General features: G+C 41.8%; 2 protein-coding genes across 2 annotated transcripts in view; one reads left to right on the forward strand and one right to left on the reverse strand.

Moving 5' to 3' along the window:
- Positions 1 to 21,250: 21,250 nt before the first annotated feature.
- SLC16A12 (solute carrier family 16 member 12) lies at positions 21,251 to 41,720 on the forward strand. Its single transcript, XM_065408485.1, has 6 exons — positions 21,251 to 21,360; positions 26,110 to 26,213; positions 28,694 to 28,837; positions 31,531 to 32,122; positions 34,485 to 34,744; positions 41,458 to 41,720. Exons 1-6 carry the CDS (start codon positions 21,251 to 21,253, stop codon positions 41,718 to 41,720), a joined length of 1,473 nt encoding a protein of 490 aa, XP_065264557.1.
- Positions 41,721 to 58,633: 16,913 nt separating this feature from the next.
- The window catches only part of LOC135881019 (interferon-induced protein with tetratricopeptide repeats 5-like), a 14,791-nt gene continuing 1,335 nt past the window's right edge, over positions 58,634 to 72,089 (reverse strand). The window contains exon 2 of the mRNA XM_065407500.1: positions 58,634 to 60,979. Within this exon, the coding sequence (XP_065263572.1) occupies positions 59,539 to 60,979 (1,441 nt within the window). The 3' untranslated portion in view covers positions 58,634 to 59,538. The remainder of the gene's footprint in view (positions 60,980 to 72,089) is intronic.

The following is a 72,089-nucleotide window of genomic DNA, read 5'->3' on the forward strand; positions in this document are numbered from 1 at the left end:
AACACACCTGTTAATACATCCCAGAATCACGTTTGCTTTTTTTGCAACAGCATCACACCGTTGACTCATATTTAGCTCGTGGTCCACTATAACCCCTAGATCCCTTTCTGCTGTACTCCTTCCTAGACAGTCTCTTCCCATTCTGTATGTGTGAAACTGATTTTTCCTTCCTAAGTGGAGCACTTTGCATTTGTCTTTGTTAAACTTCATCCTGTTTACCTCAGACCATTTCTCCAATTTGTCCAGATCATTTTGAATTATGACCCTGTCCTCCAAAGCAGTTGCAATCCCTCCCAGTTTGGTATCATCCGCAAACTTAATAAGCGTACTTTCTATGCCAATATCTAAGTCGTTAATGAAGATATTGAACAGAGCCGGTCCCAAAAACAGACCCCTGCGGAACCCCACTTGTTATGCCTTTCCAGCAGGATTGGGAACCATTAATAACAACTCTCTGAGTACGGTTATCCAGCCAGTTATGCACCCACCTTATAGTAGCCCCATCTAAATTGTATTTGCCTAGTTTATCGATAAGAATATCATGCGAGACCGTGTCAAATGCCTTACTAAAGTCTAGGTATACCACATCCACAGCTTCTCCCTTATCCACAAGACTCGTTATCCTATCAAAGAAAGCTATCAGATTGGTTTGACATGATTTGTTCTTTACAAATCCATGCTGGCTATTCCCTATCACCTTACCACCTTCCAAGTGTTTGCAGATGATTTCCTTAATTACTTGCTCCATTATCTTCCCTGGCACAGAAGTTAAACCAACTGGTCTGTAGTTTCCTGGGTTGTTTTTATTTCCCTTTTTATAGATGGGCACTATATTTGCCCTTTTCCAGTCTTCTGGAATCTCTCCCGTCTCCCATGATTTTCCAAAGATAATAGATAGAGGCTCAGATACCTCCTCTATTAGCTCCTTGAGTATTCTAGGATGCTATTTATTTATTTATTTATTGGATCTGTCCTTGTTTTCTGTTCATGAATTGTCCACAAGCAGATTGGAATTCGTACTAACTTGTTTGTTCATAATTTTTTGCCAAACAGTTATGAACATACAATATATGTGCCCATGGCTTATCTGAAAACTGTCCAGAGTGAGTCCTTTTTCAGATATTTAGAATTTAGTCATGTGATTGCTCACGTAAATCACATAGTAATAGTTTCTCTGATGGGATGAATTTACTTTTATAAATAGGAGAATTTTCTGAAGAGAACACTGAGGCATTGCATATTTCAGGGGAAGAATTGAATTAAATCAGACAAAATTGATTTTTAGGAATGTAATCATGTTTTTCCAGCTAAACTTTTTTCTGCTAGAATCTCTGTCCTCTGATACTGCATCAGTCTTGTTTCTCTTGATGTCTTGTGTAATAAGCTGGTTAAGGTTAAATAGATTCACTTAATAAGGGTTATTGGTAATGGAATCTAGTTAACTAGACTGAGTAGAATAATAGGATAAGGGGATGGTTGTTTAGTCCCTGAAGAGACTGATGCATCTTATTCTCTATTGTTTCCGTGCTCCTGAGTTCACAGGCTGACATATATTGACAAATGACTAGACCGGGGTTCTCAAACTTTATTGCACTGCGACCCCCTTCTGACAACAAAAATTGCTACATGACCCCAGGAGGGGGGACCGAAGTCTGAGCCAGCCTGAGCCCTGCCACCCTGGGTGGGGTGGAGTGGGAAGGGAGACAAAGCCAAAGCCTGCGCTCCACTTCCCGGGGTGGGAAGACCAAAGCCGAAGCCCAAGGGCTTCAGCCCCAGACATAACCTGAGCCTCGACACCTCGGGCTGAAGTCCTTAGGCTTTGGCCCAGGGCGGTGGGGCTCAGGCTTTGGCTTCAGCCCCGGACCCCAGCAAGTCTAACACCAGCCCTGGCAACCCCATTAAAAAGGGTTCGCGATCCACTTTGGGGTCCTGACCCACAGTTTGAGAACCACTGGACTAGACTAACCACCTGGGTTAAGGTTAGCTGTAGAATTCTCATAGACTCATAGACTTTAAGGCCAGAAGGAACATCATGATCATCTAGTCTGATCTCTTGCATATGGCAGGCCACAGAACCTTGCTCATCCACTCCTGTAATAGACCTCTGACCTCTGGCTGAGTTACTGAAGTCCTCAAATCATTATTTAAAGAATTCAAGTTACAGAGAATCCACCATTTACTCTAGTTCAAAACAGCAGGTGACCCATGCCTCACATTTGCAGAGGAAGGTGAAAACCCCCCAGGGTCTGTGCTGATCTGACCTGGAGGAAAATTCCTTCCTGACCCCAAATATGGTGATCAGTTAGACCCTGAGCATGTGGGTGAGACCCACCAGCCAGACACCTGGGAAAGAATTCTCTGTAGCAATTCAGAGCCCTTCCCATCTAATGTCCCATCTCCAGCTATTGGAGATATTTGCTACTAGCAGTCATGGATGAGCCATATAACACTCATCATACCATTCCCTCCATAAACTTATCAAGCTTAGTCTTGAAAGAAGATAGATTTGTTGCTTTCCTTGGAAGGCTGTTCCAGAACTTCACTCCTCTGATGGTGTGACATTCTATACCTTGGGGGAGTGTGCTGTAACCCCCATATTCCTCATTTTCATATAATTGTGATCTTATGTATAAAGCATGCCTTGTAAGGTATCAGGGGAAAGGTTATGATCTGCTGAAAGTTATTTCTCTATCCATATAACTATATCATTAACGCATATGAAGTTATGAGAATTGTGTTGTATGGTTGTCACTAAAACATGTTGTAAATTGGGAGAATCAGCCAGATATTAGCTCCCCAGAGGCAACAGCAAGGAAAGTAACCAACGCCTGGGCGGGGTGTCAAACAACCCATCAACAGCCATTCTCCAGCAAGGGAGCTACAATGCAATATATGGAGATATACCTATCTCACAGAACTGGAAGGGACCCCGAAAGGTCATCAAGTCCAGCCCCCTGCCTTCACTAGCAGGACCAAGTACTGATTTTGCCCCAGATCCCTAAGTGGCCCCTTCAAGGATTGAACTCACAATCCTGGGTTTAGCAGGCCAATGCTCAAACCACTGAGCTATCCCTCCCCCCATGACTCACCTGCATGAGGCCACACCAGGGGAATTGCTCAACCTTGTTTGGAGAGACTCAGTAATTCTCACCTGCCTCTGAAGTAGAGGGCAAGGGCAGGGGCGGGAAGGGAGCAAAGCCAAGAGGGAAGAAAGGACATGATAAAAGGGAGAGACATTTGCCATGCTCTTCCTCTCTCTTCCACCTACATCTACAGACACCACTACACCAAGCAACTGAAGCTCTGATCAAAGGGGACAGCCTGGCTGAAGAGCAACCAGCCAGCCTGTGGTGAGAAGCATCTAGGTTTGTAAGGGCATTGAAAGTGTTAAGATCAGCTTAGAATGCGTTTTGCTTTTGTTTTATTTGACCAAATCTTACTTATGTTTTGACTTATAATCACTTAAAATCTATCTTTATAATTAATAAATCTGTTTGTTTATTCTACCTGAAGCAGTGCGTTTGGTTTGAAGCATGTCAGGGGCTCCCCTTGGGATAACAAGCCTGGTACATATCAATTTCTTTGTTAAATTGACAAACTCATATAAGTTTGCAGCATCCAGCGAGCATAACTAGACACTGCAAGATGGAGGTTCTTAGGGTTGTGTCTGGGACCAAAGATATTGGCTAGTGTCATTCAGTTGCAAGTAGCTGGGAGCAGCTTACATGCTAGAGGCTGTGCGTGAACAGCCCAGGAATGGGTGTTCTCACAGCAGAGCAGGGTAAGGCTGGCTCCTAGAGTCAAGGATTGGACTGACCTAGCAGATCACCTGTCCAGATAACACCAGAGAGGAATGTCACAGATGGTTAGAAAACTTTGTCTAATTTCAAGCCTAAACTTATTGATGGCAGTTTATATCCATTTGTTCTTGTGCCAACATTGGCACTTAATTAAAATAACTCCTCTCCCTCCATGGTGTTTATTTCCCTGATGTATTTATAGAGAGCGCTCACATCTCCCCTCAGCCTTCGTTTGGTTAGGCTAAGCAAGCCAAGCTCCTTAGGTCTCCTCTTGTAAAGCAGGTTCTCCATTCCTCGGATCACCCTATTAGTTTGAATTCATCCTTTTTAAATATGGGAGACCAGAACTGCGCATAGTATTCCAGATCAAGTCCCACCAATATCTTGTACAATGGTAATAACATTTCCCTATCTCTACTGGAAATACCTCGCCTAATGCAATCCTAGGATTGCATTGGCTGCTTCATGTTGGTGGCTCATAGTCATCCTGTGATCGACTAATACACCAGGTCTTTCTCCTCCTCTGTTGCTTCCAACTGATAACTCCCCAGTTTATAGCAAAAATTCTTATTGTTAACCTCTAAATTCATGACCTTTCACTTCAAATTATTAAATTTCATCCCATTTCTATTATTCTTTTGTATGATATTCCAGTCCTCCTCTGTATTGGCAATACCTCCCAACTTTGTCATCTGTAAATTCTATTAATAAACTCCCACTTTTTGTTTGCTACAAGTGACATAGTGGTAGTTCCTTTAGCTGAGGTATGTGCTCAGTTATTTGCCAGCAGCTAGGCATGTGATTGTGCAGGCTGGCAAGCCAGTGACAACTTCTTCTTAGAATGGCTCACTGATCAAGTCTAGAGGGGTGTCAGGAAGATGATGTACTTGCTCCACTTCTGCACACCCTTGTTATTGTCCCACACCCTGTGGGAGAACAGTACCATTCATATGCTGTCATCTGATACTTAGTTCTATAATCTTTTCTAAAATGCCTGCCTGGTCAAGTATTTTGTCTTGTAAATTTTCTAATCCATAGGCAAAATGACTGTGCAAGTAGGGGATTGTTTAATGGGAGGGAGATATAGAGGTTTTTGTGCAGTTTTCCTGTAAGTGGTTCATGGATAAATTCATAGATTGGTTTATAGCTAGTCAGTCTTTGTCTGTCTCTCTCTCTCCCTTTGTCTTTTCAGGCTCTTTAAATGTCATCATTCACAGGCTCTGTTATTATTAATTCCTTCACTTCTTAAAAGATGATTCTCTAATCTGCAAGATTGCTGCCTCACAGTTCATTGACTCACTATCTTCTTCTCTTTGGCTAGCTCAACCTTTCTTTTATGGCTCTCTTTCCTGTTTCAGTGTAGCTACTAACGATCAAAGAAAAAACGTGATGCCATCTTTGTCTCTGTTTGCTGTCTCCCGAGCTCTGATGTGACTCAATCTCTTTTTATATAAAACCACAGGCTTCCATTTGTACTAGTTAATTTTAGCATCATGGACATCCTTTAGTTTTTTGTTGTAGTTCTTTAGTTCTGTGCATCTCACCTAGCTAGCACCTGGTCTAGTGTTTTTTGTGTGTTGGGCTAATCCTCTGTTTTCATGTGCAATTATTTCTTCGGTATTTCCCAGTAGTTACAGATCCATTGAAACATATGAAGAATGTAATTCTCCTACCAATCACAAAGTCAACGGTTAAGGGAGATGAATATTCAAACTGTACTCCTGGGTTGCAATAGGCCTGACCTCAAGCCGTGCCATGCCTGGAAGTCGCTGCAGATTCTCTGTAATCACACAGCTGTTCCAGGGTTTGCTCTGGAGTGGAAACTAGAGAGGCAGTTTTCTTATAGTTTCAAAGATGTCCTAAGAGTAAAAAGAAACAAGCTTAATGGGAAACTAGTTTAAACATGAATTATTCAGTAAGACAAACTGGGACATTGAGCATAGGGAATGTGCCCATTTATTTCAGACATGTCAGCTGTTCTTTGATTCATGGTAAATAATTTCTTCAAGAAAATAAACTTTTACTTGTGAACAGATCAAAGTTTTTACCTAGTTTCACAATGTGCTTACAGACTAATAGTTTCTTCTTGTTCAGAGGTTGTTTTCTAAGGAAAACAAAAGAGCATTTTCTTTTGATCTCAACCTGTTTCCTTCCATTTTAATGTGATGTTTCCTTCCCACGTTGTTTGGAAAACTCAGAAAAAAACCCCAATCTCTATTAAAAGAAATACAAGGTGCCAAAAAGTATGTATTGTAATTGTATTATTTGGACAGATATGATTCTGACTAAATCCAGAGACTCCAGACTGATAGAGAACTTGGAATTTCCAAGTACTCTATTAAAAGAATGAACAACTATTTAGAGGAATCACATGGTTTACGAATCATTTCACCCACCACTGAAATACAGCTACCTGTAGTGTGGAAGTCTGTAACTTTACAATGGCAGACAGTGACACTAGTGCACTATTGAAAGGGAAGAATACTTTAACCAACTGAAATAAGGGAGATTTTTATGTAAGCAGAATATAAATTACTCAGCTGCAACTGGCCAAGTCACCAGGGCGAATATCTCTACTCTTGTGAAAAATGCCATGGAATCTTTAACGACACAAGTGGTCAAAAATTTGATATCTCATCCAAAATATGACCTCTCCATGCAGTCACACTGTGCACTCATCATCTCACTGAGGCATTGATTCAGCACTGCCTTAGAAGGCAGAGTGCAGACTATTGCGTCTCCAACCCTGCTTCCTGTAGCATGTGTTTCCTGTGGTCTTCCCTACATTTCCTAGCTAGGTTCAACCCATCTTTGTTTGTGAGATCAGACAGGATCACAGCCTGATGTGCTGCAGGTATAGAAGGAGCTATCTGAATCATAACATTATCACAAAGATGGAAAATAACTATTAGGTGATTTGCGTGTTCCTCCTCCCAATGTAGGGTTGCAGATAGTCTCCATGGCTTTGTCCAATCTAGTTATAAAGTGTGCCAGTAATGAGGCTTCCAGCACTTTCCTAATAAAATGGGATGATTGAAATGAAACACATTTCAGAGTCCCTGCTGTACCTCTCTGAGAGCTACATTTATGGTCACAACTTTTAATATTTTAAATAATATTCAAATTAACTTATTGTTAATTAACCCCATTCTAGGAAATCTTCCTGCTATTGCTCATATTGCTGGAATGACTTTGTGCAATGTAAAATATTTACAAAGGGCCTAAATTTATACCAAAGATTTACAGATCTGTTGAATTAACACCAACTCTGGAGAACATCTGAAGAATCTACATTGTAAGAGTTATTTGAAAAAGCCGAGCGTACGCAAGGAAAGAAAATGGAAGTGTCCTGAAAGCAGAGGTGTGTGTCTTTTATGGAAAGTCTTCAGGGAATCAAAAGAGATACTGCATGCCCTCTGTTGTATCCACCAGGCAAGGTATTAACAAACTTCAACAGAACTTTATTTACAGTGGAAATCTCTTTACCAAGCTGTAGCTGCACACTCTGTAACTCTCCCAGCCTCCTCAACTCCTCCCCCCTCCTTCCTGTTTCCAGACCTTTCAGACTCCCAACAGCCAGTGCTTCCAGTTCTAATAATCACATGCAGCATCTAAACACCACACCCTCCAGCTAGGTCTGAGATTTTCTAAGAGTTTTGTGATAAAGTTATACATTTTGAACTATATATGAAAATATTTGGAGTATATAGAAAGACATATTATTAGCCAGGGGAATCAGACTTCAAACTTTTAAAATGCTTGAATGAAGTTTCTGTTGAACTCCTAAAGGACCAGTATTGGAACTTTGGCTGCTTATTATTAAATGATGCAGGTAATGGTACTTATGGTTGTACTGGAGTTGTAAAGAAGTAGACAGGTCAGGAATGGTTCAATCAAAGGGAAAAAAATTAGGACCAATTAGCCAAATTCTCTCTTAAAGTACATGGATGCAACTCTGATTGATTTTAATGGGAGTTGTAAACATATATCTGAAGGCAGAATTTGGCCAATTACAGTCATGGTCACATGTGAATGAAGTTTGGTGTTAATGAACATGGAGTAAGAACAAAGGAAGAGATCTTTCTGTTTAGTAAATATGTCTCTGCTATAATGCCTACCACAGCAAGAGTGAGATTGGAAATTATTACAGAAAAATCTCTAAATCCATTCACTCAATGCAGGAAAAGATAGAGTTATTCTAGTTTTCTTAGGCTCTGGTTATAACTTAGATTAGTGCTGGTATATGTGGGAAAGAAAAGTAAATGTTGTTGAAGGAGGTTCAACAAACAGAATTAAAATAACACTCAGGTTTCAAAGATTTCTCATGAAATGTGGCTTTATTCCTGTCGGAAAAGAGGAGCCTTTGATGTGACCTACTAGAAGTTTATGCTGGTTCCTAGTGGATGGTAAAGTTGCGTGCACACAGAAGTATATTGTCCTGTTGTTTTGGGAAAATATCACAAAGAAATCAGCCTGGTATTGATACAATAATCATAGATTTGTTTCTATTTGTGCCTTTTATTATAAGAGTGCCTGCCATGAGAATGAGGTTATGTGGAAAAACAAAAAGCTGTGGGGATGACAGAGGCAGTGACTTTCCTTTTGTTTGAATGGTTCTTCTAATCAGATGATGACTTGAGGTGCAACAGTTTAGTCCTACACTCATTTCTTAACATACAAGGGAAAATTTAGGCTTATACAGATTTCTGGAACAAGGAAAGTCAATCATATATTTTATATGTGAATTCACTGTTTGCCTGTCTGTTTCTTCCTTACAATGTTTCTTATTCATAGGGTATTTAATACTTTATATTTTTTTATATTGATTGAAAGTGACTAGCACATCAAAGTATTCTCTTGTACCTAATAGCATGTGTTTCCTAAAATCTTACTTGTTATGGATATGAATGGCATAATTTGTTATTGACTAGTCACCTGCACAGATGGTTAGTTTCTTTTAAAGTATTTTAGTTACAGGAGAGTGAGAAAATTTCTTAAAACAAACTTTAACTATGCATTACTTTTTTCATATAATTTGTAATAGGCAGATAGGTTAGGGATAGATGGGATAGCATCCACTGAGGGTTTTTATTTGTATAGACTGGTATTGTTGAAAAATAGAGAATTATTGAAATAATGGGAATTTTAAGGTTATGAATGAAAAAGGTTGGCCTGTGGCTTATTGTTTGACACTTCAGGGAAAGACAGCAGCACCCTCCACCTGTTAATATACAGACAAACTTTATTCTGAACAAAGTATATGCTCACCCTTTATTCTGACCACCTAACTAAAATAATGTCTGTAAAGGGACAAGAGATGTGAAACAACACATTTACCTAGAGAAAACAGAGTTTCATTCGGCATTTTGTAAAATCAGCTCCTCCTGCACTGATACCTTTTATTTCAAAGATTGTTTCAGAACAATATTTTATGGCCTTAATGACTCCTAGATGCAGAGGTGACACAGACATATGATCTCTAATAGCATGAATGGCACTGCTATAATAGAGATGCCTTCACTCATTGATGTCATTGGCCACATTTTTTACTCTCTCTTTGAGGTATCTGTGGTTTGTCTGGTGACTTTTTGGTGCCTCAGTAATGTCGAGCCCCATCATTATTAAACCAATATTCATCAAAAGAAGCAGTCATTTCAAGAACCAATGGGTTTCATCTTTTTTGGTTTTCCTTTGTGTCGAACTCTTATCTCTCCTATATTTGGAGATGCTGCTCCATTACTGCCTTAAATCCATCAAAGACCAAGGATGTTTTCTATTGAGAAAAATCAACAGAGTCTTTTAGCTGATGATGTGGCTATCATAATTTTACAGGGATCATGATTTCAGTGGTATACCTAACAATTGAGATGTACAGGAAGTGGAAATAATAGTCATAGTGGCAATTTAATATCATCGTACGTAATGGATGTTGCTCATTGGAAGGACACATACTGCATTAAACATACCAAATGATTTGTTTGGGTATGTAAGTATGAGCGAACAAGGGGAAACAATCTGTTCTGCCTTTTCATGTCTGATTTTTTTGTAAACAAATCTTGCACATTGTAACAAACAACAATGGGTCGAGCTAATTACAGTACTGGAGAATAAGAAGAAAGCATTGAGAATCTTCCTAAGAATTATTTCTGTATTGAAAGAGACACCCCTTGTCTTATTCTAAGAGGGTTATGACGGGGAGTGCACCCCACACAGGCCCTGATGGGGTTAATGTGAGCAGCCCTTGCAAGAGAGAAAAAGCCAGACCTAATTGATAATGAAGCCTACTGAGGAGGACCTGGGTGCTGACTATAAAGCCATGAAGTTTGTAGTAGAAAGAGGCTGCAGGGAGAGAGTCTGTAGTTACTTGCTGGGGGACAGAAGAAGTAAGAAGCTGTCCAGGGAGGCAGCAAGGAGTCTGACAGAGTAGACCTTGGCTGCCAGCTACAGGGTCCCTGAGCTGGAACTCAGAGTACAGGGATCACCTAGGCTCCCCTACAAGCCACCAAGGAAGCCCTAAAGTAAGAGGTATATGTACTATGGAGCCCAGAAACCGATGTAGTTTGGTTGGACTCTGTTGCCTCAGAAGGGGTGGACTAAAGCATGACTTGTCCGGAGGCCAGATTGCGAGACGAGAGATCACTGCAGTGAGCGAGCAACCTCGGCAGGGGGCTCCATATGGGGACAACCGCTGTGCTACGCCTGGCCACATGGAGGTGCTCCTGTGGTGAATTAACTCCTTTACAGGGGCATTTTTGCATTTTACTAGAACTCAAGTACATTACTGACCAACTCAGCCTTTTGTAACTTGAATGAAAACAACTCCACATACAGAAGGGATGAAAAAGCATCAGATGAAAAATGAGAGAAACTCAAAATACAAGTACATTTTCTAAAAGTACTAGGTCAGGTCATCTCAACTTCCTGTAGCCCTGACTACTGCTTACTTGGTATCCCCTATATTTAGGAGTATTTTAGGCATGAATAACAAAGCTCCCATAAACCTGCAGAACTATTGCCAGCACTTCCCTAAGGCTCTGATCCTACAATTGTGGAAGAAAGTGTCCACCTGTGTAGATCTCACTTCAGGACTGGGACTTGAGAAAGCTGGCAGTATCACTGCTTTTTAGTGGCCTGGGTACTTTTCTTATAAACCTATCTATATGAGCACATGATGTAGCATACTCCTTTTTAATCTACATAATGATATACTCCCCACACAGCTAGGGCTGCCAGGGCACCAAAAATCTTCCTTGAATTAATGATGAGATGAGCTTCTTCTAGGTCATGTTCCCTTTACAGTTCACATCATTACTAGACCATCCCCAGCTAACACAAAGGAAGAAGAACATTTGGATCATTGTCAGGGTATCTCAGTGATGAAATTGGTTTGCATCAGTGAATGGAAAAAAAGTAATAATTTAGTCACATTGATCATCAAATGCCTTGAGAAAAACATCATATTCCCATGTGTCCTATTGCAGTAGTACAGCAGAATTCTTTCTCATGGTAGTGTTCCTGCAAGATGGAAGAGCGTAAGGCTTTACAAAAAGCTTTTTCTGTATTTGCAAGTAATTAAATTGAAAAGTTCACATCTGTTTAAAGGCATAATGGGAAATTGATGAAAACCCAACCCAAAGGAGTGAATTTATGATTCCCAGAACAATTAGGGAAATCAAGAAAATGAAAAACTGAAGTACCACCACATATTTAGATGTTCAACTGTAAAAGAGAAGTGTTTTATTGAATGTTTAAAATATAACAGTATTAAAAAAGACAAACTTCAGAAGTAACCCCAAAATGAAGTATAATTGCGGAATCAATATATAACTTGGTAGTTCTAAGAAACATTCTTGTAACCTTCCATACTCACTAAAAAGTGACCAGTGAATCGACAATGTATATTAAGTACAAATATTGAGAAAAAATAATTAGCCGTGGGGGAGGCATATGACCCCTATGGTAATGACTGCTGAATTCCTGGGCCAACACCTCGTGAATAATAAATGTGTAGTTCACTGCTGATTTATGATTAAGAAAAAAGATCCAGAATTCTAAAAGCCTTCCCACTGAATTACATTTATCATACAATCTAGTGAGTAGGAGAAACCTTGAAGTCAGTGCAAGCTGTAAACATGAACCCCAGGGTAGGATTTGGCCTAAGATGACGTTTTTTCATTAGTTTTATTTTTGTATTAATAGAAGGCATACTCCAAAAACAGTATCAAGGAATAAAACAATCCACGGAGCAGGCTAAATCTACATGTCACTGCCATGCGATGACACAAGTTAAACCAGGTCACTGACAAAATATCTGCCCCAATTCTTGATGTAAAGTATACCAGAAAAACCAGTTATTTCTATGTTGTGGTCCACTGGTTTTCTGTCACTCCCTTTACTTGAGGCCGAGGTACTGTACCATGTGTGTTTTCTCTCTCACGTCTGATTGGGATAGCTGATATTTCTAAATGCTTCAGAGCCATCAAGCTATGCACGTTGTCAGCCTATGGAAATGCATGTTTGTATACTATTACACCCTCCTCCCTCTGACTGGTGCACACTCACTGGTTTTGGAAATAGACCGTGTCAACCTCCATGTTTGTATAGCACCTTGCACAATAGGCCTCTTGCATGGCACCTTTGAGTGCTACCACAGTACAAATAATAACAACACATTCATTAAAATAAAATAGGGCTGTGAGTGGCTCCAGTTGTGGTGGAAATTACATCCCCTGTAACTGGGCAGCTTCCCTTCCTAATTCACAGTGGCTTCCAGTCTCATTAATTTGTCATTAATTACCCCCAACATAAAAAATAGCCCCTGTGTCAAACTGAACATGTGAAGTATCTGTAGTTTGGTTATATAGTAATGGTTATCTTTGCTCACCAAAATCTAACAAGAAGTCTCAGCTGTCATTGCAAGCGTTTTTATGAGCAGCCACAGGAATAGGTAGCTCTGCCACAAACATTCCTATGGGAGTTTAAAATGTACAAGCTAGTACAAGTACAAGGTCACTCTTGCAAGAGTAGAGACCACAGACCTTGTCAGTTCGAATCTAGTTCGAACCTCAGTGTCATCCCCCCCAGCCAACTGACTCGCAATCCCCACCCCAGCTGAGGAGTCATTACAGCTAAAGTCCCTCTGAGCTCCCATAACCCTGGGCTGTAGCATGTTCAGTCACTCTGTGGGGATGGCACATGTGCAGTCTGGTCAGCACTAGGCTATGAGAGGATGGAGCATGCTCAGTGAGGATAGAATCTTTGTAGATTTTAGCTGTTAATATTGATGTTTTTATTGAGCATGTGCAAACTGCAATTTTTCAAAGGCTTATAACTTGACCAGATTTGCGAGGATTTTCCTGCGGTTGGCAATTGGCATCTCCTTGACACACAGGCAATCCCCTGTCAAATGTCAAGTCCCTCCTCCAAAGCGTGGAGGTACTAGAGCATTTCTGAAAAAGTCTCAAGAATTTTTTAACATGGGCTAAACAATGTATATTTCCCTAGCTTCTTTCTCACAAACAGGTGGACCATTTTGGCTGAAAGTTTCAAAGAAAATTCAGCCTCAGATTGACAACAGGCATGGAAAAATTCAGCACAAATAGTTAAAGTTTTGTAAAGTTATGAGCAACTGGAAACAGGGTCTTATAATGGGAAGTGTTGGAAAAGCCTCTATAATAGACAGTGTGCTTCCAGCCCTACCTATAACAAAATAGAATCACTTTCAGAAGAAAATGCCAAATTCCTTTCACTGACTTAGGTTTTCCCCAGCAAATTCTTCACATGGTATATCCAGTAAACTAATAAGTAACTTAAATTATGTCTATGCTAGGTGTTTCTGCCTCTGTCCACTGCACGTTTATTTTGGCATTATGGCAATTTGATTCTCCAGTTAGAAAACGTCTGTCATTAAACAAATCCAGTGTTAATTTTGCTAATGATGCTATACAACTGAATTTCTTTGGGTTGTGGACTCTGCAAACAAAGGCTTGAAAAATACTAATGAGGCATGCAGCTGTGTGACCCCCTGTCCTCCCCTCCACCATTCCTACCTCTGTCTGTGCTCTGATCTATTGCATCTTATCTTAATCTAGACACTAAGCTTTTTGGTGCAGGAAGTGTCTTCCCGGTGTTTTTACGGAATCTAGCATATGACATGACCCTGATCCCAACTGGTCCCACTGGGAGCTGTGGTAATACAAATAATGCATACATCATGAGTCTTGTTCTCAGATTTGGAGGAGGGGAGGAAGGGTTAAGGGAAGAGATCACTAGAGAGTTTGCACTTTGGAACCTTTCTTGGCTAATTTCCACTCAGGCATTAAAATGAATTTGCCTTATAATGAGTTCACATGAGGCTCCAGGAGGAAAAGGTAGCAGAAATTCTGCTGATGTATGAGAAAACTCTCAGCTCTCCTGTGTGTCCAGAAGAGGAGTCACTGCTTAGTGATCTGGTTCTCAAGTTAATATGTTAGGCTCTAATCTGGCAAAATAAATAGCCTTTCAATTACTTTTACAGTTGTCTTCAAGATCCCTGTATAGGAAAAAACAGTTAGTAACAGCATCTTCCTCACTGTATCTGCTCAGCCAACAGAAAGAAGAGGGCAAGTTTGCTCAAAGGACACTGTCTCAGTGTCTCACCTCATCAGGAGATCCCTCTCCTAATGGTAGGAAGGCAACCAAATCCACTGCAACCTAGCAACTGGCCTCTGCACATCACATGGGCCACCAACCTTTTAAAAAATGGCACATAGCCAATGAGGCATTCACTACATCTCTCCGTCCATCTGTCCTTCCACAGTAAAGATTTCATTTATTAAACAGTACAATTCAGTGATACAGTGATATTGCAACAGCTTTTGTGTTTTAGAGGATATTAGTCTAAGTTATGGACATTAGAGAGAGTCCCTTGTTTTTTCTTTTCCAGTTCATCTCTTCAATCTCCAGTGCAGAGTTTCTGGTTAATAATACTTCAGAAAATAGCTACTTCACCCATTGCAGATTTTGGATGATTCTCAAACTTTTGGGCTTCTCATTAGATATTTGATCCATGATGGAGAAACAGACATAGGGCTGGATTCTGCTCTCCCCCAGGGTAAAGCTGCAGTAACTCTGTTAAAGTCAATTACCCTTATTCTCATTTATACTAAGCCCGCTTAGAAGTGTAAAGGGGGCCTTAAAGTGGGAGTAAATTAAGGCCCCTTTGCACTGCAAAAACAGCATAAAAGGGCCTGTGCGTAACTGAGAATCAGGCCCAAGAAGTTAGTCCAGATTTACAGCACTATAATGGCAGTCAGAATCTGGCCCATAGTTTCTACATATATCAAATAATACAGAAGGAAAGGTAATTTTCATGAGACACAGAATGCGTAACAAAGGGATTTAGATAGTGTTTTGTCAGGAGAAAAATTCTGAGAAAAAGTTGTGTGTGCATATTCAAGTGTTTGATATTCACTTCACTATTTTAGCTGTAGTGTTTTGCTCTGATTGGGTCAGATAAGGTACATATGATGACTGCCACTGTGCCCTGAATGGCTGAGGGTACAAGTTCTCCTAGAAGGAATGAATTTGCATGTGTGAATGTAAAATCTGTTTCCTGTGAATAGTAATGTACATAGATTTGAAATTCACTTTCTGGGAATGAATGTTCATGGAAAGTGAATACAAGCTGTATAAGCAAGGCTAATGCAAAATTAATTTATAAATTAGAGTGATTAATCACAGCTTTTTGTGTGTGTGCAATATTCACCCAGTTCTAATAGGTTTACTATCTTCCTAAGCAACTTCTTTTTCCATTTTTCCGTAAGATTTTCAATGCAGGGCTCAGATTATGAGATTTAGTATAAATTGTTGGTGTGCATATGTTATATTAATGCATTAACCTCTTGCTTGGATCCTTTCTGGTCTTTGTTCTCTCTCCTCTGAATATTGCATATTTTGTCAGTAATGGAAGAAGGGGAAAGGGCAGAGAGAGGAAGAAGAGCAAAAGTTGGAAGAAAAAGAGGGAAATGGGAGAAAGAAGAAAGAAAATGGATGGTAGAAAAGAAAAAAATAAAATATTTGATAAGTGCTATCAGAGCTGACTCATGTGACCTATATACAGGTTAAGTCTGCATATGATTCCTGAATGTGCCTTGAAAGAGTTGTTTGCCCTAGAAAGGTTTTCACTGCTGCATACAGATGCATATAAACACATAGAGAAAGTAGCCTAAACCAAGCAGCAGATTTGAAGGAAGATGAGATAGTACTCGTGATATGAAATAGCATGTTACTTTACTATGATCTGATTCTCTAAATTGGTAAATATTAAATATGGTATCAAGAATCTCCCTTCCCCACTCTCTGGTGTCCTTAGATGTTTACTATCCATTTTATTTATTTTCTAAGTATAATTAAAGATGTTAGTGCACATAATAATCTGCAAACCTTCTTTTTAGGAGCCATTTTTAAGTAATAAGAGGGGAGAAGATGTTGAAGGGCACAGGAATGTAGTCAAATGAATTATTATGAAATAGCACCAGTTCTGGCCTCCCTTTCCATTTTTCCATGACAATTACATATCTCTAATGGCATTAAAATGAGAAGTTTGGTAGTCAGATTTTAACTTGTTCTTTAATGCATGGGAAACAAATACCCTTTAATTCTGGGATTCGAAGGCATTTTTAATTCTAATATATTTTCTCCAATTAAGAAATGAGCTGTCCCATTTTGCAACCTTGATTAGCTATTTAACCGAAAAAGAACAGCTTGTTTGGATAAGTAGCCCCAAGTTCTATGATTATGACCTTGCCTCGTTTTTAATAAAACTCACCTGAAAATCTTAGTGCTGCTGCCCAAATGTCTCAGATTTCTTCTCTACTTAGAGATGCGTCTGTCTAATCTTTAGACAAAACCAGTTGTTTATGCTCTTCTGAGAGAACATGTGGGGTTTACACATCCCTACACAGGTTGCCCAATTAACATTTGTCCCCTTGGATTACACTGACTAAGGCATAGGGTTGTTCATGCAACTTTTAAGCGGGTCTTCCTAACTTCACTGCTTCCCTTATAGCGTTACAAAAGGTCATTAACAATTATCATTCCTTTAGTGAATGTTGCCTGTCAAAAAGATTTCAGCCAGATTATTAATCGCCACAACAGTGCTGAGATGGTACATACCTACTCTTGACTAGCTTACATTCCTTATCTCACTGTACCTTTGAGAAACATTTATCCCTACATCACTCTTATCTTTAACAGATATTCATCCACAATACGATGCATTGCCTTGTTTCTAACTGGGTGGCATCCATCTGATCGGTAGAGAAGATTTAAATTGAAATGAGTGCACTAGGCAAGCTTATACTGCTATTAAGAAGTGTTAAGAGTGAATCCAGGCACATGTCTATTTTTCTAAATTACAAATATGTTATATTTTGGATCATGTACAGGCCACACTGATATAGCCTGAGTTTGAGATATACCTTATTTATCTCAGTGCTCTCAGATTATGGGCCAAATTCAGCTTTCAGTGCAGCCACTCAACCCTATGGATGATGACGATATGGCTCAACAATAGCCATAGCAGGTATTTGAGTAAAAAATCCATTTTAAAAGATGACAATGCCTGGTTTACCTGCATACTATTGTGTGCTCTTACTATGCATACTGAAGTCTTACCATAGACAGACCTGGTGCAGACATACCTACATGCATTTCAAAGCATGTTATTTACCGCCGCCGCCCACCCCCGCCTCCCATAGGGTGCAATAAATCCTTGATACTTGTTTCACTTTATCAACAAAAATATATTTAGATAATTTTTAATCTGCTAGTCTGTAAATCTTTAATCTGCTTGCTGACCTGTAATGATGGACTTCCGTACATAAGAGAATGATGATAAACATGAATTTGTATTCTAGTAGGTCCAGGCCCCAAATCAGGATGGGGGCCTCACTGTTTCAGGCATTATACCTACATACAATAAAAGACAGCCCCTGCTCTGAAGAGCTTCAGCCTAAATAGAAAAGACAGATAAGGCAGGGAGGGGGAAGGATGTAGCATATCAACAGAGCAATCAGGATGATGGGTGGCAAACATGTGCTTCATTTGGTTAGCTGTCCATTTATATGTAGTGGGAGACGGTGTGGGAAGGGGGAAGGCATGAGGTACTAGGAGCATGGAAACAGGAGAAGGAATGGCAATATGGATAGGGGAGGGAAGGAGAAAAGGCAAGAGGGGAAGGTGGAGGGCAGCGAGAGTAAAGTTACAGCAGATAGACTGTGGTGGTGGGTGGAGGGAGTTGGAAGAATAACCACTCAGAAGCAAAACACAAGAAAATAAAAATTGAATACTATTATGGCCCACCGCTGCACTGAGATTAGTGTGGGGGGACCCTTATAGTTATAGTCCTTGATTCGAATGGGACCGTGCAGGAACATGAGGGTCCACTCACACTAGTCCCTTTGCAGGACTTAGTTTGTGAGATCTGGTGAGATCACAGACTCAGGACATGGCTACAGGCCCTAACAGAGGGCATCAGTAGTCTGCTGAGTCCATAGGATGCAAATTAACACTTTACAGTGAAATTAGTCAACTTTAGAAATCATCTAAGGGATTCGCAAAAGCCAGCAGTCTGACACAGGTGGTTTATAGCAAAAGGTGCAACAAAATTATAATCGTATGGTCATTTAAAGTGGTTTCTTCAGATAAAGGACTGGCTATGATCGTTAGTCCTTATTTAGTGCAGGTTTCACTACACATATTTACATGATAGAGTGTAACAAGCGTGAAGGAGTATTCAGAAGAAAAGTAATTTTGTCTGAGATGCCTTAGTCCAAGTTTCAGCCTGGAGGCAGTAATTATGGCCAAATTCTACTAAACTCACCTGGAAATATGGATTTCTGATTGTAGCCCTGACAGACCTTTAACTAATCTATGTCAAGTGTCACTGTAATGACAGTATATAGGGCCAAATTCTAAATACATTGGTCTAAAAGAGAGGAGAATTTGGCCCTTTAGAGTGCATTCTCTCAATAAGGTTACTCTATGATCACATACAATAAAATATGCTTACTGACTGAAAAGAGAATTCTTCTAACTGAGACTAACTGGAAGCCAGCACATAATGGACTTTTTATAAGTGTCAGCATTTTAACAATAAATTTTTGTAGATTTTTCCTGTGGATCTGGAACAAAGCAGTCCCAATTACTAATAGACATCTGAAAATGTTAACAGTAAAGACTCAGTAATACTCCAGAAAGTTATTTGGATCCAGTCTCTGTTTGAAAGAAAACGGTTTAGGAACTCTGAGCCAAATTCTCATGTACACTGGTGTCAATCCAGAGTGATTGTAATGGAGTTATTGCAAATTTACTCTACTAAGACTCAGGATAGAATTTGGCCCTATGCTCATTTCATTCTAATGGTCCATTACATTTCTACAGTAAATAAAAATCTAATCAAAACACTTTTGCATTAAAATAACAGCCTGAAACTGCAGACAAGCGCACGTTTCCATATTGTAATTCCAAATATTTCTCTTCACTATGTAACTCAGGTCACCAGTTCTGGTGCATTGTAATACTGCCCTGTAGATTGAAACTTCTGCCTTTGGAAAGAGTTTTCTGTTTCAAAATGCACAAACTGAGATGCTACGGCATATAAGGGTGGATTGTGCAAGTTTCAGTGGGAGGACTCAGGTTCTTAATGTTAAGCATGTGCTGTAGTTCTTTGCTGGATTGTGGCCATAGTGCTCAGGGCCTTCAGGGTCAAGCCCCTGTGCAGTGTCTGACTGAGGAACTGTGTGATTTGAGCAGGCATCTCGTCAGAGATTTAATCGCTACCCTGAGTTGCTTATCACTGTGTACCTTTAAAGAGCCCCAAAGCCCTTCTCCAAATGTTATCAGATAACATTTCATGGGACTGCCTGTGATTCTTGTCAGCGTGAATGTTGTATGTTCAGCATCTACAATATTACACTATAGCTGTGCTATTTTAGGTTTCTCTCCAAGCAAAATTGAAACACATACCAGACCGCTTTGCTTGTTTGTTTGAAGTCTTTACTTCATTCAGGAGAAAAAAACCAACAACCCTGCAACAAAGCAACTAGCCCTTAACAGTAATCACCCAAACCATGCAGTCATCCTGCCCAGACCTGGGAATGGGGAACAGCCCAGACAGCCAGGCTGCATGTGCAGGAAACTGAGTGTAAGTGGGGTTTAGCCTCAGAACGCTCAGCCCTGCCTTGTATTGTAGTGGCACTGGTCACTATGGGTCCAATCACAGCCATGGCAACTGGTCACTATGGGTCCAATCCTGCAAACGTGTGTAACATGAGTAACTTTAGTTGTTAAGAAGGCCACTCACATGACTTTAGTTGGTTACAGGATTGAGCCCTTTGGGTGGAATTCAGTCTAGTGCAGAGGTCCAACCCCAATCAAATTGCATTTTCACCCTGTTTTGGGGTTTTAATTGGGATGTAAGTGGTGCACAGACACTGTGTTTTCATGAGAAAGGGTAAAAATTCCTCCCTTTAGGCTTCTCCCTTCTCAGAAAAATCATAACTGAAGTCAACAAATTTTGCTGGGAGGGGCGGGGGGGGAGGGTTCACTCACCTGGAGTTCAAAAAAGCTCAGACTTCCAGGGATATTCACCTTAATGGGTAGGTGAAAATTTCAGCCCCAAAGGTGAATTTTTCAGTAAAGTATGTGTGAGTGAAAACAGTTGATTATAAGGAAAACTGTTTTACAACTTTAATTAAAATCAGGCCAGAGCATCAGTTAGAGTTAGTCAGTGTAGCTCTGTTGAAGTTAAAGGAGCTACAGGGATTTATACCAGTTGAGGATTTTTGCCTGTACATGTGGATCACTGCATTTTGTGGTATTATGTGCTAGGGTGTAATTGCGGGAACAAATATTAAAGGTAGAAAATCTCTCAGAAATAGGACCAAATTCTGCTCTTGATTATACAATGTAAATTGAAATCAGTGGAGTTCCTCCTGATTTACAGCTGAGTAAATGAGAACAGAATGTGACCCAAAGTCATTTGCTTCTCACAATGCACAGAATGCATGTTACACAATCATTGTAAAAAGAACAGGAGTACTTGTGGCACCTTAGAGACTAACAAATTTATTTATTTATTTATTTGTTAGTCTCTAAAGTGCCACAAGTACTCCTGTTCTTTTTGCGGATACAGACTAACATGGCTGCTACTCTGAAAACAATCATTGTAGTTAGAAATAAATCATCACATACAATAAAACAACAGCTATATTTTACCCTTTGATAATGCGGTTTCACAGGGGTTGGGTGAAGGGTGATTTAGTTTGATTCTCTCCCTGCTGTTTTTCTGTTTCAGATGGCAAATAATCCTTGTACCAGGTAACATTCCATGCATGCTCTGCACGTCAGCTGGAGTCAGTCCCTTACAGTGACTCTGGAAAGAAGAAAAAAGAATCACTATCACAGCTATGGCAGCACCAAAGAAAGTTCTGCTCTCCTCCCCTCCCGATGGAGGCTGGGGATGGATGATTGTTGTTGGCTGCTTCCTCGTTACTATCTGCACTAGGGCTGTAACAAGGTAAAATAGCTTCTTATCAGGCTGACTCTTTTCTTTTCTTTTCTTTTCTTTTCTTTTCTTTTCTTTTCTTTTCTTTTCTTTTCTTTTCTTTTCTTTTCTTATAAAGAGAAAAATAAGAAAGATACTCTGTAATGGCTAATAGTTGAAGTTAAAGGAATCAATTCTGTCTGGACTTTTTACTGTCCTTCTAACCTGTTTTGTTTTTGAAGGCCTCCTGAAATCTGTATGGGGCTGGGACAGCTAAGAGATTAAGATTCCTCCAATATTAGTCCTGCTTAGTCCCCGATGACAGCTGTTATGCCCTGTCCAAGAACTCCTATCATCACCCTTACTATTCTGCACTATCAGAGTTACTTCATGCTGTAGTTGTTCAGTGGGGACTAGAGGAGGCAGTCAGGGTCTTTCCAGGCCCTGTGTCCCTCTCTGACCTTCCTGTGATTTGTTTTGGCCAGTTCCTGTGGATTTGTTTGACTCTTGGGTATATCCGATCGAGCTGTTGTGTAATCTCTTTGCTCTCTACAAGCATTTCAGGTGCCATCCTGCATGAGAGCTGTGACCTAAAGAGGCCCTTCACCATATATACCTCAAGTATCCTAACTATACAGGGAATATTTGTTGCTGTATTCCTCAAAAATAGAAGGAGAGAAAATAGGCTAACATACTCTGAAAAGCTCATCTATACATTTGGGGACAAGAAGGTTCCTTCTGCTGGTGTTGCTGTGTTTTATTTTTACTATACATGGGAGGATGGTCTATGTTAATATGAACATGTAAACTGTATGAGGGATATCAGAGACAGGCAGCACAGTATGTGAGGGGCATTGGAGCCAAGGGTCTCATTTGAACTGGCAACACGATACAATTACAACTCTTCTTACCTACATAATGTATTTCTTTTTAAATAAAGCTGCCAGATTTGATGAAGGAATTGTGTGGTAAGTCTCATAAACACTTGTCTATAACCATGTAAATGTTGATCTAGTGCTACCATATTACTACAGTTACATGAACTACATACTAACACTACAAGTTTTTCTAAAGGCAGTTTTGTCCCCATAACGTTTGCTTTTTTGCATGTGAAATACATTGATTTGCATTATAGAACTGATATAATTGATGCTATAGTTCCTAGAACAGATGCATCTGGAATCTAGCTTTGAACTGAGAGACAGTTGATTGATTGGGGACAGAACAGGAAGACCACCCAACAATCCCTTGCTTATTTAGCAAACTTGAAATATTCCTATTTCTCAATCAGATATTGGATGTGTGGATATTTTATTTTAAAGTATCAAAAAACACCACTAAATAGTGGTATGGTGCCACATGAGCAGTGAAGGAGACCGTGGAATTCCATGGTGAATTTGAGATCAGACATAGATACAGCCAGAAGACCTGATGAAAGGGTCTACTTTACCAGACTATATTTGAGAATTACACTGTGCCTCTCATCCTTACCGATGCTTTCATTCCAACAAAACTCTTATTGTTTTTCTTTAGTAACATGTTCCTAGTAGTACATAAATGCATTTTATCCTAAAGGTCAATTTTGTTCATTCATGTGATATGGAAAGATGGCAGATACACCCTGCACTTTGATGTTGTGGATTCAGGAAAGAAGAAGAATGTCTGTATATATTCTCAAGTATCAGGGGGTGGCCGTGTTAGTCTGTATCCACAAAAATAACAAGGAGTCCAGTGTCACCTTAAAGACTAAGATTTATTTGGGCATAAGCTTTCGTGGGCAAAAATCCCACTTCTGCACCTGAAGAAGTGGGGTTTTTTACCCACAAAAGCTTATGCCCAAATAAATCTGTTAGTCTTTAAGGTGCCACCGGACTCTTGTTGTTTTTGTATCTATTCTATTGCAACTCGGGCTAATGAAATCAGTGGGGTGTTGGCTCTGTCCACACTGAACTCGTTGTGGGGTCAGAGCCTATGCCCCATCCTCCAGACAGTCATGCACACAACTTAACTTTATGCACATGAGTCTCATTGATGCCATACTTCATAAGCTTGTCAGAGCAGGGGTTGTGTTATTTGATCTGCAATAGGAGGTACCTAAATAAATAGTATTAATAAGTCTAACATTAATTGGCATCAATATAGACAGGGTGTGTGTGTGTGTGCGCGGGGGGGGAGATTTGCTTACTATTTGTACTTCAACATTCTACCTTATTGGCCAGATTTGAAACAGATGGCCTCCTGTCTTTGTGTTCACAATGCATCCACGAGTATTTACAGCCACAAAAAGGGAGGGCTGGTCTCAGAATCAGTCTCTGTATGTGAAGAGCCATTCAGAGTCTGTACTGTTAAATCAGCCAGCATTTTGGATCTTTTGTTCAGTTACAGTGTATGCTGCTGTCTGCAGGCATATGGGCACAGGATTCCTTGATTACTGTGAGTTTGTTCCAACCTTTACATAACGGAATAGCATTTTGTGTGTAGGTCTGTATATCTATATGTCTCTGTAAACATGAATTGGAATCCTTCTTCTGCTATCAGAAGTCACTTAGGGCACAGGGAAGATTCTGCCATCCCTGTCTATCATGTTGTTTGCCGGAGTGGCTATCTTGTTGTGTTTCTATAACTTCACTTTTTTACAAGGATAGGTTGTTGGCTTACTGCTCAACCCCTTCTTCCCACAGCCCCCAACCCCCCGCAGCCTGGAGGACCGTAGACTACTTTTCATCTGGTCCCTCCCTACCCGTTGACCTGTCCTGCTTGGGTGGCCTTGCCAGGAGTTAAAGCTCCCTCTGGCATAGCTCTCAGGGTCATATGCAAACATTCCCACCACATTCAGGTGCAGTCCCCAGGGAAGGAGAAGAGTATCCTTGATGTGGTGGGAAGCGATGGGAAGGCCTCTGCATTCCAATGACCCTGAGAGCTATGCCGGCAGCATTTTAAACTTCTGGCGGGGCCACCCAAACTGGACAGGTCAAAGGATAGGGGCCAGAGAAAAAAGCAGTCCCTAGGTCCTCCAGGTTGTGGGGGAGAATGACAGGCCAACATCCTATCCTTGAGAAATGTCTTGGTGCCAACTGACTGAGAGCACAAGGGGTGCAAAGAGTTTTACGGGGATTGCCAGGTCAAATATATGCCTAATAATTCAGTAAAGGTTGGCATATAAAGTCCTTACTGAGAACCAGTAGCCCACTGGTCCATCATAATCACTGCAAATTGTATGCACAGATAATATTTAAGAAGTTATGTCTATACTGAAAATGAGATTCTTAAGGCAGATAACCAGGAGGTGACATGTCTTGGATGGCTTCCTTTCAGGAAGGGGGTAACAGACGCTTATCTCCCTGCCTGGTCGTTGTGTATTGTGTGTGTCTCAACGGAGGCCAATTTGCATACTGAGCCAGATGCTGATTAAGAAACGGCAAAGTCTACAGTAAAGTAGTATACAGGAAGAAACAACCAGCAGGTGGTATCCTGTGTATAAATATGGGCAATGAATTGTTCTGATCTATCTGGGAATGCAAACAGACACCCTGGATCTTTCACTGAGGAGGCAGCTTGACTTGTCTGATGAATGGAAGATCACAGCCAAGCCTGGTTGTAATACACTGGAAGGATTTTGGATAAGTATTGCTCTAAGATTTGAAAATAAGTCTAAGTTCTAGAATGCATGCTATGGTTTTAATTAATATGTAACCATTTGTTTCCATCACTTCTACTTGTTATCACTTGAACCTCTACAGTTTATTAAATAAACGTTTACTGTTTTCACTATAAACATAACCAAGTGCTGTGTGTTAAATAGAGCATTGATCTGAGATGTAATTGGTAAGCTGGGGTGTCCTCCTTCTTTGGAAGCAGCAATTCTGTGAATACTGCAAGTGTCTGGTGGACCAGGGGCTGAACATTCCAGGGAGATGCTTGCGGGGGCTTGGGGGTTGGAATGTGCCTATCGCTAATTTGTAGAGAGAGCAGGGCCTGCATAGGGGAGTTTTTGTGTTGCCCGTGGCTGATGCAGCCAGGGAGCTGACATATGGCAGACACAGACAAGGCTTCCTCATGCTAAGGGCTGGTGGTAGCGAAGTGCCTTGTGGCCCTGGGTATCCCTGGGAAGTATCACAGGTTGAATGATAGGCCAACAACCTAGCCTAGTGAAAAAGTGAAGTTATAGAAACACAACAAGATAGCCACTCTGGAAAACAACATGATACACAGGGATGGCAGGGCCTTCTTCATGCCCTAAGTGACTTCTGATGGCCCAGAAGTCATCTGACTAATATATATTAGTCCTTAAAGAGAGAAACAACAATGTAGGACTAGGATAATAGTTTATGGGAGGTTAAAATAAAAGAGGTCAGTATAATTGTCTGCTCTTTTAAAGATTGGCTCTCCTTGTGGAAAGAATTGTCTTCCTTGTCCTTGCCGGATTAAACTGATCTGTCTAATCCCACTACGAGGGTCATACTTGATGACCATTCTGTGACTCATTTGTCATTGTCTCATTTGTTCTTCTCTGATTCAATTAGACAGATATAAACCAGCCATATGAACTACTGTAGGAACTATCCATCCTATGTGCCACATTTTCATTTGTCATTATTTCCTGTACATCGAGAGAGTCTCTCATTTCAGTCTCCATTTTGCAGATGTTTAATGACCCAATGTATTTCCCTTAGAAGTCAATAGGAATCTTTGCATTGACTTTCATAGGATTTGGAACAGACCCAAACCAGGTAACCTTTATCCTGGAATTTAACAGATCAGTATTCATGTTTTCTTTCCTAGATGCATCTCAATTTTCTTTGTGGAGTTCCAGACATACTTTGCTCAGGATTATGCCCGAACAGCTTGGATCCATTCCATTGCAGACTGTGCCACAATGCTGTGTGGTGGGTATTGCACTCTCTGAATAATAAATTGGTTTGTTCTTTAGTTCTGTGGGACACCTGATATTAGTGTATTCACAAGTCATCAGAGCCAGTGTAGAAAATTTCTGGTTTCAGGCTGGCTAATGACTTTTGTCCAGCACATCCTGGCTTTGTAGCCAAATGGGTGTAGTATGTCCAAGCTGTATCCCACAGCACAGTTTGGCAAGGAGGGGGCTTTTTTGTACCATTTTGTCTGATACTGAAAAGAAACAGAGCATTTTATTGTCAAGTGATGTGTGTTTTAAGAAATGTTTTTGTGAAAAAAACCTAATGGGAAAGGTCACGGTTTAAGAGGCATTCCACTAGGATTTGTTTTACCTAGTATATTGCAGTTACATTTCAGACTTGACTGTGTTTCCTAGTTCCTTTGGTTCAAGTCACAACCATCGCATCCCTTCACTGAACTTTTTTGTGAGCAAATGTCCTATGTGTTTTCTTTATGAAATATCCCCTAGGACAGTGGTTTTCAAACTGTGGGTTGCGACCCAGTACTGGGTCGCGGAATGTAAGGCACTGGGTTGCGGCAGATCTGGTCAGCACCACCGACCAGGCCATTAAAAGTCCCATTGGTGGTGCTGCCTGGCTAAGGCAGGCTAGTTCCTATCTGTTCTGACATCGCGCTGTGCCCCAGAAGCAGCCAGCAGCAGGTCTGGCTCTTAGGCGAGGGGGCCACAGGGCTCCATGTGCTGCCTCCGCCCCGAGCACCGGCTCTACACTCCCATTGTCGGGGAACCGGCCAATGGGAGCTGGGGGGGAAGGGGATGGTGCCTGCAGGCAAGAGCTGCACAGAGCCATTTGCGTGCCTCCGTCTAGGAGCCAGGCCTGTGGCTGGCCGCTTCCGGGGCACAGCGTGGTTCACGGTGCCAGGACAGGCGGGAAGCCTGCCTGTACACCCCAGCTGCATCACTGACTGGGAGCTGCCGGAGGTAAGCCCACACCCCAACCCCATGCTCCAATCCCCTACCCCAGCCCCCAGCCCTGCCCTCAAACCTGGAGCCCCCTCCTACACCCCAAACTGCTCATCCCCGGCTGCAGCCCCAGCCCAGAGCCCTGATCCCCTCCCGTACCCCAACCCCCTGCCCCAGTCCTGAGCCCTCCCAAACACAGAGCCCCCTCCTGCACCCCAAGCCCCTCATCCCTGGCCCCACCCCAGAGCTGCACCCCCAGGCCAGAGCCCCTCCTGGACCCCACACCCCTTCCCCAGCCCTGAGCCTCCCCAAACCCAGAGCCCCCTCCTGCACCCTAAACTCCTCATCCCCAGCCCCACTCCAGAGCCTGCACCCCAAACCCAGAGCTCCCTCCTGCACCCTAAACTCCTCATCCCCAGCCCCACTCCAGAGCCTGCACCCCCAGCCCAGAGTCCTGACCCCCTCCCGCACCCCAACCCCCTACTCCAGCCCAGAGCCCCCTCCCACACCCTGAACCCCTCATTCCCAGCCCCACCCCACAGCCCTCACCCCCGCACCCCAACCCTCTGCCCCAGCCCTGAGCACCTCCCACACCCCAAACACCTCACCCCCAGCTCCGGGCATCACCAATTTTCTTCAACTGGGTCACCAGAAAACAAGTTTGAAAACCACTGCCCTAGGACACCCTTTCTGTACTGGAGTTACACTTAACTTCTCATGGATATCATTTAAAGATCTGCAAAGTACTGTGCAAACTTAGGTTCTGATCCTGCACACATCATATTGCAGGTAAAGTGGTCTGCCCATATTCATTGCATTCCAGGATTGAGGCCTAAAATGTAGCCAGACACCTCTGCACCAACTACACCACATCTCATAGGCGAAGATGTGGGGACAAAGTTTTCCACCTGAAACTTTAAGGGAATTTTAAATAGGCAGAGAGAAGAGCACAAAGGTTTCTAGGATTTGTACTTCCCGTGGGTGAAACTGGACTTTGACGCTCCACACTGCTCTTTGTGTGTGCAGGGATTTTAACTTTGAATATTGCTGGGTCAGCCTATTCCTACCAGAGAGGGAGATCATTTTTACAACTTATAGGTTCTAAGCTTTGCAGTGATGAGGCAGAAGGGCCATCTTTTCATAGAGTAGCAGTACAAATTCCAGAGGTAGCAGGTTTATTGCTGCTGTAATGATAGGGTAATGAACAAAATGCTCCTAACCTAGTCATTGGCTTTGCCTTCATTAATGGAAAAACAGCTTTGTCTTATAGTGGTATTGCCTGATTTAAAATAGCCATTGACCTGATTTTATGGAAAATAGAAAACAGCCATTCTGAAAGGGTTTTTGAGGAGGTCACAAACACCGTGACGTAATGTATGTGAATCTGAAATGTCACTCCAATTAGCTGCAGCAGCAGATTGGTGTTTGTCTGGCTTTGGTGCTGATTTTTGTTCCCAAGCCTTGACTGTGGCGGTGAAGTGCAGGTGAGTGCACACTGCATTCATTCACTAACTGCATTCATTATTTTTGAAGCCCCACTTGGAAGTTTTATCAGTAACCATCTATCGTGTCAAGTGGGCATCATGCTTGGAGGACTGCTCGCATCTGCTGGACTGATCCTGAGTTCATTTGCCACAAGCCTGGAACACCTCTACTTTTCACTAGGCGTGCTTACAGGTAGGAGGGATTCATAATGTTTGCCCCAGCCATTACCTTAACATTAGAGGGTCCACCACTGTCCCACTGACACTGCCCCAGCTGCAGTCAGCAGAGGCTCGCAAGCTGGAACCCCCTTGTTATGAAAGAATGACCAGCCTGCAGAGCATTATGTGGGAGGGCTCCAGGCCTCTGGTATTTGCTCCTGATCTGAAATACCCCAGTTTTGGTGACCGGCCTAGCACACAGCAAAAGTCATCTGTTCAACAGTTGTGTGGCTGAGGGTAAACTTCTCAGATGATAAGAGGGTGGGAAAGAGGATTGTTTGCTTGTTTGTTTGTTGGTAGGTTACTGGCTGGCAGGGTTCCTTTTGGTGTAATGCTTTCGGAGTTTTGTTGTAATATAAATTATAGGTCAAGGCAGACAAAGCTTTGCATTGGTGATTTTTTAAATGATTTAAATCAAGGTAAATGATTAATAAATAAATGAGAGAGAGTCATTGCATCAGTTTCTTAAGTCACCATTGCATGGCTTATTTCTGCCTGCTCTACATTCAGTTAAGAAGCACAAATCCTCTGTTGAATGCATTATCCTAATGCATCCTCCCTTTGAGTTCAGCCACTGTGTTAAAAGAATACCCTTAGTCTGTCCTGTTTTTGTATAGTTGCTTGTACACTAAAGAAAGGGAGAGGTTGCAATAGTTATACTGAAATTCCTGCCTCATTAAAACTGCCACGGTAGCCACGGTGATATAAGCCTTGTACTTGGTCCCCTGCCGTTGAGTAGCAAGTTGGTAGAATTACTATACTTTGTGTGCTGCCAACAGCTTATTTGCTAAGAAAAAAAAATTCCTTGTTACAGTGTGTGTTGCTCCTGCATTACAATGTTAATCCTTGTCCAATGTGTTTGTAACAAATAAAAAGGTCCCTTGTAACCCACAGCGCCATGTCACATATCCTCCTACGACACTGAGGCTTCCTTTATGAGAGCGGTTATGAATATTGAAGAAGAGAAGCAATGAAGCAGTGTACATTAAGTTGTAGACAGTCCATTTCACAAGCAGTGAATTTAGTCTGCAGGGAGTGAGTAGGGAAGAAATGAACTAATAGTAAAAGGCTGGTAGTACTGATGCAGTGAGCTGACCTGTAATCTAGAGGGCAGTTGAGAACAACACTAGCTTTGTAGTGTCAAAATTCACTGCCCTTTCTGGGGTTTGGCTTTCTTCACAAAGAAATAAACAATGAGAGAACATAAAGTTCCGTTCAAACCTTCCCCCCAAAAGTCACAGGTCCTGCCTCAAGACACCCAGGACATCTCTTTTATGTCTGGGTGAGATAACAAGCTGCTAGTCTCAGTGTGTCAATTTAATCCAGGGGTCGGCAACGTTTGGCACGCGGCTCGCCAGGGTAAGCACCCTGGCGGGCCAGGCCAGTTTATTTACCTGCTGACGCGGCAGGTTCAGCCGATCGCGGCCCCCACTGGCTGCGGTTCGCCGTCCCGGGCCAATGGGGGTGGTGGGAAGCCGTGGACAGCACATCCCTCACCCGCGCCGCTTCTCGCCGCCCCCATTGGCCCGGGACGGCGAACTGCGGCGAGTGGGGGCTGCGATCGGCCGAACCTGCCGCTTCAGCAGGTAAATAAACTGGCCCAGCCCGCCAGGGTGCTTACCCTGGCGAGCCATGTGCCAAACGTTGCCGACCCCTGATTTAATCCATTCAGCCCTCTCCCAGCAGAGTCAGCACCTGTTAGCAGGATGGAGTGTTTCAGGCCAACACTGATAGCCTGCTACATCCTGAGAGTCTCCCAAGCTTGTGCTTTCTGCCAAAGGCAATGGGAGAGGTACCTGTGTAACTGAGGGTGCCATTTATTTCAAAATGCCAGCCTGGAATAAGTTTCTGTGTCTGATTCAGAAATCCCTGCAGAAATGCCAGCACTGATGCGAATGTCTGATTCTTGTGCATCTGTCCTTGAAGCGCTGTAGCAAAATCCATGAAATTGTTCCCTGCCCAGATGAATCTAATTAATCTACTAAATAGGAATAGCATCTTGTTCTGAGCCTTTTTAACCTCGGTTCTGAAAGTGGTCACAGCACCTTGAATAAGGACTTTCCCAGGGGATTTAAAACTGCACAGAAACTCCAGCCAGTAGAAATGCAGAATTTCTTCATCTTGTCAAAGAAAGTTTCTTGTAGGACATTTTACAGTAGAGAGAAATTCCCTATGCCACCCTTCAGAGATCTGCAAACAGACAAATCTGCCCTGAAAATAGATATTTGGGTTTGTAGCTGAGTGTAACACCGAGCAATGATCGTAGGACCAATGTGCCTGATGCAATGATCCGACAATCTAAATGGGAGGTCCCTCCATCCCCTGGCACTCAGTGATGCCTGGGTACAGGGCCAGGCTACTAATAACTGGCCAATGATGCTGTGCTCCTATCTAGCCTGAGTACATGTTCATACGCAAAGCTCATCAATCCTCACTGAGCCTCTGCATTGGTACAGTTTAGTGAGAGTCAACTATATTTGTTTGACTCGGTATCCCTGTTTTTTTCTTCATGTTTTTATCTCATACTCACTAAATTGTGAAATGTGATAATCCACAAAGGGCCTCTTCATTATTAGTGCTGATGGGAGTGGGTTACTTGGTTTAATTTAATGTATCCTGTTACTTATATTCAGTATTAAACAACCTTCATTCTGCTTTTTTCCCTAGGACTTGGATTTGCACTTTGTTATTCTCCAGCCATAGCAATGGTGGGCAAATATTTCAACAAAAAGAAAGCACTGGCTTATGGGATAGCCATGTCAGGGAGCGGAATCGGTACCTTCATTCTGGCCCCTGTGGTCCAATTCTTGATTGAACAATTTTCCTGGCGTGGAGCCTTACTCATCCTGGGCGGTTTTGTTTTAAATCTCTGTGTCTGTGGTGCCCTGATGAGGCCTATTACTCTTAAGGAGGACCATAAACACCCTCCTGAGTTTCTTGAACAGGAGTATGTCTCAGAAGCACAGAAGCAAGACTTAAAGCGGTTGTCTATCTGTTCACCTTTAATCAAAGCATGGTCCCATGAATGTCTATGCTGCTGCTCCTGGCAAGAATACAACTTCTTACTGATGCCAGACTTCATGGTGCTAGCAGTGTCTATTTTATTTATGGCATATGGCTGTAGCCCTCTTTTTGTCTACCTAGTGCCTTATGCTTTGAATGTTGGTGTGAGTCATCAGCAGGCTGCCTTCCTTATGTCCATACTTGGTGTCATCGATATCGTTGGTAATATCACCTTTGGATGGTTGACAGACAGAAGGTAATGACAGACCGCAAACTAGTTATAAGCCTTTTCATGTGGGATAGCTAGGTGTAATGCTCGCTAACGTACATTTTGAGGACATTACAATGGCTTGCATTATTTTTCCAATAGATCAGCTCAATTTATGGTATTTATACAACTTTCAGAAATGCTCATTTTTTACCTTAGTTTTCATCTTTGAATTAACTTATACTTCTAATTTTCATTTTTAGAAATGAATAACATTTGTCCAAAGTTGCTCTTGTCTATAGTGTAAATGTAGCTCAGCGTTCAGTGTATAGTAAGCATTACCTTCTGTGCCAGCTCTGTAGAGGATGTGATCTACTACTTCTGCCTTTCTATCTCATTTGTGCTGCTGTCGTGGCACAAAAGGGATGAAAGATCTGGCACTGTATTGTAATGCATAAACACAAACGGGCAGAGTTAAGGTTGTATGTGAATCCTAACTTCTGCATTTCCTGAGGTTTTAGTGCTTAGCCGTGTTTTGCTACCTTTACTCCATCGTGACATTTTGTTGTATGCAATGTCTATAATACTGGTGGCGAAGATCAGGTGAGTGTGGCAGTAGGCTATTCTAAAGGTCTTCATGCTTATTCTTTCAGTCATCATACTTATTCAGGACACTGGATATTTGAGTCAATGCGAATTGTGGATTTGATTCTTCTCTCACTTACACCACTTTTAATTTCATTGCATCAGTACTGATTTACACCAGTAAAAGTGAGAAGAGGGAATAAGGTCATTTATCTTATTTTTGCAAAATATTAGGAACAGTCTTAGTGAGCTTAGATATAAATACAGAAGAGTACAGTAACTCCTTGCTTAACATTGTAGTTATGTTCCTGAAAAATGCAACTTTAAGCGAAACGATATTAAGCGAATCCAATTTCCCCATAAGAATTAATGTAAATGGGGGCGGGGGGTTAGGTTCCAGGGAAAAAATTTTCACCAGACAAAAGACTATATATATATATATATATACTGTGTGTGTGTGTATACACTTATACTGTGTGCGTGTATATATATATATATATATATGTGTGTGTGTGTATATATATATATATATATATATGTGTGTGTGTATATATATATATATATATACACGCACACAGTATACGTTTTAAACAAACAATTTAATACTGTACACAGCAATGATGATTGTGAAGCTTGGTTGAGGTGGTGGAATATTTCCCAGGGAATGTCTTAGTGCTGAATGATGAACTAGCACTCGGCTGAGCCCTCAAGGGTTAACACATTGTTGTTAATGTAGCCTCACACTCGACAAGGCAGCACAAATGGAGGGATGGGAGACAGAATGGCAGACAGAGACACACACCCTGTGTGTGAGAGAGATGCGCATTGCCCCTTTAAGTACGCTGACCCCCAAGTACATTGCCTTTTTAAGTAGATCAGCAAGTTGAGACAGCAGTTGATGTTAGCAAGCTCCCTCTGTCCTGAGCCCTGTTGTGTTGCGCCCCCCCCCCCGCTCTATGGAGATGTGGTAAGCGGGGGAAAGAACCAGGGGGGAGGGGGACACCCTGACATTAGCACCCCTCTTCCCCCCTCCCCCCGCACAGCAAGCAGGAGATTCCCGGGAGCAGCTCCAAGGCAGAGGGCAGGAGCCGTACATGGCAGTGGGGGGAGGGACAGCTGAACTTCCGGCAATTGATAGCCTGCTGGGTGGCTGCTGCACAGGGAACTTAGTGGAGTGGGGAACTGATAGGGGGGCTGCCGGTCCACCCTGGTTCCAAGCCCCCACCAGCCAGCTGCAACGGGCTGCTCTTCCTGCAAGCAGTGGACAAAGCAAGCGGCTGCCAAACAACGTAATAAGGGAGCATTGGGCAACTTTAAACGAGCATGTTCTCTAATTGATCAGCAACGTAACAACGAAACAACGTTAACCGGGACGACTTTAAGTGAGGAGTTACTGTATATGTTATTCAGACAAAGTTTTAAAACAGAGACCAAGGGTTGAATGGGCCTGGAGGTTGAACTACCCTCACCTCACCCAGGGTGGTCCCCAAGAAAACTGAGGCACATGCATAGTGTAGGGAAGCTTGCACTGCTGTCCTTACTGTGTGTTCTATGGATAGATAGAGAACTTCACTATCCAGGTTTGTCAATCAAGCACAGTGTTAGAGCCCTCACTGGCTGGGTTTTGCACTTGGAAAGCTGTGTATTAAGCCAGACATTAAAACTGTGCAGCATAGAAAAGACAGGGAACAGGTTAACACAGAAAATATCCCAGGACACAACCATATGTTAATTGCATGTGGTAAATTAATAGGTCTGGAAGTGGACAGAAACAAAGAGGAAGTACACATGATTGACTTATCCTTCCTCTTTTTAAAATCTGCAGGTGTCTGAAGAAGTACCGCTATGTTTGCTACCTCTTTGCTGTGGGAATGGATGGCCTCTGTTGTCTCTTCCTTCCCGTTCTCCAAAGTTTCCCTTTGCTTGTGCCATTCTCATTTACCTTTGGGTATTTTGATGGAGCCTACGTTACACTGATCCCTGTCGTGACAGCAGATGTAGTGGGAACTGCTTCCTTATCATCAGCCCTAGGCGTAATGTATTTTCTTCATGCACTCCCTTATCTAGTGAGTCCACCCATTGCAGGTCAGTTCACAGATGACTCTACTGTACTGTTTATACTGTTACTCCGGATTTACCTTCTGAAAGCAGAATGATTTATTTATCTAGAGCTGGTCAGACATGGGAAGTAATTTTGTGCAGAAATTTTGTTCCATATGTTTCATAGAAATTTCAAACACTGATGAAAAATGTCATTGAAAAATCAAGTTCTGGTAAATGTTGCCCATCTCTAACTTACAGCCATCAAAATTACCCACTTTTGTGGAAAAACACATTAAAGGGTGAAAATACAGAGCCTAAAATCAGAACTGTAGGGTTGGAAGGGACCTCCCGAGGTCATCTAGTCCAGCCCCCTTTGCTGAGGCAGGACCATGTAAACCTAGATCATCCCTGACAGGTGTTTGACCAACCTGTTCTTAAAACTTACTATCATGGGGATTATTCTACAACCTCCCTTGGAAGCCTTTTCCAGTGCTTAACTATCCATATAGTTAGAAAATTTTTCCTAATCTTTAATCTAAATCTCCCTTGCTGTAGATTTAGCCCATTACTTTTGGTTCTACCCTCAGTGGACATGGAGAACAATTGATCACTGTCCTCTTTATAAAGCCCTTAACATATTTGAGGACTGGTATCAGGACCACCCCCCGTCTTTCCCCCCCCCCCCTCAAAACTAAACATGCCCAGCTTTTTAAACCTTTCCTTGCAGGTCTGGTTCTTTAAAACTTTTATCATTTTTGTTGCTCACCTCTGGACTTACTCCAATTTCTCCACATTTTCTTAAAATGTGGCACATGGCTGGACACAGTACTCCAGCTGAGGGCTTACCAGTGCTGAATAGAGCAGGACATTTATCTCCTGTGTCTTACATACAACACTCCTGTTAATACACCCCAGGATCATATTAGCCTTTTTCACAAATGCAAAACATTGTTGACTCTCATTCAATTTGTCATCCACTGTAACCCTCAGATCCTTTCCAGCAGTATTAGTGCCTAGCCAGTTATTCCCTACTTTGTAGCTGTGCCTTTGATTTTTCCTTCTTAAGTGTAGTATTTTGCGCTTGTCTTTATTGGCTTTAATCTTGTTGAAACCAGACCAGTTCTCCAATTTGTCAACGTAGTTTCAATTCCAGTCTATGAAAATATTTAATAGTATTGGACACAGGACAAGTACCCCACTAGTTTGACAAGAACCATTTATAACTACTCTTTGATTATGGTCTTTCAGCCAGTTTTGCACCCACTTTATAGTAATTTAATCTAGACCACATATCCCTAGTTTTCTTATGAGAATGTCATGCGGGACTATGTCAAAAGCCGTGCTAAAATCAACATATATCACACCTACAGCTTCCCCCCCCCCCGTCCATTAGCCCTGCCAACAAAGGAAATTAGGTTGATTTGGCATGATTTAGTCTTGACAAATTCCTGTTGGCTATTCCTTATAATCCTGTTATCCTTTAGGTGCTTGCAAATTGATTGTTTCATAATTTGTTCTAGTGTCTTTCTGGGTACTTATAATTCCCCAGGTCCTCTTTGTTCTCTTTTTAAAAAGATAGGTACTATGTCTGCCCTTCCCCAGTCTTCTGTGACCTCACCCATCCTCCATGAGTTCTCAATGATAATTGCTAATGGTTCTGAGATTGTTTCAGATGGTTCCTTAAGTACCCTAGGATGAATTTCATCAGGCCCTGCTGACTTGAAAATATCTAATTTATCTAGATTTGTAGATTCTAAGGCCAGAAGGGACCATTATAATTATCTAGTCTGATCTCCTGTATAACAGAAACCATAGAATTTCCCCAAAATAATTCCTAGAATTTTCATATCTTTTAGAAAAAACATCCAATCTTGATTTTAAAATTGCCAGGGGTGGAGCATCTGCCACAACACTTAATAAATTGTTCCAGTGATTAATTACTCTTAGCATTAAAAAATTACTTCCTGTCTGACTATGTCTATTGTCAACTTCCAGCCATTGGATCCTGTTATATTTTTTTCTCTTGGACTGAAGAACCCATTATCAAATATTTGTCTCCATGTGTAAGTACTTGTAAACTATAATCAAGTCAACCCTTAACCTTCTTTTTGTTAAGCTAAATAGATAGAGCTTCTTGAATCTGTCTCTATAAAGCAAGTTTTCTAATCTGTTAATCATTCTCATGGCTCTTCTCTGATCCCTCTCCAGTTTATCAATATCTTTCTTGAATTGTGGACACCAGAATTGGACACAATATTCCAGTTGTGGTTGCACCAGTGCCAAATACAGAGGTAAAATAACCTCTCCACTACTACTCGAGATTCCTCTGTTTCTGCACCCAAGGATTGCATTAGTCCTTTTGGTTACAACATCACTCAGGGAGTTCATGTTCAGCTGATTATCTACCATGAGCTCCAATTTTTTTTCAAAAGCAACAAAGAGTCCTGTGGCATCTTAAAGACTAACAGATGTATTGGAGCATAAGCTTTCGTGGGTGAATGCCCACTTCGTCAGACGCATGCCAGACAAAGTGGGCATTCACCCACGAAAGCTTATGCTCCAATACATCTGTTAGTCTTTAAGGTGCCACAGGACTCTTTGTTGCTTTTTACAGATCCAGACTAACACGGCTGCACCTCTGATAATTTTTTTCAGAGTCACGGTTTCCCAGGATAGACTCCCCCTTCATGTAAGTACGGCCTAAATTCTTTGTTCCTAGATGTATTCATTTACATTTAGCCAAATCTAAATCTAAATGTTCTTTAACCTTTAATTTAATCTAGACCACATATCCCTAGTTTTCTTATGAGAATGTCATGTGGGACTATGTCAAAAGCCGTGCTAAAATCAACATATATCACACCTACAGCTTCCCCCCCTATCCATTAAGCCATTAGCCCCATCAAAGAAGGAAATTAGGTTGATTTGGCATGATTTAGTCTGTTTTACTTTGTGTTCCTTCCACCTGTTTGTTAATATTTATTGTGTTAAGTATCTGGTCACAGTTTGCCTTTTTAGTGAAGACTGAAGCAAAATAGGCATTAAACATATCAGCCTTCTTGAAGTCACCTATTATTAGCTCACCTTCCCCATTAAGTAGAGAACCTATACTTTCGTTCATCTTTTTCTTGTTCCTAATATATGTAACCCTTCTGCCCATCTAAGTTGGCAGCAACAAGGGCCGGGTTCTGTATCTAGGGGTTCCGTTTCAATAACGTGATGCAAAACCGGCTCGAGCCCCCACCCAGTGACCTGGGACAATTACATACCACTACCTGGGTGCCTTAGGTGATCCGAGGCCGACCGGCCGTCTCTCCGTGGGGTTCTGCCGCAGCCTTCACCACGAGCCAGTCCACTTCCTGCCGTCCCACAAACTGCTCTCCTCTACGAGCTGCTCCGCTCCGCTCCCCGACCTGTGAGCCGCTCCAGCCGTCCCCGCAAACAGCTCCGCTTGCCGTTCCTTGGGCCATTCCAACCATCCCCACAAGGCTCCGCGCCGCTCGCTGCTCCTCCTCCAGCCGCTTAGCAATATAGCTTCAGGCTCCCCCACTAGTTAACACAGCACTCAGTGATCTCAGCTCTTAGTAACTTTAGCTTTTTTGTGATTTCAGCTCTTAGTGGGGGAGCCCCAGTGCTGGTGCACCATTGGCCCAAAGTGAATTCAGCTCAGCAGCCTGTAACTAGCCTTCTAATGGAATCAAAGTTAGCTCTGACATTCAACAGTGGAGAGAGGAGATGGTGCAATTGGTGTTTCAGGCCCTCAAAAGGGGCCCATACCATCAGGTATAAATGCCTGTCCCCATCCTCTCTCTCTCTCAATTCATTGGGTTGTGGAACCCATGTCCCTTGTCTAGCAAGTGCTACTTAGGTGATGGTGAGATCCTCTGTCATAAAACAGTTTCATTGTCCTTGATTCACATAATCAGGGTAAAAACACTTTATTCCTCCTGCCCCAATAACAGAGAAACTGGGGATCCCACCCCATCCAAAGTAACCACTATCAGTTGCTGTTGTCTCATGCCAGGCGGGTGGGTGTGCCTATGCAAACAAGATCAGCCCCTGGAGTTCTTTTCCACACTCGCCATAATTCACCACCAGATGTCAGGGTAGAGCTCATCCTGACTCTGCTTACATCCATTTATAGAACCTCTTTCCATTGCCTTTTATGTCCCTCGCTAGATGTAACTCATTTTGTACCTTAGCTTTCCTGATTTAGTCCCTACATGCTTGTGCTATTCTTTCATATTCCTCCTTAGCAAGTTGTCTGTTTCCACTTTTAGTAGGATACCTATTTGGTATTCAGGTCACTGAAGAGCTCCTGATAGAACCACATTGGCCTTTTGCTGTCTTTCCTTCACATTGGGATAGTTAGCTGTTGTGCCTTTGAGAAACTGCCAGCTTTCCTGAACTCCTTTTCCACTTAGATTTTCTTCCCATGGGACCTTACCTATCAGTTCTCTGAGTTTGTTAAAGTCTGCTTTTGTGGAGTCCATTGTCCTTATTCTGCTGCTCTCCCTCCTTCCTTTCCTTAGAATCATGTAATCACATTCACCCAAATGGTATGAAGAGCCACAGACAATCCTGATATGAATCCTGTGGAGGTCAGGACATCCATGCAGGGTGCATTCCCTCCTCAGCCCTGGCAACATAGCCCTCTACACTGCAATTAAAAACCCGTGGCTGGCCCATGCCAGCTGATTTGGGCATGTGGGGCTCAGACTAAGAGACTGTTTAATTGCTGTGTAGATGTTTAGACTCAGGCTGCAACCCAAGCTCTGGGACCCTCCCGCCACACAGACGCCCATGACAAATTTTGGTGAGAAAAGAAAACACTTGGAGCAGAGGAGAGCATCTGGCCCATATTAAAAACAAAAGTCCTCCTCCAATATTGTAAAGAGGTAACAAAGCCAGAAGAGAACAGAGGAGATTAGCAGTTAACATGGGCGGTGGGTGAGCCATGGGCTCAAGGAGGCTAGCCCCTGGCCCAGCCCGCCCCTTCCATCTGAAGCCCCACCCCCCCTGCCCCGGTAGCCTGAGCACCCCCAACCCCAGAGTGCCAGGCGGGCGGTGTGCTCCCCCCCTGCCCAAAGCACCGACAAGCAGTCCCAGCGCTGGGCGGTGTGGCCCCAACCCTGGAGTGCCAGGCAGTGTGGCCCCCACCCCGGAGCACCGGGTGGTACAGCCCCAGAGCTGTGGGTCCCCCTGTGCTGGGTGGCTCCAGCCACCCCAAGTCCCGGCCACAGGCCGGCTGCCCTAGCCACAGCCACAGCAGGCTTTCCGGAAGAGGAGCAGCCTGCCTGAGCTAGGGTCAACTCGCTAGCAGAAGGGAGCCTCAGGGCGGAGCGTGGGCAGGGCCACACGGGGCTATTTGGGGAGGCATAGCCTTCCCCAGCCTATGATATGCACCGCCCATGGTAGTTAAGAGAAAACACCTTAGTGTGGCTTTGCTTTTCAGTTTGTGTATTTTTATAACATTTTCAAATATTAACAGTCCCGATGTGTTCTTCCCTTGTGACTGATCAAAGTAACCTCTCTTTGATGTTTTCATTGTGTTGGTGAGGAAAAGATCCCTGTGGATTAGTTGTTTTCTAAATGCTATGTAAAATTCATGTGGGCCTTAGCACTAAGTGATGGAAAAGAGAAAGGAAAATAAACAAACAGTATTTGAGTCCATTTGAGCCCTGAGCAGAGGGCCAGTGCATGACCTACACACCACTTGGGTCCCACTTAAGCCCTATTTTGATGGAGTGAATTCGGCACACTAAAAACAAATGGAAATTCAGGGGCATACAATGAAATAATGCAGCACATTGTTATTTAATTGTTTCATGTAGTTCAGCAATATAAAAAGTGCAAAAATGTATCTTTTGCTGTGAAATTAAATAACCCTTGAGTTTTAATCAAAGGATGTTCTTTTATAGACTTTAGGATCCAGAGAGCTTTATCCATTCATTTCAGAAATGTGGCATGGATTAGGCAGTGGGGTTTACTGTTGAATTTCTTTAGTGTGGGCTGGCAATAGTCTATTCAATTCTATTCAGGTTCTTAAGTAGCCATCATCATCACCAGGATATCTGAACACCATATCTCTTGCCAGTTTAGTTTAAATTTCTGGCTTGAAAAATGAAGTAGGGATTAGGACAATGATGTCCTGATCATTCCACAGAAAGGATTTGTATCCATTTTGAGTGATGTGGGAAGATCAGCGATTCATAATGCCTTTCTTGAATAGCCATAGTATATATATATATGTCTTTCATTTTGTATTTGCAGTTCACTCCAAGTTCAAATTCACCTCTGCTTTTGATGCTTTTTAATTTGATTTGTCACAGCAAAAATATGAATTGAACATTTCAAGTGACACACAAGCCCAGACAAAGTTTCTGGGTGGGGAACTCATGCACAGAATAGCATTTACTCCCATGATGGCTCTGAGCACATTTTCAGACTGTCAGCTAAATCAATGCTTTTAGAGGATGTTTATATAGGACTGTAGGGAAAACTACAGTGTCCTTTTGTGATGGGGTTATGTTCTGAACAAAAGCTTCTAAAAACTTGAGCTAAGTGTGATGAGATCATTATGTAAGATATTTGTTTTCTTTCCCTGGAGGCAAACTGTATTTTAACTGATGTGTCAGCTATATATGCCTGTCACTTAATCACTGTTGTATGTGATAAACTGCAGTACGAATGCTGTACCGTACAAGGAGTTTGTAAACTATTAAAGACCTTAAAAATTATTTGTTTTCCAATAGGTTGGCTGGTGGATACAACCGGCAGCTACACTGCATCATTCATTCTGTGTGGATTTTCTATGATATTCAGTTCAACATTACTGTGCTTTGCTAGACTAGCAAAGAAAATCAAAAGGACACAGCTGAGGTCACTTACCAGAGATACTGACACAAAACAGCAGATCTGGACAAATGGAGCAACAACTTATTCTGTGTCTGGAGATTTAGATCAAAAGGATGTAGAAATATTGGCCACTGAGGCAAATAGCTACAGCAACAGATGACAAGTGCCATCAGGCTTTGGTATGCAGCACAGCCATGGCTAAGAGAGATGTGACTGCACATGCTACACTCTTGAAGATATATTTTCCCAATACAATGAAAGAAACAAGGCATCTTTCAACTAGATTTTTCTCTCATATTTTAGTAAGATTAAAACTGTGATTTATACAGCTCTAAAGGAAAGTTAGATACAAATGAGGAAAGTTCTTCAGTTAACGTGTGCAGGATATTTTCTGAGTCAGTAATGCTGGCTCCAGAGATAATAGGATGAATCTACTGAGGTAATTGATCATAATCAGGGGTAATTTACATGACCATCACAAAGCAAAACTGAACAATAGAACTTAGATTGAAACTGTTTTAAAAACAGGGCTGATGAAATAAGCTTTTCAATGCTGCACTCTGTTTTGTTTATCAGTGGACTGACCAGCAAAAAAATGTTCCAAGCTTATTGGTCTTTGCCAAATGTTTGAAAATCACTGTTACAAATGCCAATGCCATTGTTAAGGAATTCTGCAGGAGAAGTTGTGTTTTAGACCATATAGAACATTATTTCAAAGTATCTCTGAAGCAGCTTTAATTTTACAGTGTGCCTAAATTTTGTACATAACTAGAATGCAGCTTTATGAGAAATATGATTCTTACAGCTCTGTTCCCAAACTTGCTACAAGATATTTGCCCTCTCCTACTTCAAAGATCCCTGGAGGCTGGATTTCCAGGGGGTAGAGTTCCAGTTCAGGTATTATCCCCTGTTGCTGATCCCTTTTGTGAATAGATGGGAAGGGAGTCTGTGACTGCCATCCCAGCTGGGCTCTAGAGCCCAGTGTGTTTGGTTTGTCCTTCCAGGGTTTTTATGCATGGGACCAGGCATACTGAAATGTAAAGGAGCCAAAGCAAATTCTCATTGCCTGAAATCCAAACCAGACCCAAACCCAGAGAGATCTTTCTCTCTAGAACTCCAGGGGCCAGATCCTCAGTGGATGTGAATCCATGATTTAGAACAGATGAGGATCTGGCCCTAGTTATTTTTGGCTTGTTTGGGCCAGCAAACAACTGCTGACATTTGCTGCTGATTCAGACTCATTGTGTTGGGGGGAAAAAACAATACAATTGGGTGCTTCAGAAAAGCTATGGAGTAAATGTAGCTTGTGGGGTACATTACAGATACATTCATCTATTAAATAATAAAAAGAACGAGGAGTACTTGTGGCACCTTAGAGACTAACAAATTTATTTGAGCATAAGCTTTCGTGGGCTAAAACCCACTTCATCGAATGCATGGAGTGGAAAATACAGTAGGAAGATATATATATACACACAGAGGACATGAAAAAATGGGTGTTGCCATACTAACTATAACGAAAATAATCAGTTAAAGTGGGCGATTATCAGCAGGAGAAAAACTTTTGTAGTGATAATCAGGATGGCCCATTTCCAACAGTTGACAAGAAAGTGTGAGTAGGGGAAAAATTAGCATGGGGAAATAGTTTTTACTTTGTGTAATGTCCCATCCACTCCCAGTGCAGAGGGGCGTTGCTGGCACATGATGGCATATATCACATTGGTAGATGTGACATCAGCCACACTATCAGAGGCTCGTTCACCTGCACATCTACCAATGTGATATATGCCATCATGTGCCAGCAATGCCCCTCTGCCATGTACATTGGCCAAACTGGACTGTCTCTGCACAAAAGAATAAATGGACACAAATCAGACGTCAGGAATTATAACACTCACACCAGATGGAGAACAGTTCAACCTCCCTGGTCACTCAATTACAGATCTCAAAGTCGCAATTCTCCAACAAAAAAACTTCAAAAACAGACTCCAAGGAGAAACTGCAGAATTGGAATTAATTTGCAAACTTGACACCATTAAATTAGGCTTGAATAAAGACTGGGAGTGGATGGGTCATTACACAAAGTAAAACCTATTTCCCCATGCTAATTTTTCCCCTTACTGTTACTCACACCTTCTTGTCAACTGTTGGAAATGGGCCATCCTGATTATCACTACAAAAGTTTTTTTCTCCTGCTGATAATAGCTCACTTTAACTGATTCTTTTTGTTATAGTTAGTATGGCAACACCCATTTTTTCATGTCTTCTGTGTATATATATATCTTCCTACTGTATTTTCCACTGCATGCATCCAATGAAGTGGGTTTTAGCCCACGAAAGCTTATGCTCAAATAAATTTGTTAGTCTCTAAGGTGCCGCAAGTACTCCTCATTCTTTTTGCTGATACAGACTAACACGGCTGCTACTCTGAAACCTATTAAATAATGGCACTCTTCTACATTTCCAAAATGCTGTTCCAAAATGTAACAGACGGGTGACATCTAAACTCTGAAATGAAGGTTGTTTCTATGTTTTGATACTGTATAAGGTTGTGTTCTGTTTGAACTCTAATCAATTTGAGAACAAAGAATTTTCATTAACACTGAACTAGTATTTTTCTTTGTCATCTACAATGTATTCAGTAGTTGCTCATGATTTCCTAGTCTTCTGTAAATGTGAGAAGGGAAAGTGACAGTGATCACAGTATATAAAGCTGATTTAGATCATCAGGAGCTGATGGTACATACTTTAGGGGCTTAACACTATTTTTTTTTTACTGTTTTTATAAATAGAACATGAGTTGACTAGATTTATTTGTCATGCATATTTCAGTATAAAATATTGAGACATAAGTTGACCTCACTGTTAGTGTTCTGAGAAGGTATTTACTATGGGTACCATGTTACATAAAGCTAAAGAGCCTGATTCTGCAGTCCAATTTAGCTGCACAGAGCATAGGTAAGGGGGTTGCATGCAAAGATAGCTTAAAAGTAACCTTTGCATTTCACTGATACTACAGCAGCTCTGTGAAAGGGCTGGTACCCCTATTCACGGACTGCAAAAGGCCCAGGAGCTGAAAGACACAGCCAGACATCCACATATAGCATGAGGGTGTCCCAGTCATATACCCTTTCTCCTTGCTGCTCTGATAATACAGAGGGAGAATGTAGTTTGCTGACTCGATGCCACTGGAGGATCACCCTTTCAAAGATGACCCTCTATGGGCCAGTTATGCCAGTAGTGCAATGCAAAGTGGTCATACCACGCTGATGAATCTGGCCCCTGGCTTTAACATAATCCTTTTCTCTTTGGAAGCCTGTAGTTTTGTACTCTTTTAGCTGTTTGCAGTTTATTCAGTAGTGTATTATAATTGCTGCAGAGGAACTAGAAAGGCTACTAAAAAGTGTAAAAAAAACCAAAACAAACAAAAATGGGTATTAAATGGAGGAAATCACACCTGGAATTCTGGTTTAAAATCAATGGAATATTGCCAAACAATAAATGTCAGGAAGGATTTAGGTTGTAAGTATGGTACAGCAGACATACCTTAAGCAAAAAGAGCCATTTTTTAATAAGAATGGCCATACTGGGTCAACCAAAGGTCCATCTTGCTCAGTATCCTGTCTTCTGACAGTGGCCAGTGCCAGATGCTTCAGCGGGGAATGAACAAAACAGGGCATTATTACTGAATGATCCATCCCCTGTTGTCCACACCCAGTTTCTGGCAGTTTAGAGACATCTGCAGCATAGGGTTGCATCCCAACCATCTTGGCTAATAGCCATTTCCTGACCTTTCCTCCATGAATTTATCTAATTCTTTTTTAATCCAGTTATAGTTTTTGCCTTCACAACATCCTCTAGCAACAAGTTTCACAGGGTACGGTGTGTTGTGTGAAGTACTTCCTTTGTTTTGTTTTTAACTTGATGCCTATTAATTTCATCAGGTGATCCCTAGTTCTTATGTTATGTTAAAGGGTAAACAACACTTCCTGATTCTCTGTCTCCCTACCATTCGTAATTGTATAGACCTCTATCATATCCCCCCTTCATCATCTGTTTTCTAAGATGAACAGTCCCAGTCTTTATAATCTCTCTTCATATGGAAGCTGTTCCATACCCCTAATAATTTTTGTTGCCCTTCTCTGTACCTTTTCCATATCTAATATTGTTTTTGAGACAGGGCAACAGAACTGCACACAGTATTCAAGGTGTGGGCGTACCATGGTTTTATATAGTGGCATTATAATATTTTGTTTTATAATCTGTCCCTTTCCTAATGGTTCCTTACATTCTGTCATCTTTTTTGACTGCTGCTGCACATTGACGGGATGTTTTCAGAGTACTATGCTGTCATTCAAAACACCTATAAATCAAAGAGTTTGGAAAATCTCAGGTAAGATTCTAACTCCTGTCTTCACTTTGTCCCCTTCTGTTTGCCCATCTTCTGCTTACTGGAGAAACTCCCACAAGCTGCCATAAAAAAGAAACAATGTTAATGTATTGTTGTTGTGTATGTAAATTGTGCTAGGAAAATAAGTTTGTTGCTGGGTGATCTAACCCAGGGTCCTTCTTTCAGACTCTGCCAGGCTGCCCTTTCGGGCAATCCAAATAGGACTATTCACATGAGTAAGAACTACTTGCCTGAGTAAGGCTTTGCAAGGTCAGGCTCCCTTCTTGTATTTTAAGGAAAAAATAAAAGGCATTTGCAGTCACATTTGTTGATTAGTTTTGTTTTGTTTGTACATTTGGGGCATGTAAATATGGAGGTAGAAAATACGGTGGTAGTCTGTTAAAATGGCAGTGTGTTCAGGGACTCTAAAATTGGCTGTAGAATACATTGCTATCAACACATTTACCCCGAAATGTGAATAAAAGTTTGACTATATAACTATTTGTGACCAATATAGGTCATATATTCAGCATCTTGGGAAAATGTATTGATAGGAATGAATAAGAGTATTTATTGTATTATAGATCTTCAATATTTTATAACAGTAAGTGGAACTTTTCAAAGACATTTACGTTGAAAAAAGTGCAGTAATGATTATACGTCTGCACAAAATTAAAATACAGCAAAGTCAAAATACCAGTGCTTTGTTTATGTATTGTTAAATTGAAATATATATGTTTATAAGTTGTATGCATCTTGTTTACCAGCATCTTGGCAGACAGTGAATGTAGCATGTGTTGGTACTGTTACAGCAGAGACTAAATAAAAACACATTGCTCACAAGAAGTCAGCTTTTATTCAACAAATCTTCTAGTGTCTGATTCTGCGCCTGCTTAAGCCAGTGGGGAAAATCCCAGTTATGAAAATGATATTTAAATAGCACTGTGCAAACACATAGCAAGAAACAGTCCCCCTCCTGAAGAGTTTGTGGAGGCACAGAGAGGTGAAGTGATTGCCAGTAGCAGAGCCAGGAGTAGAACCCTGATCTTTTAGGTCCCACTCCAAGATCCTATCCAAAAATTGGGGTATAATGTTGTCCCTGAACAACTCACGTTTCTTCTGCGCTGGAGAAGCTTGAAATCTCTTGATTACTATATATACAAGACTTTGTAAATGGCAGATAATATATACTTATTAAGTTAAGTAATAATAAATGGAATTGCTCACCAAGTAAGGTACTACTCAATGTGAGTAAGAGTGGCAGAATCTGGTCCTTAATCAGTTGAAAGATGTTGCTATATTTGCAGGCCCTTTCATGTGTTAATTTTGTATTTTCTTTTGTCTTGTGCTTTTGCAACTGTGTAGACAAAAATGCTTGTTTGTGTATGGCAGCTTTTTATAGCATAATGATTGGCACCTTATACATGCCCAGAGAGTGCAATGTAAATCTTGATGGAGTAATAACTAGATGGGTTGATCTCTAAGAACACAACTTTTTAGGAGACTGGTACATGAGCTTAGTTTGCAAAACTAAATGTGTGTTTAGGAACAATTCCTATGTTTGGTAAAGCAGTATTTAATAAAATTAAAGGCCCAGTCCAGTACCCTCTTGTTCACAGGAGGAGTCCTTACTCATGCGAGTAATTCCATTGTCTTCAAGGAAGCCTCTTGTATGAGTAAAAAGTGTTCAGGAATAGTCACTAACTTTGAAAATTTGAATTAAAATTAAGCTTGCTTTTACAATCACCATTGTGTGTGTGTTGTTAATTCACCGTATGTAGAAGACTTTGTGGTTCTTTCTCACACACAGAGATAAACAGTAATTGTCAAGTAGTGTAGGCATGAAATGGAGGAGATATAAGATATGCATCCTATTCCTGTTGCCCTACGCCAGATTGGAATGGCTACATTGCTATCATCCCCAACTGCAGCTTCCTCCCACCCTTGGCCTCCCAGCCACATCCTTACCCTTGTAACTTGCTCCCGCTACACATAGTCCAAGCAAGCTCCCTATCATTCTTTAAATCACTCCTGAAAATATGCCTCTTTCATTAATCTTTTCAATGTAATTCTCCCTGAAGACATCCCATCAAACTGACTTCTGGCACTTTAGACATGTCTGAAGAGTTTGTCTGCATCTGAAACAGATTGCAAGCTCCTTCAGAAGAGACCCATGAGAAGACCCTCAGCTGGTACAAATCAGCATAGCTCCATTGACTTCAGTGCCACAGCCCAGGATCTGGATGCTTGATTGTTCAGAGCTGACCACACTGGTAGAGCTTTATAAATAACTATAATTTCAGCTGGTTGAATTAGGGAAGGGAAGAGAAGAGAAGGGAGGGGAGGGGAGGGGAGGAGAGGAGAGGGGGGAACAATAGCCAAAAATGTTAATGTTGTTTCCATTCAGTGGGGGTTGAACCTGACCCATTTTTTACTTTTTCAATATTTATCACAATTATTTTAATCAATTTGTTTATCCAAATTGAAAAAAAATCTGGATGAAAATGTCATGAAAAGTTGAGTGAAAAACAAACATTTGAAAAAGTCATTCATTTTGTCATGAAAAAAATCATTTTAAATAAAAGGTCATTTTTCAATGAAAAAACTTTGTGTTTGAAAAATTTCTACCAACTCTAATAATAATTAATGAATAGTCACTCTGCCTGCCCACAGCCTAGCACAGATATGAAATTATATGGTGAATATACTCTATAGTGGCACTTCTGCCGTGTAGACCCAGGGGTTTAGTTTGCCAAACTTTTACAAATCTTCTAAGAAAACCATTCTATTAATTAGGCATCCTGACTAGCCAAGCTGGTGCCTTATGTGTTCACTCTAGGCTACATAAAAAGTAAAACACTCTAAAGACCACTCCCCTACACAACCTGCTCTTAAGGGACCACTGAAAAGTATTCCCATGTGATTTCCAGTTCAATTTTGTTTGACTTTCAGATAAGGATCACTTCTACTATGCAAGTGATTTTTGTTGATCCTTTGAGTGTGTCCTTAAGATAGGTTTATGATGCAAGTCCTCACCTGATGTAAATCAGCATACCTCCATCAAAGCCAGTAGAGCTTCACTAACTGACGCCGGCTGAGAATCTGGCTCTCTGTGTCGATGTTCATGCTTACAAACACTGTGTGGTGTTATATAGTGGCTGCCATTAGTAAGTAAACAAATACTTCACTGTGGCATTACCTTCAATATTTCTTGTACTTCGAATGTAGGCTATACTGAGGCATTTATATTGGAGTGTGGTAAACGTTTACTTTTTTACAGTGCCCACTATGACTGGGTTCTGCTTCTATCAAGTATATGCTATAAAAGATAAACAATGTAGCCACAACTGAAGCTAAAGCAATTAAGAAAAATATTATGCTACTGATGGTGCTAAATTTATAGTGTGCAAATGAAGCCTAGAGCGAGGTGATGCAGCTTCACAAATTGTACTGGAGCTGACTACTTTTCTTGTATTTTTAGTTCCATAAAAAGGAAACTTCTACAACTTTGTGTTCTTTGTTCATATTCTTCACCCACTGAATTAACGTGGTTATCACTTCTATGTTCTGCATATGCTTATTGCTCTAAACAACTGAATGTACAGAGCTGGGTTTTCAGAAACCATTCTAAATGCCTGGCCCATTCCTCATAAATCAGTACCCACTGGCAAAAGCATGTTACCTGCAATGATGTCAAAAACCCAATCTTAAACTTTTTCGGATCAGTGGATTTTAGCAGAGGGGGCAGAGGCAATAAAAGCACAACTTCAGGTTAGGATTCTAGGATTCTTATTCTGAATTTATTTCACTTGGAAAATGAATACGCAAGAAGAAGTGTTTGAGAAACAGGCAATGGGGCAGATTCTCCGCTGGTAAATCAACATTGACTTCAAGGGAGCAATGCCAATACACCCCAGCTGAGAATTGGCCCACTGTCCTAAACAAACAAAGAAGCCAGACAAAAAAAAAAAAAAAAAAAAAAAAAAAGTCAGAACACCCCTGTCCCCTTTGAACTTGGAGTTATTCATACAAATCCTAGGCGTGGGTGGTAAAAATCAGCATGGCTTCAGTTTGCCCAGCTTTTCTAAGCTAGAAGATCTGTTCTATAATTACATAGTGCAGTTTCTTCAAGCTTTGCCCTATTGAGAAGCAGCAGGCGGCTGTGAAATGCATGGTAGTATTTTTGGGGGATTTTCTATCTGTTTAAAGATGTACATCTAACAAATGTGCCCTGTTTAAGTATCAGACCCAATACCTAAACAGAGCAGCATTCACCTCTTTCAGTTATATTTCATTATGAATAATGCCAAAGGCTCAGTCTCTTGACAGCACAAAACTAAGCAACAGAACCACCTGGTGGGGAAGAAAATCACTCTCCCACATACAAAACCCTCCACTGATGCAGATTTGCTGAAATATACAGTACATCCCAATACCTAAACAAGTTAATACACAAGTTATAACCTTTCCTATGTGAGGCCAGTGTTTTGGTTTTTTTCTTCTTCTACCAACCTTAATGGTCCTTAATTTAATTTATGTAATGATAGAAATATATGTAATCTGGCACCTGCACTAAGAAATAGAAATAATATATGTAGTAAGAGGAGGCCTTAGACATAAACCCTTGTATCAGAGGCCCGGTATGAGGCCTAAGGCCTGAACTAAAGTAATGGTCAAGACTTTGCTAACATAAAGCAAAGTTAAGCTGTGAGCCAGAGGCAGGCCCTGCTCACAGAAGCTGGCAAGGAAAGGGCTGATGCTGCAAAAAGATACATACCTAAAAGGTACTGGACACTAGATATCAGAACATTCGGATACTTGCACATTCCACACAGATAACAAGGAACAGGCTGACCCATCCCAATGACAGGGCCAAAAGGGGAATATGATGGATAGAGTTGTTTTGTTCAAACCAACATGTACAAGGTGAAAGGCGGCACCTTACTACGTAAAGGGGTTGTACCTTGCTACGTAGAGGGGTTGCACCTCAATACGTCAGGAGTGATGTGTAATCTGTTTGTACCTGTGTATAAGAATGCATCCCTGAGTGGATATCTTTGTCCAGCCTAGGGGGCAGTGGAAAGTCCCGCCACTGTCTGAGCTGAGTCCATTGTCAAGGGAGCACATATGTACTGGCTAGCTGCATCCTAGCAGCACCCTGGACTTAGTTTGCTGGGGAGCTGGAGACTGTGTATCTCTAAAGGCAATAAACCTGGCCGACGTGCCTTCGTACCTTACTAGAGTTTGTGGTCATTGGGGGTTCTCTCGGGGTCTGCTGTGTCAGCTATCTGTGCAGAGCTGGGGCAGCACACAGAGGGAATACACGCACGCAGCCAATTGATATCAACATTGAACAGAGCAGAGAACCACACCGGTAGCATCTGACAACACTGGTGACCCCGACCACTGATCTGGTGAGTAAGCGAGCTGTCCGCTGTAGGAACCGCGATCTAACATGGCAGAAAACCTCGAGCTAGGGAACCCTCTTATCCCCTCCCTTTATATCCCCACAGAGTTTGATAACTCGTGAACCCGCTGGATTGCCTGTAAGGGGGGTCCATATGAATTTAAAAAAGAAAGTGGGGAAACATGGACTGGCATATGTAGAGTGATGGTAGAGACCGAGGCTCTAAAAAATAAAAGTAAAAAAGCAATAAAAGAAGCTACACAGCCCTGGAATGCTCCCACCGCCCTTGCAAGGTGGCAAGCAGCCCAGAGACAACCAGTACAGGAACAGAGTGAAACACTGAAAACAGCTGCAAGTAACCTACAAAAAATACATGTGCCGTCCCCTGTTATAAATATTGGTGGTAAACAGCAGGCTTCAGGTAGCTACCCTGTGCCTGAAGAATGGGGTCAGAAGTGGAAAAAGGTGGTCCTAGTAAACTTAAAAGATGAAACGGGGTCCACTGCATTGCAACCACCACCTTATGATAAAAGCCAGGTTCCAGTTAAACTTAAACTGAGACCTAGACTGGTGCCTGTCAGAACGGGACAAGTAAGTGCACAGAAGGAAAGAGTAGCAAACAATACTTTCACAGAATTGGTAAATCAGATGAAGGAAAATATGGAACAGTTCACAGAGCACTTTAGGAGACAGGAACTGCGATTCAATCGCAGGGGAATGAATAAAAAAGAATTTCAAAGTAAAAAACCAAAATTAAGCGGGTAAACACCTAGAATTGATGCATTAACACATGGAGTTGCCCAAAAACAGTTAACTGCAGCAAAAAAGGGCACTCCCACCATCCATTTGGCATGCACACAAAAGCAACAGACACTGGGGGAACAAATTCAGGTTTTACAAGAGCAGGTAACTACCCCCATTCTCCTCTCAAAGCCAGGATAAAAACCAGGGGCGCGGTTCCTAACTGTGCAGGTTCCCAACTGCTTTGACCCACGAAACCACACTCCGCGCTCATATCTGAAAATAGAACCTTCTTTCTCAAATATTTTTACATACTGGTTAAGTTTTTTCCTTTATATGCTTTCTTGGTTTGCTAAACTTGCTGCTGCTGCCTGTACTTTCAAATATCTTGATAAAGTTACTCTCTCTTGGCTCAGGTCTCGCTACCTTCCTAGGTTGCTCTTCACCCCCCCCTTTCCCCCGCCTCTCCTCAATTCTACTCTCTTTTTGTTTTAAAAGTTAAAAGTTATAGTTTTTACAGAAACCTCCAAAAAATAAAGCAATTGAAAACAGAATAAAACAAAAAACAAAACAAAAAACAAGGTAAAAACTTTACTTTAAATAAATCCAGTAAATTAAGTACTTTAACCCTTCAGGAATGCAACAGCTGGAATTATTCCTAACTTTCTTGAAGATATGGTTGCCAAGCAACAGAAATGTACACTCTGCTTCTAATCCTAACCACTCACTAATATTTGAAACATGGGCTTTTCTTATTTCCATATAGCAGAGTTTTAAAATAATGTTAAATATAAAGTAATGCAAAATTCCTTGTTACCAAATTAATACAATACATTTAGCAAATATTAATATATTTTTTATCAATTTATGTTACAAGTTTTAAATAAGGAAATAATTTGTTTATTCAAATGTTTAACCCTTTTTATTTTATTTTATTTTTTTTGTTTGCCTTACTTTGTATAGTTATGAATAGAATTCTGGCGCCATTTGTTTTTAATTGTAAGTTTGTCCTGTATGTCATGTGTGTTGTTCTCTGTTGTATGTTGTGTGTGTCACATAACTATTTTTTATTATTTTTATTTTTTGTTGCAACAAAAGTCAATTTTATACCCTTTTAAAAAAATACATGTATATGAGGTACCACATTATTTTAAGATCATGGTTGGGGTATAATCATAGTATTATTAACACCAATTTTTGCGCAAAGTTCAAAAAGGTTTCAGTTACAAATATATGTACATATATTTCTGCCTCAACAAATAATGCAATTGCATACAAAAAGAATTCTCTTATCAATCACAGTTTTGTTTTGTTTTTTAAGGTTTTTTTTATTTGTTATTCAAAGAAAAAATGTAAGGGAAAACCTCAACATTAAGGTAAAGATAATATTAACAAAATGTTAATTTCTTGTTTGGGCTTTTTATAAACTTGTTTGCATGTTTAAATATAGTTATAAGACTGTCATAACCAAAATGTTTTAAAATAACAATTTATGCATAAACCTAACCAAACAATTTGAACAGGTTTCCACCTTTGGCTCCCAAACATAACAAAGCATCATGAAAGTATACCCTCAAAGTACTGTATTTAAAATTTATTTTGGTTTAATTTTATAGTTGGTTTAATTTTATATGCTTTTCTTTTGTTATGTTATGTTACTGGGAAGCAGTGGTTGTTAAAGTTGTGCTTCTAAACAGTTAACAAGAGTGAAATTGGTATCACAAGCAAATTAACTCTAAAAAGCTTGGTAAAAATTCTGTTAACTCCTTTGCTGAAACAAATTGTTCAGCAAGGGAAAGCAATACACCTTCTCATGGAAGATTGTGAGCATTTATTTTAGCCGTTAAGCATTACATTTAGTATAAAATATTAGTAATGCACCTCAAATGAAAATAAATGTCTATATAACAATTGCAAAAGTATAGCTTGTGTTATAAAAAACTCGGTCCCTATAATATTGTCCCTATTACATTGTAAACAAACTAAGTTAAACTTTGCATTAAGTTTGGGTTACTGAAAACAAAAACAAACAAAAAAACAAAACCAAAAAACTTTACTATGTTAACTAACAAAAGTTGTTTAAGTTGCATCCCACAGACCAAAGACGCCAGAAAATATCACACCCTGAAGACAGCAGATGATATCAGTATACAGTAAAGAAACCCCCAAGCATCAAGAACAGAAAAATGAAGTGCTTTATAAATAAGAGACTGGTCAAATACACCTCTATCTACCATATATAAACAATTAAGTTAACAATCAGCTAAAAAACACTAGCTGGACCAGGTTAAGCCGTCATTTAATTTCAACTTGGTTACTATGTAAAAACAACTGTATTATTGCTGTGCTACTGTATTATTGTTGTACTGTTGTCTTATTGCTGTATTGTATTATTGCTGTACAACATTTACAATGTGCATAACCTTGCTAAACTGTTTAACCAACACACAGGTAAAAATCAATAAACAATTGGCAGCAAACAACATGAAGGCAAGAAAAAAACAAATTGGTAAAAAAATTAAATTACACAGTAACTACAAATTGGGTAAACAAATTCCCTCTTAGTACCAGTCATAATTTGGGTTACTGACACTGCATCCTAACTGAGGCACATGTTATTCAAAACAATCTTGTTCAGTGTCTGGATACCAATACTAAATCCTGACACAACACTATTTAATAAATCGGTTACTGTCCATTCAGTAGGTTATCTGGAAGACAGATCCAGTGGTTTCTTATGGATGCTATGTCCACTACTGGTGTATCACAAAGCCATGCAACCAATGGAACAAAGAAGCTAGCCACTTCTATTTCCTGCCCAGTAAAGCTAACCAGAGGGTGACAACCAGCAATAGGGTAACCTATAACATGAATGGACAGTACTGTGTAGTAACTAATTACAATATATTTATATATAAAGGCCTCAGTGATAGTGTCACTACTCCAAATTTCTGTTTTACTTCTCATATACATAGCACTGTGGAACACACTATCACAATCCCTATCCCAGTATTTCAAAACAGGCAGGCCCTGCTCACAGAAGCTGGCAAGGAAAGGGCTGATGCTGCAAAAAGATACATACCTAAAAGGTACTGGACACTAGATATCAGAACATTCGGATACTTGCACATTCCACACAGATAACAAGGAACAGGCTGACCCATCCCAATGACAGGGCCAAAAGGGGAATATGATGGATAGAGTTGTTTTGTTCAAACCAACATGTACAAGGTGAAAGGCGGCACCTTACTACGTAGAGGGGTTGCACCTCAATACGTCAGGAGTGATGTGTAATCTGTTTGTACCTGTGTATAAGAATGCATCCCTGAGTGGATATCTTTGTCCAGCCTAGGGGGCAGTGGAAAGTCCCACCACTGACTGAGCTGAGTCCATTGTCAAGGGAGCACATATGTACTGGCTAGCTGCCCCCTAGCAGCACCCTGGACTTTGTTTGCCGAGGAGCTGGAAACTGTGTATCTCTAAAGGCAATAAACCTGGCCGACGTGCCTTCGTACCTTACTAGAGTTTGTGGTCATTGGGGTTCTCTCGGGGTCTGCTGTGTCAGCTATCTGCGCAGAGCTGGGGCAGCACACAGAGGGAACACACGCACGCAGCCGATTGATATCAACATTGAACAGAGCAGAGCACCACACCGGTAGCATTTGACAACAATATATGGCTCAGATTCTGAATTTTTTTTGAGAGAGATTTAAAATTTTAAACTATTTTGAATTGGTGAGTAGCTGTACATAAAATGTGTGGCTGTCTATCATATTCAACGATGACATCATGGCAACTCATGTTCTCTTGTGGCTGCATAGTCCTATCTGTGAGGAGCGAGGTTGGGAACAAATGTCACATAGGAATGTGTAGATTCCTGCTGAAGACTTGGCATGATGTGTGGCCATTTTTTCAATGAGTTTTTTGTATCTGTCTTTCTCAAAGTGTTTACACACCTTTATTGATTGCTCTCCATTCAGGTGTGGCCTTGACTGTGTCTAAGTTATCTATATTTATGCCTCATGCTTTGAGATTCTGTCTTTGAAGTATTTACATTTACTGCTCTTCCTGTGCTTTCTGAGTTTCATCTCATGATAGAGGACTTTTTCGGGAGTCTAGCCTTACCCATTCTGGTAATAAGATCTGTCCATCTAAGCTGTGCTTTGGTAATCATTGCCTCAATGCTGGTTATTTTTGCTCTTTCAAGAATGTTAATATTTAATATAATAAAATATCCAGGAATGTGAAGGCTATATACTTTAACATTAGATGCATAAACATCAAATGTATAGGCTTCACATTCATAGATTTATAGAATTTAAGGCCAGAAGTGATCATTAGATCATCTTAGTCTGACCTCTGGTATATCACAGGCCATTACATTTAACCCAGCTAGCCCTGTACTGAGTCCAATAACTTGTGTTTATCTTTTGGCTAAAGCATAACTTCAAGGCATCTAGTCTTGATCTGAAGACATCAAGAGATGGGGAATACGCCACTCCCTTTGTTCCAATGGTAAATCACCCTCTTTGTTATAAAAATGTGTTCTGTATTTCTAATTTGCAATGATCTGGCACCAGCTTCTAGCCATTGGTTCTTGTTTGCCTTTCTCTGCTAGATTTAAGAGGCTTTTGGTGCCTGGTATTTTGGAAATTTCTGGCCAAGATCTTTCTCCACAAACAGCTGCATTCCTACTCCTTCCTTCCTCAAGGTTCATCTTGAGGAGTTTCCCGAAAACTGTCTCCTCCCATAGCAGGAATTGGGGAGGGGGGGCACTGCAAGAGGAGCATAGCCTTCCTACACCAAAGGGCCTTCCATAGGGAAGGGAGCCTCCAGATGTGCGGAGGCAGCCTGATGGAGGACTGGCCCCTCAATGCTACTCTGCTGCCCCCTTCATCCTCCTCCCTGAGCAGGATGGCTCAGGTGGAAGCCAGACCACCATTGCTGCATGGCTGTGCAGTTGCAGCTGCATAGAAGATTTAACAGAAGATGATGTTCTATGAAACAGCATCAAGCGCAGATGAAATATCTCACTCTCCTATCTGTGAGGACACTCAGGGATCATGCTCTGGAAAGGCTGTGGTTCCTGACTTCATCTCCTCTTCTTTCCAGCAGTTCTCAAACTTGGAGAGGGAAAGAGGTGGGGTAGGGATAGTCCATTTTGTGGATGTGACACTCTTCCCTGCCCTTCCCCCCACTTTCTCTTCTCCCACAGGGAGTCCCTCCCCCACCTCTACCACCCATTCTGGGTCACCTCTGTTTTTGGAAGTGGAAGAGACAATCTGGACCTTAGTTATAAAAAGCAAGAAAGGCCTCCTCCCCTGCCTTTTCAGAGAGAAGAGGTGGAAGTGTACTTTTTTGATTGTGTGCATATGGGATGGGATACATCAATTTTGTGAGAGATTCTTTGAGAAAGGGGGTTTTCATGACCCAGAATCACACTGTAAATTCCCTTTGGCTTCATCTGTGTTTCCCAGAGACCAACCCCACCCGCCAATAACACAGCTGCCAGTGCAGTGAGTGAGAATTCCACATGTGCATCTGAAGCCAGAGTTTACACCCTTGATGAGTAATATTTATTCCTGGATAACTGATTGACTACGTGAAGCGCTTGTAACAACATGAATGATTTGGGAGCTTAATAATGTGACTGCTGGGTGGCATGACTTGGAGGGTTATTGCATTTTTCTGGTGCCTGCTGTCTAATAGAAATGTACAAAAGTGAAGATATAATTGGTCCTGAAAAATAGCTCTTATTTTTTTCACAAACAAAGTCTTAAAGGGGTTTGCTTTGGAAATGGAGTATGTTTTCTACATGGTGCATTGCATGCCATCCCATTGGCCAAGACACAGTAGTGGAATGTAAAAGTGTCACACTGTACAAGCTTTGCCCTTTGGCCATCAGTCCTAAAACAACTAGATTCTTCTTAGCAATTCACAAGATGGAATACATTCTCCACACCTTCCTCTTTTTTTTTATTTTTAAACAACCTGTCTTCTGTCACTCCTCTCTCCCTGGTGCACATCCCCTGTGTTTTGTCACTTCCTTTCTCGTGCAACTGTGCCCTTTCACCCCCTCCCCATGTGCCTGGGTGCGGTGTTCTGTCATGCCCTCCCCTATGCGCACCATGCCCTGTGTTCCCTCGTTCCTTTCCCCCACGTGCCTGGGCCCTGTGCTATGTCACCCTCTCCCGCATGCCCTGTCAAACTTCTTCCCCTGTGCCCTATGCTGTGTCACCTCCTCCCGCATGTACCCCTTATGTCCTCTCGCCCCTCTACCCATGTGCACATGCCCAAGATTGTGGGGTGTACTTGAACTAGAAAGATGCTCTCTAAGCACAGTTCAATGGTTCAGTGCAAAACTACTAAAACTAGCTTTGCAGACAGTCCAGGAAATCAAGTGGGGCTTTTCCTCTGTCTCCTTAACATCTGATCAGAATTTTATTCCTATGCTTTAAATGGCCATTTTAGTAGCTTTTACGTACAGATGTGGGGGTTGGTCTGCAGACAGATTCCCAAAGCAAAATTTAATTGACTCAGTGCAGTTTAATAATTTACAAAAATACAGCAACGTGCAAATGGTACATGGTTTATAAGATTCTCATTGGAAAAAAGATACAAGCAGGGCTCTTTTTTCTTCCTAGTTAAACAAGTATGGCAAACGCAGTCAATTATGCAAGCCTACAGACTCCCAAACTCACAAAAGTCCATGACCCATACTGAATTCTGAATATAGCTCCAAAGTGTGCATCCTAGTAACAATATAAATCCACCCTGTCCAAAATGATAAAACTCATCAGTAGTACCCAGTCCATATCATTATTTCTTGCCCTCATAGGAGGATGCACTCAATTATCTGATGTCTTGAAATAGTATGAACTAACAGACTCTTGATAAATTTTAACCCTCATCTTTTCCCAGTGTACTGCACGTTCTGATGACTCACGTTGAAGCTATATATCTAAGAGCAGAAATTAACACAAACACAGATATTTACAGAGATCTTAAATTGAGCCAAAAGATAGATTAACTATTATACGTTCTCCACAGTCATACTCTTGGCATTATGTAAGTTAGAAAACATCATTTTCCAGATTTTACATGATCACCAGCAGGTGGTGCTACAAACTTCCACATCTGTTACACTTTTTCACTTCAAGCACTGCAGAAAGTGTTCTTTGTTATCAACATAAACATCGTTATTTCGCAGGAGGGAGAGGCCACAAGAGCTCATTAATTGCTAGGATTACAAATTCTGCACTACATGCCAGTAAGTAATGTTCAAACTATAGGCCTAATTTCAATGCAAGTTTTGCCTAAATGGGGAATTCAGGCTATCATACAAATAATGGAGGAAGTTGACAAACTTTTCATCATATACAGTTTTGAAAAAAAAAAAAATTGGGTGCTTACAGAAATGGATTCTCTGCTTTAGAAGCTTTAGATTTCTATGGAAAGCCGTATCTCACAGAGAGCACTTAAGTATTCTTCATTATCAGGCTCCAATGCCAGGGCTTTCTCATAACACTCAATTGCTTGAGGCTTCTCCCCATTCAGTTGGTGAATAAGTCCAAGCGTACCCAAATTTTTAGCATCTGCAGAGCCTCTCTGAATTCTCCTTTCTATTAATTTCTTCAGAGCATCTTTACACAGGTTTCTTTCATGTGAGTTTTTCTCAATTTTCAGCCCTTTTGTGTAATGATTAATAGCCTCAGATTCAGACTTTTTGTGATATTCCTGAAAGCGTCCATAGCGGTAGTGGAGTTGTTGCTTCTCATCACAGGTGAGTTTCTCCATCTTAAATACTTTTTGAAAGGTGTCTTCTGCTTCTTGATATTGATTTCCTTCTGCATACATGCTTCCTAGGTCAATATAGGCATACATAAACTTTGATTTTTGCTCCACCACCATTTTAAAATGAAAAATGCACAATCGAATCAGTTCCTCCATCTGCTCTCTAGGTGGATATTTTGTAGCTTTTTTCATTTTGAATAATTGTGTTCTGTAGCAAAGACCTATCTGATGATGCAGGAAGCCAGAGGTTGGTGTAAATTCCAGTGCCTTTTTCAAAAACCCCAGTGATTTCTCCACTAGTCCTTTTTTTCTGTAAAACTTGGCAGCATATCGCAATAAATAGGGAAGATCTGGGGTTTTTTGCAATGCTTCTTTGATGTACTTTTCTCCTTCTTCGACTTGGTCTGTCTCCTGAAGTTTCAGTGCAAGGAGTGCCATAACAAAAGTGTCGTTTGGATTCAGACTTACTGCACGCCTTAAAGGTTCCAGTGATGAGTCCTCACCAGAAGAGCCTTTTGTAAGAAAATCTTCCAGGCGATATATGGCAATTGCATAGCCAGAATTAAATTCTGGATTGTTGGGTTCCTCTTCCAGAGCCTTTTCAAAGCATTTCTTTGCTCTTTCATAATACTTTATTCCAAACTTTAATAGTGCCCACCCTTGTTCACAGTAGATCTCAGGCAGTTGAATCTTATAGCGAGATGCACTTGAGAGCTTTTTGCAGCTGCTTTCTACCTTGCCTATGTAGGATTGAGCTTCTTGAAGTTTGTTCATATGGTAATAGACCCAAGCATAGTTCCCCCAGGTAACAAGACTTTTTCTGTCAACCTCATCTGCATGATTTGTTTGAACTTCTCCTTCAGCTTTTTGTAGACTTTCCAGAGCTTCCTCACTGTTGCCTTTCATGTGTTTCACATAGGCTAGCAGATTATAATTACTGATTTTGGATTTTGTGATTAGAAACTCAATCTGATCACAAATTGTTTCCTCTAAGTTATCAAGATCAACATCATCCTTCAGCAAAGTCCATGTAAAATGGCATTCAAGTTGCAGCAAGACAGTTTTTAGCGAATTCTTGGAAATATTGCTAGAGGGGGGAAAAGAAGCATGTTTAAGCCTTTGTGAAGAAGAAGAGATTCAAATTAAAACTTTATTTACCCCAGAGGACAATTATCTATCTTTTATTTTGCTTTTCTGTACTTCTGTTTTTAATTTACAATATTGCCAATCTTAACTAGTGAGATAGCAATAATGTCACCTCTACAGATGCTTCAGAGAGAGGGTGCATCACAAGTGGCACTAACCAGAGAACAATACTTTGAGAAACCAAAGATATGGAGCTCATAGGTCTGAAGATTTGAACACCACTGGTTATTCATATTGTCTCTGTTACTCTGATCCCATGTAAACTACAGTAACTCCTCACTTTTCTTATCCATGTTGGATCATTTTTATTCTGTACGATTAAATTATCTTGTATTATGTTACCCTAGTAGAGTGTTCTGTGTAGTTAAAGGACAGAAAGGTGGCATGAGGCCTACATTGGTTTGCACTTCATTCGGGCTATGTTATACCAGATCTGCACACTTCCACTTATTTGTTTGTCTAGAGATAGGATGTTGTTCAGGCCTGTTCTACACCTAAAACTAAGGTCAGCTTACCTACATCGCTTAGGGTGAATTTTTCAACCTCCGAGAGACATAGTTAAGATGACCTAAGTGCCAAAGTTGATAATGCTAGGTCAACATCAAAAGCAGGAAACCTGCTAAACAACTGGACTATCGTATCAAGATGCTAAAGGAGCACTCAAGGAAGGTAAGGCCATTGCAGAGATACTAAATTAATTCTTTACATCTGTCTTCACCAATGCAGAGGATGTGAGGGAGATTCCCAAACCTGAGCCATTCTTTTTAGGTGACAACTGAGGAACTGTCCCAGACTGAGGTGTCTTTAGAGGAGGTTTTAGAACAAATTAAATTACACAATAATAAATCACCAGGACCAGATGGTATTCACCCCAAGAGTTCTGAAGGAACTCAAATGTGAAATTGCAGAACTACTAACTGTGGTTTGTAATCTATCATTTAAATCAGCTTCTGTACCAGATGACTGGAGGATAGCTAATGTGATGCTAATTTTTTTAAAAGGTTCCAGAGGTGATCTCGGCAATTACAGGCCAGTAAGCCTAACTTCCGTATCAGGCAAATTGGTTGAAACTATAGTAAAGAACAGAATTATCAGACATATAGCTAAACATGATTTATTGGGGGAAAGTCAACGTGGCTTTTGTAAATGGAAATCATGCCACACCAATCTATTAGAATTCTTTGAGGGGGTCAATAAACATGTGATCAAGGGTGATCCAGTGGATATAGTGTACTTAGATTTTCAGAAAGTCTTTGACAAGGTCCATCACCAAAGGCTCTTAAGCAAAGTAAGCTGTAATGGAATAAGAGGGAAGGTCCTCTCATGGATCAGTAACTGGTTAAAAGATAGGAAACAAAAGGTAGAAATAAATGGTCAGTTTTTCAAAATGGAGATAGGTAAATAGTGATGCCCGCAGCGGTCTATACAGGGACCAGTGTTGTTCAACATATCCATAAATGATCTGGAAAAAGGGGTAAACCATAGGCGCCAAATTCTGCTCGTGCCGGTGGGTGCTCAACCCCCCTCTGCCCCCAGCCCTGCCCTGACTTCACCCCTACCCCGCCCCCTCCCATCCCTGCCTGCACCCATTCCAAGCCCTTCCCCAAAGTCCCTGCCCCAACTCCGCCCCCTCCCTGCCCCTATTCTGATTCCTTCCCCAAATCCCCGCCCCGGCCCCACCTCTTCCCTGCCTCCTTCCCTGAGTGTGCCACGTTCCCGCTCCTCCCCCCTCCCTCCTGGAGCAGCTGTTTGGCAGCGACAAGCGCTGGGAGGTAGGTGGAGGAGCGGGGACCAGGCGTGCTCAGGGAAGGAGGAGGAGGTGGGGTGGGGGTGGGGGGGCGCCGAGGGGAGCTTGGCTGCCAGTGTGTGCAGAGCACTCACTAATTTTTCCCCATGGGTGCTCCAGCCTATGGGGTAAACAGTGAGGTGGCAAATTTTGCAGATGATACAAAACTACTGAAGATAGTTAAGTCCAAAGCAGACTGCAAAGAGCTACAAAGGGACCTCACAAAACTGGGTGACTGGGCAACAAAAAGGCAGATGAAATTCAGTGTTGATAAATGCAAAGTAATGCATATTGGAAGACATAATCCCAACTATACATATAAAATGATAGGGTCTAAATTAGGTGTTACCACTCAAGAAAGAGATCTTGGAGTCATTGTGGATAATTCTCTGAAAACATCCACTCAATGTTACCCATGGGGGAAATCTGCATCACTGCGCATGCACAGGATTTCTTTGTTTCCCTGCAGAAAACTGACAGGGAAGCAAAGAGAAACCACAAGAGCGATCATGCAACCCTCCCCAACAGTATGTTTTGGGTGCCCAGGGCAGCCGGCAGAGAGGTAAATCACTGTGGGGCGGGATTGGGGAAGACACAGCTGGTGGCTCCTACCCTGCGTCAGGCTCAGCTGCAAGTTCCGTCTGGACTGGGGAAGACGGGACTTCCTCTTCCCATGCACGGGATCCGGGGCTGGGTCAGACCCACCCCCAGATTTCTCCCCCAGCTGTAGGAAGCTCTGCAAACTCTCCCACCTACCCCGTGCTTCCTGCACCCATTGCTCCTTAGCTGCAGCAGGATGGATCACTGTACAGGGAGCTGCTCCCCCATCTGTCCAACCCCCGTGCATCCAGACCCTTCTGCTGAGCCTCACCCCCCCATCACACACCCAGAACCCCCCCCCGATGAGCTCCACTGCCTCTGCACCTGGACCACCCTGATGAGCCACCCGCACCGAGATCCCCACCCTACTGAGCCCCAACCAGGTGCACCTGGATCCCAACCACACTGAGCCCCACTCTCCCAGCATCTGGACCCTCCCCACTGAGCCCCCCCACACCAACCCCCCTGCTGAGCTCTATCCCCACCCACACTCAGACCCCTCCACTGAGCCCCAACTACCTTCACCTGGACCCCCCTGCACAGTACCATTACGGTTGCACCCAGAACCTCCCAACAAGCCCCTGTGCATCCAGGTCCCCCCCCACACCCAGAAACCCAACTGAACTGCCTGCACCCAGATTACCACACACCGAACCCTCTCAACCCACACCTGGATTCCGCCCATGCTAACCCCCTCCACACTTGGATCCTACCTTGCTGAGCCTGCCTACCGACACCTGGTGCACCTGGCATGGAGGGACAGGGCTCTGGGGTGTTTCTGGGGCAGGCCCGGTCCTTGTGCTGTGTCAGGGTTGGGTGCAGCCTCACCACTGAGTCTGTGTCCCAGGAGGGGTGAGCAGCACAGTAATCACCCACCTCTGTGCAACCAGTGGCCTGTGTTCCCCAATGCTATGCTGGAGCCTCCACATTTATTTGACAAAATTTGCAGAATTTTGCAGAATTTTAAAATATTGTGTGCAGAATTTTTAATTTTTTGGCACAGAATGCCCTCAGGAGTATCAATGTGCAGTGGCAGTCACAAAAGCTAACTGAATGTTGGGAATCATTAGGAAAAGGATAGATAAGACAGAAAATATCATATTGCCTCTATATAAATTGATGGTACACCCACATCTTGAATACTTTTTGTGTAGATCAGCTCACCCCATCTCAAAAAAGATACATTGGAATTGGAAAAGGTACAGCAAAGGGCAACAAAAATTATTAGGGATTTCGAACAGCTTCCATATTAGGAGAGATTAAAAAGGCTGGGACTTTTCAGCTTGGAAAAGGGACGACTAAAGGGGATTTGATAGAGGTCTATAAAATCATGACAGGTGTGGAGAAAGTAAATAAGGAAGTGTTATTTACTCCTTCTCATAACACAAGAACTAGGGGTCACCAAATGAAATTAATAGGCAGCAAGTTTAAAACAAACAAAAAGAAGTATTTCTTCGCACCACACAGTCAGCCTGTGGAATTCCTTGCCAGAGGATGTTGTGAAGACCATGACTATAACAGGGTTCAAAAAGGAACTCCTATTCATGGAGGATAGGTCCATCAATTATTATCCAGGATGGACAGGGATGGTGTCCCTACCCTCTGTTTGCCAGAAGCTGGGAATGGGTGACAGGGGATGGATCACTTGATGATTACCTGGTCTGTTCATTGCCTCTACTGGGCTGGATGGATCTTTGGTCTGACCCAGTATGGCTGTTCTTATGTTCTTAACAGAAGAATGCTTCCGTCAACCTAGCTACTGCCTCTTGGAAAGGTAGAGTTACTACAGTCAGGGGCGCTGAAACAATTTTTATAAAGGGGGTTCTGAGAGCCATTGAACCAAACTGTAAACCCTGTGTATAATGGAAACCACTTCAAGCCAGGGGGTGCGGCAGCACCCGCAGTTCCAGCACCTATAACTACAGTGATGAAAGAACCCCTTCCATCTCTGTAGTAAGTATCTACTCTATAGTGCTGCAGTTGCAGTTGTGCTACTACAGTAATTCTAACGTAAACATACCCTCAGACAAATGAGTCCAAAATGGCCAACCGTCTGATCTGGCAGCACTAGAAGCCTCTGCATTTAGGAGCTTCTTCAGAGGGTAGACAGCTCCATTTTTCTAGTAGCTCCGTGTACACTAACATATGGAAGGGGGAACACAGCTGCTGAAGAGCTGGAGAAATAGAGCTGCCTGCACTCAGTCATGCAGGCCTCATTGCTCTCTCAAGCAACAGTGACTTTGCTTGAGGCATCTAGTTTCCACTCCATGACACACTGCTCAGATCTTCCTTTGCCTGAGGGATCATCCAAGGTAGGAGAATATTGGGAGTGGATGGGGTAGAGTAATGAGTTATGAAAGAACTGGAAACTGGGACCAAGATTTTTAAAAATAGGTGCCTAAATTTAGGCTTCTAAATCCATTTATAGACACTGAAATAAATGGCCTGATTGTCAAAAGTGTTAACACCCAGCAACCTACAATGGATAAATGTGAAAAAGAGGATATACATTTCTATGAATACTCTCTTTCCCATTCCTTATCTTTATTTTATTTTTCATAAGTAGTAGATGTCGGGAGACATCTGAAAAAGAACAAATTGGTGTACTCTCAACAAAGTGGTACTAATATGAAACAGAAGTCAATACTCCTGCCTGATCATTTATCCTGGCACACAGGCTGCCTTGCTTCTTCTCCCCACTATTTTCTTTCTGACATTGCACCCATCTGTCCCTGAATCCCTTCTCTGAGCTCTCCTCTCACTTAGCTCTGATAATCTGCCCCTAACTCCACCCAGGAGCGGCGCCAGGGTTTTTGCCGCCCTAGGGCAGCGCCCCTCCTCAGTAATCGGCGGCAGCTCCTCCTCTGAAGCTGTGTTCTCGGCGGCGGGGGTCCTTCCACTCCGGGTCTTTGGGGCACTTCGGTGGCGGGTCCCGGAGCGAGTGAAGGACCCGCCGCCGAATTTCCGCCGAAGACCCAGAGCGGAAGAAGCCCCTCTGGGCAGCCCTGGTTCTCGGCGGCATTTCCGCGGCCGCTTTTCTTCCCGCCCAGAGGAATCGCTGCCGAAATTCCGACGAGGGTGGCAAAATGCCGCCCCCCACATCCTGCCACCCTAGGTGACCGCCTAGGGTCGCCTAGTGGAAGCGCCGGCCCTGACTCCACCCTGCCCTAGCTAGGAGCAGAAAAAGAAACCAAGGAGTCTAGACTCTGAGGCCTTGTCTTAACTAGGGTTTAAAGGTGTGTGGTGTGTAAATGTGTCAGCTAACATATTATAATTAACATATTCTAGAACTTTAGCGTACACACGCCACTGTAGACTTTACCAAGTATAAACCAATCAACTTAAAGCCTAGGCTACCCTTTAGCTTCAACTTGACCAGCTTAGCATGTACTAAAGTCCATAGTGTCTTGTCCATAGGAGCACTTTAGAACGTGTTAAAACTTGTTGGCTGACAACACACGTTTAAATCTTAGTCAAGACAAACTCTACACAACGCTGCAGCTCGACAAACAAACATTTGTATAGCTTAAACAAAATAGAACCCTAAATCAAATACTTATTTGTTACTTAGCAGAACCCTGGTGGAACATAGAAGATCTAGCAGTTTGTGTGGCAATGTATGTGCTGCCACCCAATTGCAAAATCATGCATGCTGAAGGTGCTGGAGGGAGAGCAAGGGGTACAACTGGAGGATTGGGGAAGGAAAGATGAGTTGGGGTTGTGGAGACCTATTAGCAAATTGTGAAGAGGTCAGGAGAAGAGGAGCCAGAAATGAACTATTAGAGCTTTGGGGGGCGGGAGGGGGGATGGAGTGGAATTCAATTTGGATCACTGTGGTCTTGGGAGAAAATGTTCCTGAATATTTTATCTAGTCTCAATGTTTTACACTTAGATCCTACAATGAGGTCTGAAGGAGAGAGTGATAGTAATTCTATTAATGCATATCCCTACCATCAAAGACTTCCTCATTTCTATCGAGTAATATCATTGTACAGTTTAAGTTTTTAATTGATATCAGCATAAATGTTTCATCTGTGGGTAAAATACAAGTTTTGAGTGGAGAGGAGACTCTAAATGTTGAAATAATCCTGCACCTGTTAGGGAGCTGTGGTGTCAATTACATTAATCCAATAGGTGAATGGACATTTCATACACAATTGTTCTCACTCGGGCCTTGATTCAGTAAGACACTCTAAGCAAATGCTTAAGTAGAAGAATGTAAATAGTCCCACTGAAGTCAATGGGACTACTCATGTACTTAGTTCAGCATGTGATTAAGGGCTTTGTTAGACCATGCCTGAATCCAGAACAACAAAAACTTTCATGTGTATAATAGCAGTAGAGAAATAAATAATGTGAACAGGTGGAGTTGTAGTGCAGGTGTGACGTTATCTGATTAAAATACGACCATATAGAGCATTGTTGCAATCACTGTTATATATTTGCAGCAAATAGTGTACAAAGGTTGTCAAGTGAGGTGGCTATGAAAAGGTTATGACTTGCTGGTTATGATTATGCTATCTTTATGCATGTATCATTTTGTGTTTGAAGTTATAAGTGTGATGTTGCACTCTATATGTTTTTATGAAAGTATGCTGATGAGTGTGAATATAATGTAACTAAAATATGCTTCATGCAAAAGGTCTCTTGTAAGGTATCATTACAAAGCTTATACTCTACTGAGTGTGGTCATCCTATTTATATAAATGTATCACTCTTGTATCTGAAACTAGAAATATGAAATATAACTCTGAGGGCCTATTGTAATTATGCAAAGTGTGGGCCATTAATGGTGGTTTGGAATCTTGATGGCTCCCATCAACCAGGACATTTGACTGTGGATGGCTCTGTTGGCAGGCAGAAATGAAGGCTTGGGGTCTTACAGTGACATGTGATCATGTCACCTGAACTGGAATCCATCTTTAACCTGGTGTTTTTCCATTGAGAAGGAGGGGTGGGAACCCAGAGGGACAAAGGTGCAAAAGATATATAAGTGGGTGGAACAGAACAAACGGGGAGCCATCATGAGAAATCCCCTAGCTACCACCTGAGCTGGAACAAGGGCTGTACCAGGGGAAAGGTTTGTGCCCAGACTAGGAATGCATCCAGTCTGTGAAAGAAACTTATTGAAACATCTCTGAGGGTGAGATTTTATCTGTATTCAGTTTTATTACTGTACTAGGCTTAGACTTGTGTGTTCTATTTTATTTTGCTTGGTAATTCACGTTGTTCTGTCTGCTACTACTTGGAACCACTTAAATCCTACTTTCTGTATTTAATAAAATCACTTTTTACTTATTAATTAACCCAGAGAATGTATTAATACCTGGGGGGAGGGGGAGGGGCAAACAGCTGTGCATATCGCTCTATCAGTGTTCTAGAGGGTGAACAATTTGAGTAAAATGGATTTATTTGGGGTTAGACCCCACTGGGAGTTGAGCATCTGAGTGTTAAAGACAGGAACACTGCTGTAAGCTGCTTTCAGTTTAAGCCTACAGCAGTTAGGGGACGTGGTTCAGACCCTGGGTCTGTGTTGGAACAGACTGGCATGTCTGGCTCAACAAGACAGGGTGCTGGAGTCCCAAGCTGGCAGGGAAAGCAGGGGCAGAAGTAGTCTTGGCACAGCAGTTGGCAGTTCCCAAGGGGGTTTCTGTGATGCAACCCATCACAATAAGTATTGGCTCTATACTTGGATTTCAAATGTTTGCTCCTGGGGTAACGCCCACAAGTTAATGCCCAGCATATCTTGGAGAAACACTTGGTTAACAATGGACCATGGGAGACGCCCACCTACACTGAGTGTACTGTGATGTAAACATGCTGTCTGGAGTGTAAGTAATGGCTTCCTGCAATGACTGAGGGAAATTGGGCATGAACATGTGACTTGCCCATGTGACTCCAAACTTCCATCTTGTTGCTGTGATTTTCAACAGTAAGAACAATGGCATGCCCTCCACATGGCAAAAGCTATAAAAGGCCCTGGAAACACCTCCATTTTGTCTTCAATCCTGCTTCTTACCTCTGGAGGAACCTTGCTACAAACTGAAGCTCTGAACAATGGACTGAATGACCCATCCAAGCTGTGGATGTACTCCAGAGACTTGACTTAGGCCAGCAGTTTATTCACTACAAAAAGAAAGATTCTGCGTGGACTCCTCCTGAAGGTCAAAACAACAGACTGGACTTCTACATAGATTGCTTCCGTCCACGTGCATGGCCTGAAATTGTGGAAAAGCAGAATCACTTGCCCCATAACCTCAGCCGTGCTGAACACGACGCCATCAACAGCCTCAGGAACAACTCTGACATCATAATCAAAAACGCTGACAAAGGAGGTGCTATCGTCATCATGAATAAGTTGGAATATGAACAAGAGGCTGCTAGGCAGCTCTCTAACTCCACATTCTACAGGCCATTATCCTCTGATCCCACTGAGGATTACCAAAAGAAACTACACCATCTGCTCAAGAAACTCCCTGAAAAAGCACAGGAACAGATCTGTACAGACACATGCCTAGAACCCCGACCAGGAGTATTCTATTTGCTACCCAAGATCCATAAACCTGGAAATCCTGGATGCCCCATCATCTCAGGCATTGGCACTCTCACAGCAGGATTATCTGGCTATGTGGACTCTCTCCTCAGGCCCTATGCTACCAGCACTCCCAGCTAGCTTCAAGACACCACTGACTTCCTGAGGAAACTACAATCCATTGGTGATCTTTCGGTAAACACCATCCTGGCCACTATGGATGCAGAAGCCCTCTACACCAATATTCCACACAAAGATGGACTACAAGCTATCAGGAACAGTATCCCCGATAATGTCACGGCAAACCTGGTGGCTGAACTTTGTGACTTTCTCCTCACTCACAACTATTTCACATTTGGGGACAATATATACCTTCAAGTCAGCGGCACTGCTATGGGTACCCGCATGGCCCCACAGTATGCCAACATTTTTATGGCTGACTTAGAACAACGCTTCCTTAGCTCTCGTCCCCGAACGCTCCTACTCTACTTGCACTACATTGATGACATCTTCATCATCTGGACCCATGGAAAAGAAGCCCTTGAGGAATTCCACCGTGATTTCAACATTTTCCATCCCACCATCAACCTCAGCCTAGAGCAATCCACACAAGTGGTCTATTTCCTGGACACTACTGTGCTCATAAGTGATGGTCACATAAACACCACCCTATACCGGAAACCTACTGACCGCTATACTTACCTACATGCCTCCAGCTTCCATCCAGGACACACTACACGATCCATTGTCTACAGCCAAGCTCTAAGATACAACAACATTTGCTCCAATCCCTCAGACAGAGACAAACACCTACAAGATCTCTATCAAGCATTCTTAAAACTACAATACCCATCTGCTGAAATGAAAAAACAGATTGACAGAGCCAGAAGAGTACCCAGAAGTCATCTGCCTACAGGATAGGCCCAACAAAGAAAATAACAGAACGCCACTAGTCGTCACCTTTGGCCACCAACTAAAACTTCTCCAGCGTATCATCAAAGATCTACAACCTATCCTGAAAGATGATCCCTCACTCTCACAGATCTTGGGAGACAGACCCGTCCTCGCTTACAGACAGCCCCCCAACCTGAAGCAAATACTCCCCAGCAACCACACAACAAAAACACTAACCCAGAAACCTATCCTTGCAACAAAGCCCGATGCCAACTCTGTCCACATATTTATTCAAATGACACCATCATAGGACCTAATCACATCAGCCATGCCATCAGGGGCTCATTCACCTGCACATCTACCAATGTGATATATACCATCATGTGCCAGCAATGCCCCTCTGCCATGTACATTGGCCAAACCGGACAGTCTCTACGCAAAAAAATAAATGGACACAAATCTGACATCAGGAATCATAACATTCAAAAACCAGTAGAACACTTCAACCTCTCTGGTCACTCAGTAACAGACTTAAAGGTGGCAATTTTGCAACCGAAAAGCTTCAAAAACAGACTCCAACGAGAAACTGCTGAGCTTGAATTAACTTGGGTTTGAATAGAGACTGGGAGTGGCTGGGTCATTACACATATTGAATCTATTTCCCCATGTTAAGTATCCTCACACCTTCTTGTCAACTGTCTAAAATGGGCCATCTTGATTATCATTACAAAAGTTTTTTTTCTCCTGCTGATAATAACTCATCTTAATTAATTAGCCTTTTACAGTTGGTATGGCTACTTCCACTTTTTCATGTTCTCTGTATGTATATATATCTTCTTACTATATGTTCCATTCTATGCATCTGATGAAGTGGGCTGTAGCCCACGAAAGTTTATGCTCAAATAAATTTGTTAGTCTCTAAAGTGCCACAAGTACTCCTGTTCTTTTTGCCATTACCGTATGTAATTGATTCCTTTAACCAATTTTAACTCTCACCTTTCTTTCTTTCTTTTTATAAATAAACCTTTAGATTTTAGATACTAAAGGATTGACATCAGCGTGATTTTGGGGTAAGATCTAAGTTATATATTGACCTGGTTATGTGGGATCAGAAGAACCTGTTATTTGATGAGACTGGTTGTAAAGAACCACTCATCTGAATCCAGTGTTTTTGGTGGTGATATAAGAACTGGAAAGCCTGAGGAAAATGCTTTTATGTTTGCTTGTTAGCCAGTGTGA

This window comes from Emys orbicularis, chromosome 7 (genome assembly GCF_028017835.1).
Source record: "Emys orbicularis isolate rEmyOrb1 chromosome 7, rEmyOrb1.hap1, whole genome shotgun sequence".
Lineage (NCBI taxonomy): Eukaryota > Metazoa > Chordata > Testudines > Emydidae > Emys > Emys orbicularis.

Bases quoted from the DNA above. Each gene is read 5' to 3' on its own strand.
- SLC16A12 (XM_065408485.1), top strand. From the start codon at position 21,251: ATGGCAGCACCAAAGAAAGTTCTGCTCTCCTCCCCTCCCGATGGAGGC. The intron at 26,214-28,693 runs GTGGGTATTGCA...TTATTTTTGAAG, and splicing joins CTGTGCCACAATGCTGTGTG to CCCCACTTGGAAGTTTTATC. The intron at 34,745-41,457 runs GTCAGTTCACAG...GTTTTCCAATAG, and splicing joins AGTGAGTCCACCCATTGCAG to GTTGGCTGGTGGATACAACC.